At 46.6% G+C, this 60,948-nt stretch overlaps 5 protein-coding genes across 5 annotated transcripts; all 5 read right to left on the bottom strand.

The window, feature by feature from the left end:
* Positions 1-2,837: 2,837 nt before the first annotated feature.
* LOC308511536 (melanoma-associated antigen B4-like) lies at positions 2,838-3,869 on the bottom strand (the record flags this gene model as incomplete). Its single annotated transcript, XM_081081558.1, has 1 exon — positions 2,838-3,869. One exon carries the CDS (start codon positions 3,867-3,869, stop codon positions 2,838-2,840), a length of 1,032 nt encoding a protein of 343 aa, XP_080937684.1.
* An 11,322-nt stretch (positions 3,870-15,191) lies between these two features.
* On the bottom strand, positions 15,192-16,223 carry LOC308511535 (melanoma-associated antigen B4-like; the record flags this gene model as incomplete). The annotated part of the gene is made up of 1 exon (XM_081081557.1): positions 15,192-16,223. One exon carries the CDS (start codon positions 16,221-16,223, stop codon positions 15,192-15,194), a length of 1,032 nt encoding a protein of 343 aa, XP_080937683.1.
* Positions 16,224-27,566: 11,343 nt separating this feature from the next.
* LOC308511534 (melanoma-associated antigen B4-like) lies at positions 27,567-28,598 on the bottom strand (the record flags this gene model as incomplete). Its single annotated transcript, XM_081081556.1, has 1 exon — positions 27,567-28,598. One exon carries the CDS (start codon positions 28,596-28,598, stop codon positions 27,567-27,569), a length of 1,032 nt encoding a protein of 343 aa, XP_080937682.1.
* Positions 28,599-39,836: 11,238 nt separating this feature from the next.
* LOC308511533 (melanoma-associated antigen B4-like) lies at positions 39,837-40,868 on the bottom strand (the record flags this gene model as incomplete). Its single annotated transcript, XM_081081555.1, has 1 exon — positions 39,837-40,868. The coding sequence occupies one exon, from the start codon at positions 40,866-40,868 to the stop codon at positions 39,837-39,839; it is 1,032 nt and encodes a 343-aa protein (XP_080937681.1).
* Positions 40,869-52,180: 11,312 nt separating this feature from the next.
* On the bottom strand, positions 52,181-53,212 carry LOC308511531 (melanoma-associated antigen B4-like; the record flags this gene model as incomplete). Its single annotated transcript, XM_081081554.1, has 1 exon — positions 52,181-53,212. One exon carries the CDS (start codon positions 53,210-53,212, stop codon positions 52,181-52,183), a length of 1,032 nt encoding a protein of 343 aa, XP_080937680.1.
* Positions 53,213-60,948: the final 7,736 nt, after the last annotated feature.

Below are 60,948 nucleotides of genomic sequence, written 5' to 3'. Positions count from 1 at the left end.
TATCCCCCATAGGTCAAGCCTGACCAGGTGAATCCTTAAATGGGATGGGCATTTCCTAGTGAGAGAAATTCAAAGAGTGAGAGGGAGGTTCTCCTTTGCTGGCTCTGAAGATGGAAGGAGCCACATAGCATACCGAGCAGGTAATAGCAACTTGAGAATGACCCCTAGCCAACAGCTAGCAAGAAAATAGGCACCTCAGTCTTTCAGTTTCTGGTAACTGCATTCCGTTAACTGCATTCTGCATGGCATTGGAAGGAGCTCCTGAGCTCCATGTGAGCATACAGCTACCTGATACATTGTTTGCAGCTTTGAGGTTTCTGACCCAGGAGCCCAGCTACTCCCTGCTCAGACTTCTGACCTACAGAACTTTGAGATACTAAGTGTTTGTAGTTTGAAGTTGTTCAATTTGTGGAGATATATATATATATATATATATACATATATATATATATATATATATATATATTAAACGAATATACACACTGAAAAGGTTTTATCTGCAGATTCTGTCTTTTTGTTGTTTTGGTCCTGTAATTAGTCATTTAAGACCTACTCTCTTGGCTACTTTTATTTACCTAATACATTATTATCAACTATTCATGTTCATTCTGTACATTACATTTCCAGGTTTACTTATTTTATAACTGAAAGCTTGTACCTCTTGGCCACCTTCAAAAATTTTGCACACCTTGCCTCTGGTAAACAGCAGTCTATTCTATGTATGCATTCATTTTTGTATGTTTTTTTTCTTTTAAAGCTTCCACATGTGATACCATGCAGCATTTATCTTTCTCCATGTGTTGAAAACTTTCTGTGGCAAGACCAGTGCTTGAAAATGGCCACTTACTTAATTTAGCATAATGCCCTTCTTCAGGTTAGTGGTTTTATTTTCTTTAGATAATTACACAGTAGTGGAATTGCTAATAATACTGTCATTTTATTTTTAATATTTTGAAATTTTATACTGTCCTCCATAGTGGCTGCACTAATTTATATTCTCCAAATCTCACCCACTGTTGAAAAAGTCTAAGGACAATCAGGTATATAACTTTTAAATTTAGGAAAAGAGAGACTGAATGGAATAAGGCAAACCCATAACTTTTTCCTCCTCCCTATGTTCTGATCCCACCTGTTTTAGTATGGGTTTTCTTTTCCCATTACCAAATGTATCCCCATTCTAATGACATGCAGTCTTATTGAGCATCACAAAAGTGACTTAAGAATTTTCAATGTGTATTTCAAGAAACAAAATACTTATTCCTGAACCTGATAAACAACAATTAAGTGTGTGATCCATGCCATTCATACACTTATATTCTGAATCTAAATAAGCTTTATGTTGAAATACCACCACTTGAAAATTACCTCACAAAATAGGTCAAGTTATTTGTATATATCAGGAATACTGGTCAATAGGCATTTCCTACCACAGTGTGAAGCATCCATCTCAGACCTCACTTGGGTTGAGAGAAGAAACCAGATGCGGCCTTGGATCACCCACTAACTGTCCAATGGGACTAAATTCTGCTTAGCAATTAAATTTATCTAATACTCGAGACCTTGTGCACCAATTCATGCATGGGTGGGGTTCGGTCAGCCTGCCCCAATGGGAGCCCATCAGGCCGGTTGGCAGGGGTGAGGGGATGTGGGAGGTTGGCCAGCCCTGCCCCTGATAGGAGTGGAGGGGGGCGATTGGGGGCAGGGCCGGCTGGGGGTGGGGCCGCAGGACTAAATTCTGCTTAGCAATGAAAGTTATGTAATACGCTACCTCCACCTGTTCTTTACCCTCTTATTAAGTTGTTCCTTATGAACTGGCGAGTACCTCACCCTCTTTTATAGTGATAGCTTCTCCTACACTCTATGATTGCATGGGCAGGGGCAGGGTCTTCTTTGCCTAAACATTCCCCCATGTGAGCATGAAGACTTCCAAAGAGCTGACGCTCAATGGTTGTGTAAAATAAAAGCCATGAATGAAGAGGTCTGGTTCACTTCACTAAGATTTATATTCTCAAACCTTCTTGAAAAACACAAGCAAATCCAGGTTATGTATCTTAGACATTTACAAAACACAGCACTAAATGTAGTAAGGAAAATAAGAAGTGACTTGCTTCATAGCTAAACCACATTTTCTTTATTCCTTGGTTGACAGATGGACACTTAGTTTGCTTCCATGTCTTGGCTGAAACAGGTAATGCTGAATACACGATAGGGAACATAGTCAATAACATTGTAATAAGTACTTATGGTTCAGATGGGTGTTCAACTTATGAGAGTGGGCACATGGTAAGTTCTATAAATGTCTAATCACTATGTTGTAACATCTGACACTAATATAATATTGTTGTCAAGTGTAATTGAACAAAAAATTAAAACAGAAGTGCCCAATTTTCATTTTATACTTCTATCTATCATCTATCTATCTATTTATCTATCATCTATCTATCTATCTATCTATCTATCTATCTATCTATCTATCTATCTATTGTTCCCACCTACTTTGGTGTAAAGTTCTTGCATATATCAAAATATATTCCTATCCTAAAGCTATGTTATCCTGTTCTGGATCACAAAAAGGTTTGAAGGATTTTCAATTTCTATTTCAAAAACAAAACTCTTACTACTAACCTGTAAAATGGTAATAAATTTGCAATCTATGTTATTCATAGACTTATATACTAATATTCTGGATCTAAATAAACATTCTGTCTACAAGAACACCACTTGAAAATGCAAAAATAAAAACAACAAACACAAAGGTAAGCCAACCATAGTTTTTGCACATTAGGAAACTGCTTAACAGGCTTTTCCATCCCAAAACTGAAGACCCCACTTAGAGTTCACTCAGGCTGTGGGTAGCGCTTGGACATGTCCCTGGAGCACGTACTGGCTTTGGAAGGAGCGGCAGCCTTGAGTGCAGCACGGGCCCTCTCTTCCTCATCTTTCAAAGCTTCTTCATATTGGGTTATGAAGGCACTGGGCACGGTATCAGTAAACTTGGCCAAAAACTCGAGGACTTTCATCTTGGTGGTTTCAGCATAGGCTCTTGGACCCCATAGAAACTCATAGCGTGGAGGATCACTGTTGGGCAATGGCTGGTACAGTAGGTATTCTTCCTGCACCAAATCTTGGGTGATAAGCTTCCTGGGCTCCCCAAAAATGAAGTGACTCTTTCCATCATAGACGCTCATCATATTCAGGAATTGCCAGATCTCCTCCTCAGAGGTGCGGTTGCCATTCAAGAAGATCACAGCCAGGAGAGGCATCAGGATCCCTTTGTTAGGAAATCTGAAGCCGCTGCCCAGATTCCCGTTGCTGGTGTCATCTTGACTATCCACAAGAGTGTAGTAGTTACCGTTGGGCTTGACTTCTTTCAATTCCAGGCCATGGATCATATCCATGCGCTCAGAGACTTTCTTGAGGATCTCAGGGAAGTCCTTTTTGTACCATTTTCGGATGATCTTCAGCATGTCTCCCTTTTTAATGGGCTCATTCGCTGTATATTGATACAGCAGGTACTTTACCAACAGTTTCACCTTCTTACTTATAAGATCTAGGCCACAGATCTCAGTGGAAGTTGAGATCTGGGAGGAACTTTTACTTTTCCTAACACGGCATTTAGCTTTTACAGCAGATCTTTCACAGGAAGCACCTGCAGCGGCACTGGTGGTGGCTGGGGCACCCTGAGGTGCCTGGAGAGTGCCAGCACCAGTGGAGGTGGAGGGACCTTCCCCCAAAATGGAAGAGGAGGAGCAAGCAGCCTCTCCTTCCTCTCCTGCAGGGGCCTGAGCATTCTTAACATCTTGGTTCTCAGCTTTCTTTTGGCGGCGTTTCTCCTTAGCACGGAGCTTGCTCTTACGACCACGAGGCATGATGGCTGTTGTTCAGGACAGCAGACAGTAGTGAGCCAATGGACAGCTGCTTAGGGTACCTGAGGGATGGAGAAAGAGTTATGTGAGCACCTTCAACAGGGAGCTTCCCCCTTGGCTTTATTGAAGGCTGCCTCTGCAGGCTTCCTTGAAGGCACTACTCTAGGATCCAACGAGGCTCCTGTTCTCCTGTGCCTTAAGAATCCTACAGAACAACCAGAGAGACTTCAGAGTGAGTCGCATGCTACATCATACCAGCCCTACATGGAAATTACTCAGGTGACAGTAGGCAATACCAGTGTGACACCCTTGGATCTGGAATGTGTGGGTCCTGTTGGTTTATTTTCAGTATTATCATGTCCACTCTGGGAAGAGCCTGGGAATCTTCCCTCCTGCAACTCCCTGGTACCCATGAAAAGGAACTGGAGGGGAGTCCTCCTCCCTATCAGGAGCCACCCATTGCTGAGAGCTTAGTGGGGGCCTTTGGATCCCCAGTTGTCACTCAAGCTCCTCACCCTAGCTCCTTGTAAGGCGTGACACTGCTCCCCTTTGGTTGACTCCTGAATGGAACTTCAGACTGAGCATCTCACCTCCCTTAAACTTGATATAAAGAAGTGAGGAGGGATGCTCAAGCTGACAGCCTTTCCCTGAGATTCCCTGGGCTGATAGCAAAGGGTTTAAATGAATACTATGATGGCCCCTTTGTTTATGTTTGGTTGGCTTCTCCATTGCTTGGTTTCACCTCATAGTAAGAGCCAAACTACCTGAGCGGCAATAAAAGGAAATGAAGTGGATCTGATGTGACTGAACATGGTCTCTCAAGTATGGAGGCTGTGGCAAGCAGCTTGAGGTCCTGTGGTAGGTGGTTCCACACAGAACCCAATTCTGAGGTCTCAAAAGGACTCATGCTGAGGTCATTATTTCTCCTTCTGCTGGCCTGGTGCCACTCCCCTCAGACCAAGGCACTAACTTCCCTGGTAACCCTGAGTGAGGGCTGATGGGCACCCCTGCCTGACATCTATCCTTGAGGTGTGATAAGGTATTGCTGAAAATGGACAGGATTCTTGTTTTGTTCATTGGTGTTGTTAATCCTCACAGGAGGACAGTTTTTCTGTTGATTTTTTTAGAGAGGGGAAAGGGGAGGGGGAGGGAGAGGGAGAGGGGGAGGGAGGAAATATTGATGTGGGAGCAACACATCGATTGGTTGCTCCCTCATGAACCAAACCGGGCAAGGGATCCACCCACCTTCCACCTAGGTACCTGCCCACTGACCGATGACCGACTCCAGGAGCCTTTGGTGCAGGCCGACCATCTAACGCGGAGGCACACTGGCTAAGGCAGGGAGGATTCCTTGTGGCCCCACTGGCACAGGGTGGCACATGCCCACAGTCCTCAAAGGTCTGTCCCCGGAACCTGGCACAACACGAATTTAACACGAAATCCTCCCTCCGCTGACCTGCGGTTGCCCCCTTTGACCGGGTCTGTCACCTCCCCGAGATGGCCTGGGAGGAAGCGAGTGCAACTCATCATGGCGATGAGCCCTAGCCTCCCAGGGGTGAACACTGGGCTGGGACTTTATTTGGGCCCCTCCTTTGTGGGAGGAGTCCCACAGCCTGCCGCAGTGTAGCAGCCCTGGACCCTGGTAGAGACGGGGCCCTCCTTGGACCCTCCTCCATTACCCCCAGGCCCGGGCCTCTCCGAGACACCACCTGCGGAGTAAGGGTCACCGCACGCGGCCTGCCCGCTCTGCCCGCGGCAGCCTTTGCTGAGTTTGGCGGGGTGACCGCCAGAGAGGAGGCTGGGTCGCTCTTTATCTATTTCCTTGGCGGGGCGGTCCCTAGAGCTGAGTACAGGGGCTGCTGCCCTGCGCGGCCCTTTCTCCCAGAGAGGGCTGCTCTGAAGCACCCGGCCTCCATCTTGAATCCCTTTGGGGCCCAGGGGTCCTCGGTCAGTAGGGTCGGGCCTACTCCCTCGCAAGGCCTTCCCCCCAAACCTTTCCAGGCCGCAGTCTCAGGGCTGTGCCGGGGCCTGTCGGGGCTCACTGCAGGGCAGGCGTGGGAGGGCTCATTTCCGTTATGGGGGGGTGCGGCTTCCGCGGGTAGCAGGTAGGTCCTCACCTTGACTCAAAGCCACTACTGCGAAGCCACCCTCAGTCAGACAGCCGCCACACATGTACACTGTTGGAAAGGTCCTTGCCTCATAATGGCATATTGGTGGGTCCTTTCCCGCGGGGCTGTCCAGGGCGTGCCTGATGCCGGGAGCCGGAGCGTTTATTGTGTCCTTGGACCCAAGTCCTCACTCAGGGTCCCCACTTTTGTGTCTGCAGAGCTTGGACGCTTCCCTCTAGAGAAGCGTGTAGGCTTGCCCCCACAAAGTCTGCCCTCCCCTGAGACCCAGGGAAGCAGGCAGTGAGGATGCCCTGCCTCTGAAGCGGGCCCTGGGCCTCTCAGGCCGGAAGGGGGCGGTGCTGCGGGAGCCCCCCTTTGTGTGAGACATGCAGAGTGTCCTCCGGTGAGGCGGTTTGTGATGTGCAAGCCACCTGGCCTTGGATCCTTCCCTGAGACCGCACGGGTGCGATGCCTGGGCTCCTCAGTGGTAGCTCTTCTGGGTTTCCCAGGGCTCAATAGAGTACTGGACTCTTCCTGGCCCCCTAGGTTTTCCTCGTGAAACTCAGGATCGTCACGTCTTCACATTGGATTGATTCTTGTTAAAGACCTAGTCCCTCTCTGTGCACAATGGAGATCACCCACATTAGACTGAGGCCCTGACCTCCCTGAGGCTTCCCAGGTCCTAATCAGTCTGACATCTGTGCACGCGGTTTTCCAGGGGTTACAAACTTTCTTTAAAAGAACACCGCCAAATGACCATTTAGTTCATTTAGCATAATGCCATACAGTTCTTCACATGCTGCTACAAATGGCAGGATGTCTTTCTATTTTATGGCTGAATGATATATCCGGGCGCGCGCGCGTGCGCGCGTGTGTGTGTGTGTGTGTGTGTGTGTGTGTGTGTATTTCATTTCTCTTTCAACTCATTCATCAAAGGACACCTAGGGTTTTTTTTTCTCCCATGTCCTCACTACTGTAAATAATGTTACAGTGAACATGGGGACACAGTTATTCCTTCACGTTAGTGGCTTCATTTTCTTTAGATAAATAGCCGGTAGTGGGATTGCTGGATAATATGTTGATGTTATTTTAATTTGATTTTTAGGTATCTCTGTAAGGTCTTCACATTGACCACACAAATTCCCATTCCCCTAAACTCACCCATTCTGGAATAATTTAAGCACATCCAGTTACATAACTTTTAAATTTGGGACAAGAAAGTCAGAATGGAGTAAGGCAAAACCATAATTTAATAACTTTTACTTTTTTCTCCCTATGTTGCGATAACATCTATTTTAGCAGGGCTCTTTCTTTTCCCATTAGCAAGGATATCCTCCTTCTAATGCCATGTGGTCATGTTCAGGATCACAAAAGTGATCTAAAGGTTTTCAACGTGTACATTATTTCTTGAAACAAAGCTCTCATTCCTGAACCTGGCACACAACAATGTGTGATCCATGTCATTCTTACACTTATATTCTGAATCAAAATAAACTTTCTTTTGAAACACCACTAATTAAAAATTACCTCAAAAAATAAGTTAACGGAGAGGATGTGGAGAAAAAGGAACACTCGTGCAGTGCTGGTGGGAATGCAGACTGGTGCAGCCGCTGTGGAAGACAGTATGGAGTTTCCTCAAAATTCTAAAAATGGAACTCCCATTTGACCCCGTGATCCCACTTCTAGGAATATACCCCAAGAAACCAGAAACACCAATGAGAAAGGATATACGCACCCCTATGTTCATAGCAGCACAATTCACCATCGCTAAGATCAAGAAACAGTCTAAGTGCCCATCAGTTGATGAATGGATTAGGAAAGTGTGGTACATCTACACGATGGAATACTATGCTGCTGTAAAAAAGAAGGAACTCTTACCATTTGCAACAGCATGGATGGAACTGGAGAGCATTATGCTAAGTGAAATAAGCCAGTCAATGAAAGAAAAATACCACATGATCTCACTCATTTATGGGTAATAAAGACCATTATAAACTTACTAGATGCCTGGTGCACAAAAACTTGTGCATTTGGGGTGCAGGGGTCATCCCTCAGGCCGGCCTGTGCCCTCTCGCAGTCTAGGACCCCTCGGGAGATAACGCCCTGCTGGCTTAGACCTGCTCCCGGATGGCAGAAGTCAGGCCCAATCCCTAGGTGCAGCCCTTGGTCGGGCTCAGAGCAGGGCTGATTGGGGAGCTGGGGCACCGCCCCCTGTCATGCACAAAGCAGGGCGTATCGGGAGGTTGGGATGCCACCCTCAGTCATGCTCAGGGTAGGGCCGATAGGGGGGTTGGGGCACCGCCCCCTGTCACACTCAATGCAGGGTCGATGGGGAGGTTGCGGCGCCACCCGGGTCACGCACAGAGCAGGGCCAAACAGGGGGTTGGGGCGCTGCCCCCTGTCACGCACAGAGCGGGGCTGATCAGTGGGTTGAGGAGCTCCCCATGGTCACTCACAGAATAGGGCCGATAGGGGAGTTGGGTCACCGCCCCCTGTCACACACAGAGCAGGGAGGATCACGGGGTTGGGGAGCTCCCCCCTATCAGGAAAAGAGCAGGGCCGATCAGGGGGTTGGGGCGCCTTCCCTTGTCAGGAACAGAGCAGGGCAGACAGGGAGGTTGTGGCCCCGCCCACTGTCACACAGAGAGCCACAGGGTGATCAGGGGGTTTGGACGCTGCATCCTGTCATGCTGATCCCGGTGCTGGGAGGCATATTACCCTTTTATTATATAGGATAGAGGCCTGGTGCAAGGGTGGGGGCTAGCTGGTTTTCCCTGAAGGGTGTCCTGGATTAGGGTGGGGGTCTCCACTGGGGTAGCTGGCCAGTCTGGCCGAGGGTATGATGGCTGTTTGCATCTGGTCATACGCCCTTCAGTGTGGGGGTCCCCACTGGTGTGCCTGGCCAGTCTGGGTGAGGGGCTGAGGGCTGTTTTCAGTTTGGCGGGTGACTGAAGCTCCCAAGTGCTCCTTTATTTCTTTTTCCTTTTTTGTTCTGGGCCAGGTTTAGCTCTGAAGCTTGGCTCCAGCTCTTAGGCCTTGGCTGCTGAAAGCAGGTATCTGGTTTTTTTGGGTTCTATAAGCGAAACACTGTATCAACTCCAGCTCTGAGATGCCGGCTGTCTGAAAGCAGGTTTCTGGGGATTTGTTTAGCTTCCATATTTGTAACACTGTTTCAAACTGTAAGCTCAGTGGCCGGCAAGGCAGGAAAGGAACGATGGAGTCCTCTGTCACTGTAGCAAACAAGCCTCATGTTAGTTTCAAGCTGCCTGGCTGCTGGCCGCCATCTTGGCTGGCAGTTAATTTGCATATCGCCCTGATTAGCCAATGGGAAGGGTAGCGGATGTACGGCTAACTACCATGTTTCTCTTTTATTAGATAGGATAATAAAAGGCTAATATGCAAATTGACTGAACGGCAGAGTGACCACTTGCTATGATGTGCACTGGCCACCAGGGGGAAGACACTCAATGCAGGACCTGCCCCCTGGTGGTCAGTGCACTTCCATACGGGGAGTGCCACTCAGGCAGAAGCTGGCTCATGGCTGGTCAGTGCAGAGGAGGTGGCAGGAGCCTTGCCCTCTTCCATGGCAGCACTAAGAATGTCCAACTAACGGTTTACACCGAATCCCTTGGGGGCCTAAGCCTTTAGTTGGACATCCCCTGAGGGATCCTTGGCTGCCAGAAGGATGTCTGACTGCAAGCTTAGGCCTGATCCCGAGGGGAGTGGGCCTAAGTCGACAGGTCAACATCCCCCAAGGCGACCTGGACTCCAAATGGGCTTAGGCCTGGCTGAGTGACACCACCAACCCCACCCCCGAGTGCATAATTTTTGTGCACCAGGCCTGAAAAAAATATTTAATTAATATACATTATATATATATATATATATATATATGCATATATAATTTTTTATATATGTATATATATAAATATTTATATATATATATATATATATATATATATATATATATATATATATATATATTCCTGTACTGGGTGCTTATATGTTTACGGGGTTATATCCTATTGTTAGATTAGCCCTTTTAGTATTATGTAGTAACCTCTATTGTCTCTTGTGATGGCCTTCATTTTGAAGTTTATTTTGTAAAATATGAGTATTGCTACTCTAGCCTTTTTTTCCATTTGCACGGAAAATTTTCTCCCATCCCTTCACTCTCATCCTGTGTATCTCTTTTGTTCTGAGGTGGGTCTCTTGTAGACAGCATATAGTTGGGTCATGTTTTTGTATTCATTCAGCTACCCTATGCCTTTAGATTGGAGCATTTAATCCATTTACATTTAGGGTTATTATTGATAGGTATTAATTTATTGCCATTTTGATTTTGTATGCCTAGTTTTCTCTCTGTGTGTCTTCTTCTCATTATAGGAGTCCTTTTAGGATTTCTTGTAATGCCAGCTTGGTGGTGATGTACTCTTTTAGACATTTTTTCTTTTTTTGTCTGGGAAGCTCTTTATTTGACCATCTATTTTGAATGATAGCCTTGCTGGATATAGTAATCTTGGTCTCAGATCCTTGCTTTCCATTACCTTGAACACTTCTTGCCATTCCCGTCCAGCCTGTAGAGTTTCTGATCAGAAAATCGGGTGTCAGCCTTGGCAGAGCTCCTTTGTAGGTAACAGTTTTCTTTTCTCTTGCTGCCTTTAAGATTCTCTTTTTGTCTTTAGTTTTTTGGCATTTTAATTATGATGTGTCTCGGTGTGGACCTATTTGGGTTCTTCTTGCTTGGGGTTCTCTGTACCTCCTGAACTTGTGTGACTTTTTCCTTTACCAGGTTAGGGAAGTTTTCTGCCATTATTTCTTCAAATACGTTGTCTATTCCCTTCTTCCTTTCTACCTCTTCTGGCATGCCTACTATTCTAATATTATGTGTCATGTTGTCCCACAGCTCCCTTAAGCTGCCCTCCTGTTTTTTAATAATTTTTTTTTCTTTTTGGTTCTCTGATTGAGTGATTTTTTCAACCCTGTCTTCTAATTCACTGATTCAATCCTCAGCTTCCCCTAACCTGCTGTGTATTCCTTCCAATGTGTTCTTTATTTGTGCTATGTCATTTTAAATTTCTGTTTTCATAGGTATATATGTTTTCTCATATCTGAACTCTGTTCCAGATAAATTTCTTATCTTAGCTTCATTTATCTCTTCTCCTGGAGAATTCTCTTATTCTTTCATTTGGAAGTTGTTTCTTTGTCTTCTCATTTTGGCTGCCTGTTTGGGTTTGTGACTATGTATTAGGTAGATCCTCTATGCTCTCAATCTGTAGCGCAGGACCATGTCAAATGCTGTTTCAGAGAAGGACTCAAAGCCTCCAGAGATGGCCTCTGCCTAAAGACTTATAGGATTCCTCTTGAATTGCGCCTAGGTAATAACCCTCAGGTGTGGCTAGAGTTTTTTCAGCGGGGTGGAGCAGTATCTTCTGCCTGGAGGCTGTTATTTTTAGTCCTTTAGGTGGCCTCAGGGTTTTCAATTAGGGTGGGTCAACTGTCTTCCCCCAGGGGAAGGCAAATATCTGTGTGGGAGAGATGTCCTACTCTTCATGAGGGAATGACTCAGCACAGGAAACCGAGGTGTCTACCTTTTGAGCTCTAGCCCCTGAGTCCCCAATCCTGGCTTCTGCTCACACAGCTTCAGTCCACTCTGCCCTCCCTCTGCCAAAGCACAAGGTGGGTGGCTCCACAGGGAATTTTGTGCATTGGCCCTTTAAGAGGGTGCCTGAATTTCCAGCCATCATTTTCTGTCAGGCAGCAACCCCACTGCTTTTGGCAGCCAGATATTATGTGGGTACCCTTCTCAGTTTGGTGGTCACTGCTCGATGGATGTGGGTGGGGGGGAGGGGCAGCTTGGGGATTAGACCAGGGTTCTCTGTGGCAACCCCCCCCCCCCACAGCTGAGATATCTCTCTGGAACTTAAGTTGCTGTCTGTGGGTGCCTAGACAGCCCTTTCCTGCTTCCACCCCTTCTACCAGTTTCTGTGTGGCTTCCACTTTCAGTCCTTGGATATCAAGGTTCTCTCAAATGAGTCTTCCATTGATTATTCAAGAAGATTTCCTGTATTTTAGTTGTAATCCAAGTTTGTTCCTGGGAGCGTGTCCATGCAGGATCCACTTACTCTACCGCCATTTTAAATCTCCCCCCAGAGTGTTTTGAGATAATCATCTATAACAATACTTACCTTATCGTGTAATTTTAAAGGGTGAAGTTCTTAATTACATACATAATCACCATACCCCGGGGACACTGGTTGGCAGAATTCCAAGATGACCTACCAGGTTTCTGACTCCCTGTATACACACATCTTCCACCTGATAATAAATCAAATATTTATTTAGGTGCTGCTATGAGGAATTTTGCAAATGTAATTCAGGCCACAAATCAGTTGTTCTGCAAATAGAGAGATTATCACCCATAGGTCAAGCCTGACCAGGTGAATCCTTAAATGGGATGGGCATTTCCTAGTGAGAGAAATTCAAAGAGTGAGAGGGAAGTTCTCCTTTGCTGGCTCTGAAGATGGAAGGAGCCACATAGCATACCGAGCAGGTAATAGCAACTTGAGAATGACCCCTAGCCAACAGCTAGCAAGAAAATAGGCACCTCAGTCTTTCAGTTTCTGGTAACTGCATTCCGTTAACTGCATTCTGCATGGCATTGGAAGGAGCTCCTGAGCTCCATGTGAGCATACAGCTACCTGATACATTGTTTGCAGCTTTGAGGTTTCTGACCCAGGAGCCCAGCTACTCCCTGCTCAGACTTCTGACCTACAGAAATTTGAGATACTAAGTGTTTGTAGTTTGAAGTTGTTCAATTTGTGGATATATATATATATATATATATATATATATATTAAACGAATATACACACTGAAAAGGTTTTATCTGCAGATTCTGTCTTTTTGTTGTTTTGGTCCTGTAATTAGTCATTTAAGACCTACTCTCTTGGCTACTTTTATTTACCTAATACATTATTATCAACTATTCATGTTCATTCTGTACATTACATTTCCAGGTTTACTTATTTTATAACTGAAAGCTTGTACCTCTTGGCCACCTTCAAAAATTTTGCACACCTTGCCTCTGGTAAACAGCAGTCTATTCTATGTATGCATTCATTTTTGTATGTTTTTTTTCTTTTAAAGCTTCCACATGTGATACCATGCAGCATTTATCTTTCTCCATGTGTTGAAAACTTTCTGTGGCAAGACCAGTGCTTGAAAATGGCCACTTACTTAATTTAGCATAATGCCCTTCTTCAGGTTAGTGGTTTTATTTTCTTTAGGTAATTACCCAGTAGTGGAATTGCTAATAATACTTTCATTTTATTTTTAATATTTTGAAATTTTATACTGTCCTCCATAGTGGCTGCACTAATTTATATTCTCCAAATCTCACCCACTGTTGAAAAAGTCTAAGGACAATCAGGTATATAACTTTTAAATTTAGGAAAAGAGAGACTGAATGGAATAAGGCAAACCCATAACTTTTTCCTCCTCCCTATGTTCTGATCCCACCTGTTTTAGTATGGGTTTTCTTTTCCCATTACCAAATGTATCCCCATTCTAATGACATGCAGTCTTATTGAGCATCACAAAAGTGATTTAAGAATTTTCAATGTGTATTTCAAGAAACAAAATACTTATTCCTGAACCTGATAAACAACAATTAAGTGTGTGATCCATGCCATTCATACACTTATATTCTGAATCTAAATAAGCTTTATGTTGAAATACCACCACTTGAAAATTACCTCACAAAATAGGTCAAGTTATTTGTATACATCAGGAATACTGGTCAATAGGCATTTCCTACCACAGTGTGAAGCATCCATCTCAGACCTCACTTGGGTTGAGAGAAGAAACCAGATGTGGCCTTGGATCACCCACTAACTGTCCAATGGGACTAAATTCTGCTTAGCAATTAAATTTATCTAATACTCGAGACCTTGTGCACCAATTCATGCATGGGTGGGGTTCGGTCAGCCTGCCCCAATGGGAGCCCATCAGGCCGGTTGGCAGGGGTGAGGGGATGTGGGAGGTTGGCCAGCCCTGCCCCTGATAGGAGTGGAGGGGGGCGATTGGGGGCAGGGCCGGCTGGGGGTGGGGCCGCAGGACTAAATTCTGCTTAGCAATGAAAGTTATGTAATACGCTACCTCCACCTGTTCTTTACCCTCTTATTAAGTTGTTCCTTATGAACTGGCGAGTACCTCACCCTCTTTTATAGTGATAGCTTCTCCTACACTCTATGATTGCATGGGCAGGGGCAGGGTCTTCTTTGCCTAAACATTCCCCCATGTGAGCATGAAGACTTCCAAAGAGCTGACGCTCAATGGTTGTGTAAAATAAAAGCCATGAATGAAGAGGTCTGGTTCACTTCACTAAGATTTATATTCTCAAACCTTCTTGAAAAACACAAGCAAATCCAGGTTATGTATCTTAGACATTTACAAAACACAGCACTAAATGTAGTAAGGAAAATAAGAAGTGACTTGCTTCATAGCTAAACCACATTTTCTTTATTCCTTGGTTGACAGATGGACACTTAGTTTGCTTCCATGTCTTGGCTGAAACAGGTAATGCTGAATACACGATAGGGAACATAGTCAATGACATTGTAATAAGTACTTATGGTTCAGATGGGTGTTCAACTTATGGGTGTGGGCACATGGTAAGTTCTATAAATGTCTAATCACTATGTTGTAACATCTGACACTAATATAATATTGTTGTCAAGTGTAATTGAACAAAAAATTAAAACAGAAGTGCCCAATTTTCATTTTATACTTCTATCTATCATCTATCTATCTATTTATCTATCTATCTATCTATCTATCTATCTATCTATCTATCTATCTATTGTTCCCACCTACTTTGGTGTAAAGTTCTTGCATATATCAAAATATATTCCTATCCTAAAGCCATGTTATCCTGTTCTGGATCACAAAAAGGTTTGAAGGATTTTCAATTTCTATTTCAAAAACAAAACTCTTACTACTAACCTGTAAAATGGTAATAAATTTGCAATCTATGTTATTCATAGACTTATATACTAATATTCTGGATCTAAATAAACATTCTGTCTACAAGAACACCACTTGAAAATGCAAAAATAAAAACAACAAACACAAAGGTAAGCCAACCATAGTTTTTGCACATTAGGAAACTGCTTAACAGGCTTTTCCATCCCAAAACTGAAGACCCCACTTAGAGTTCACTCAGGCTGTGGGTAGCGCTTGGACATGTCCCTGGAGCACGTACTGGCTTTGGAAGGAGCGGCAGCCTTGAGTGCAGCACGGGCCCTCTCTTCCTCATCTTTCAAAGCTTCTTCATATTGGGTTATGAAGGCACTGGGCACGGTATCAGTAAACTTGGCCAAAAACTCGAGGACTTTCATCTTGGTGGTTTCAGCATAGGCTCTTGGACCCCATAGAAACTCATAGCGTGGAGGATCACTGTTGGGCAATGGCTGGTACAGCAGGTATTCTTCCTGCACCAAATCTTGGGTGATAAGCTTCCTGGGCTCCCCAAAAATGAAGTGACTCTTTCCATCATAAACGCTCATAATATTCAGGAATTGCCAGATCTCCTCCTCAGAGGTGCGGTTGCCATTAAAGAAGATCACAGCCAGGAGAGGCATCAGGATCCCTTTGTTAGGAAATCTGAAGCCGCTGCCCAGATTCCCGTTGCTGGTGTCATCTTGACTATCCACAAGAGTGTAGTAGTTACCTTTGGGCTTGACTTCTTTCAATTCTAGGCCATGGACCATATCCACGTGCTCAGAGACTTTCTTGAGGATCTCACGGAAGTCCTTTCTGTAGCATTTGTGGATGATCTTCAGCATGTCTCCCTTTTTAATGGGCTCATTCGCTGTATATTGATACAGCAGGTACTTTACCAACAGTTTCACCTTCTTACTTATAAGATCTAGGCCACAGATCTCAGTGGAAGTTGAGATCTGGGAGGAACTTTTCCTTTTCCTACCACGGCATTTAGCTTTTACAGCAGATCCTTCACAGGAAGCACCTGCAGCGGCACTGGTGGTGGCTGGGGCACCCTGAGGTGCCTGGAGAGTGCCAGCACCAGTGGAGGTGGAGGGACCTTCCCCCAAAATGGAAGAGGAGGAGCAAGCAGCCTCTCCTTCCTCTCCTGCAGGGGCCTGAGCATTCTTAACATCTTGGTTCTCAGCTTCGTTTTGGCAGCGTTTCTCCTTAGCACGGAGCTTGCTCTTACGACCACGAGGCATGATGGCTGTTGTTCAGGACAGCAGACAGTAGTGAGCCAATGGACAGCTGCTTAGGGTACCTGAGGGATGGAGAAAGAGTTATGTGAGCACCTTCAACAGGGAGCTTCCCCCTTGGCTTTATTGAAGGCTGCCTCTGCAGGCTTCCTTGAAGGCACTACTCTAGGATCCAACGAGGCTCCTGTTCTCTTGTGCCTTAAGAATCCTACAGAACAACCAGAGAGACTTCAGAGTGAGTCGCATGCTACATCATACCAGCCCTACATGGAAATTACTCAGGTGACAGTAGGCAATACCAGTGTGACACCCTTGGATCTGGAATGTGTGGGTCCTGTTGGTTTATTTTCAGTATTATCATGCCCACTCTGGGAAGAGCCTGGGAATCTTCCCTCCTGCAACTCCCTGGGACCCATGAAAAGGAACTGGAGGGGAGTCCTCCTCCCTAACAGGAGCCACCCAGTGCTGAGAGCTTAGTGGGGGCCTTTGGATCCCCAGTTGTCACTCAAGCTCCTCACCCTAGCTCCTTGTAAGGCGTGACACTGCTCCCCTTTGGTTGACTCCTGAATGGAACTTCAGACTGAGCATCTCACCTCCCTTAAACTTGATATAAAGAAGTGAGGAGGGATGCTCAAGCTGACAGCCTTTCCCTGAGATTCCCTGGGCTGATAGCAAAGGGTTTAAATGAATACTATGATGGCCCCTTTGTTTATGTTTGGTTGGCTTCTCCATTGCTTGGTTTCACCTCATAGTAAGAGCCAAACTACCTGAGCGGCAATAAAAGGAAATGAAGTGGATCTGATGTGACTGAACATGGTCTCTCAAGTATGGAGGCTGTGGCAAGCAGCTTGAGGTCCTGTGGTAGGTGGTTCCACACAGAACCCAATTCTGAGGTCTCAAAAGGACTCATGCTGAGGTCATTATTTCTCCTTCTGCTGGCCTGGTGCCACTCCCCTCAGACCAAGGCACTAACTTCCCTGGTAACCCTGAGTGAGGGCTGATGGGCACCCCTGCCTGACATCTATCCTTGAGGTGTGATAAGGTATTGCTGAAAATGGACAGGATTCTTGTTTTGTTCATTGGTGTTGTTAATCCTCACAGGAGGACAGTTTTTCTGTTGATTTTTTTAGAGAGGGGAAAGGGGAGGGGGAGGGAGAGGGAGAGGGGGAGGGAGGAAATATTGATGTGGGAGCAACACATCGATTGGTTGCTCCCTCATGAACCAAACCGGGCAAGGGATCCACCCACCTTCCACCTAGGTACCTGCCCACTGACCGATGACCGACTCCAGGAGCCTTTGGTGCAGGCCGACCATCTAACGCGGAGGCACACTGGCTAAGGCAGGGAGGATTCCTTGTGGCCCCACTGGCACAGGGTGGCACATGCCCACAGTCCTCAAAGGTCTGTCCCCGGAACCTGGCACAACACGAATTTAACACGAAATCCTCCCTCCGCTGACCTGCGGTTGCCCCCTTTGACCGGGTCTGTCACCTCCCCGAGATGGCCTGGGAGGAAGCGAGTGCAACTCATCATGGCGATGAGCCCTAGCCTCCCAGGGGTGAACACTGGGCTGGGACTTTATTTGGGCCCCTCCTTTGTGGGAGGAGTCCCACAGCCTGCCGCAGTGTAGCAGCCCTGGACCCTGGTAGAGACGGGGCCCTCCTTGGACCCTCCTCCATTACCCCCAGGCCCGGGCCTCTCCGAGACACCACCTGCGGAGTAAGGGTCACCGCACGCGGCCTGCCCGCTCTGCCCGCGGCAGCCTTTGCTGAGTTTGGCGGGGTGACCGCCAGAGAGGAGGCTGGGTCGCTCTTTATCTATTTCCTTGGCGGGGCGGTCCCTAGAGCTGAGTACAGGGGCTGCTGCCCTGCGCGGCCCTTTCTCCCAGAGAGGGCTGCTCTGAAGCACCCGGCCTCCATCTTGAATCCCTTTGGGGCCCAGGGGTCCTCGGTCAGTAGGGTCGGGCCTACTCCCTCGCAAGGCCTTCCCCCCAAACCTTTCCAGGCCGCAGTCTCAGGGCTGTGCCGGGGCCTGTCGGGGCTCACTGCAGGGCAGGCGTGGGAGGGCTCATTTCCGTTATGGGGGGGTGCGGCTTCCGCGGGTAGCAGGTAGGTCCTCACCTTGACTCAAAGCCACTACTGCGAAGCCACCCTCAGTCAGACAGCCGCCACACATGTACACTGTTGGAAAGGTCCTTGCCTCATAATGGCATATTGGTGGGTCCTTTCCCGCGGGGCTGTCCAGGGCGTGCCTGATGCCGGGAGCCGGAGCGTTTATTGTGTCCTTGGACCCAAGTCCTCACTCAGGGTCCCCACTTTTGTGTCTGCAGAGCTTGGACGCTTCCCTCTAGAGAAGCGTGTAGGCTTGCCCCCACAAAGTCTGCCCTCCCCTGAGACCCAGGGAAGCAGGCAGTGAGGATGCCCTGCCTCTGAAGCGGGCCCTGGGCCTCTCAGGCCGGAAGGGGGCGGTGCTGCGGGAGCCCCCCTTTGTGTGAGACATGCAGAGTGTCCTCCGGTGAGGCGGTTTGTGATGTGCAAGCCACCTGGCCTTGGATCCTTCCCTGAGACCGCACGGGTGCGATGCCTGGGCTCCTCAGTGGTAGCTCTTCTGGGTTTCCCAGGGCTCAATAGAGTACTGGACTCTTCCTGGCCCCCTAGGTTTTCCTCGTGAAACTCAGGATCGTCACGTCTTCACATTGGATTGATTCTTGTTAAAGACCTAGTCCCTCTCTGTGCACAATGGAGATCACCCACATTAGACTGAGGCCCTGACCTCCCTGAGGCTTCCCAGGTCCTAATCAGTCTGACATCTGTGCACGCGGTTTTCCAGGGGTTACAAACTTTCTTTAAAAGAACACCGCCAAATGACCATTTAGTTCATTTAGCATAATGCCATACAGTTCTTCACATGCTGCTACAAATGGCAGGATGTCTTTCTATTTTATGGCTGAATGATATATCCGGGCGCGCGCGCGCGCGCTTGTGTGTGTGTGTGTGTGTGTGTGTGTGTGTGTGTGTGTGTGTGTATTTCATTTCTCTTTCAACTCATTCATCAAAGGACACCTAGGGTTTTTTTTTCTCCCATGTCCTCACTACTGTAAATAATGTTACAGTGAACATGGGGACACAGTTATTCCTTCACGTTAGTGGCTTCATTTTCTTTAGATAAATAGCCGGTAGTGGGATTGCTGGATAATATGTTGATGTTATTTTAATTTGATTTTTAGGTATCTCTGTAAGGTCTTCACATTGACCACACAAATTCCCATTCCCCTAAACTCACCCATTCTGGAATAATTTAAGCACATCCAGTTACATAACTTTTAAATTTGGGACAAGAAAGTCAGAATGGAGTAAGGCAAAACCATAATTTAATAACTTTTACTTTTTTCTCCCTATGTTGCGATAACATCTATTTTAGCATGGCTCTTTCTTTTCCCATTAGCAAGGATATCCTCCTTCTAATGCCATGTGGTCATGTTCAGGATCACAAAAGTGATCTAAAGGTTTTCAACGTGTACATTATTTCTTGAAACAAAGCTCTCATTCCTGAACCTGGCACACAACAATGTGTGATCCATGTCATTCTTACACTTATATTCTGAATCAAAATAAACTTTCTTTTGAAACACCACTAATTAAAAATTACCTCAAAAAATAAGTTAACGGAGAGGATGTGGAGAAAAAGGAACACTCGTGCAGTGCTGGTGGGAATGCAGACTGGTGCAGCCGCTGTGGAAGACAGTATGCAGTTTCCTCAAAATTCTAAAAATGGAACTCCCATTTGACCCCGTGATCCCACTTCTAGGAATATACCCCAAGAAACCAGAAACACCAATGAGAAAGGATATACGCACCCCTATGTTCATAGCAGCACAATTCACCATCGCTAAGATCAAGAAACAGTCTAAGTGCCCATCAGTTGATGAATGGATTAGAAAACAGTGGTACATCTACACGATGGAATACTATGCTGCTGTAAAAAAGAAGGAACTCTTACCATTTGCAACAGCATGGATGGAACTGGAGAGCATTATGCTAAGTGAAATAAGCCAGTCAATGAAAGAAAAATACCACATGATCTCACTCATTTATGGGTAATAAAGACCATTATAAACTTACTAGATGCCTGGTGCACAAAAACTTGTGCATTTGGGGTGCAGGGGTCATCCCTCAGGCCGGCCTGTGCCCTCTCGCAGTCTAGGACCCCTCGGGAGATAACGCCCTGCTGGCTTAGACCTGCTCCCGGATGGCAGAAGTCAGGCCCAATCCCTAGGTGCAGCCCCTGGTCGGGCTCAGAGCAGGGCTGATTGGGGAGCTGGGGCACCGCCCCCTGTCATGCACAAAGCAGGGCGTATCGGGAGGTTGGGATGCCACCCTCAGTCATGCTCAGGGTAGGGCCGATAGGGGGGTTGGGGCACCGCCCCCTGTCACACTCAATGCAGGGTCGATGGGGAGGTTGCGGCGCCACCCGGGTCACGCACAGAGCAGGGCCAAACAGGGGGTTGGGGCGCTGCCCCCTGTCACGCACAGAGCGGGGCTGATCAGTGGGTTGAGGAGCTCCCCATGGTCACTCACAGAATAGGGCCGATAGGGGAGTTGGGTCACCGCCCCCTGTCACACACAGAGCAGGGAGGATCACGGGGTTGGGGAGCTCCCCCCTATCAGGAAAAGAGCAGGGCCGATCAGGGGGTTGGGGCGCCTTCCCTTGTCAGGAACAGAGCAGGGCAGACAGGGAGGTTGTGGCCCCGCCCACTGTCACACAGAGAGCCACAGGGTGATCAGGGGGTTTGGATGCTGCATCCTGTCATGCTGATCCCGGTGCTGGGAGGCATATTACCCTTTTATTATATAGGATAGAGGCCTGGTGCAAGGGTGGGGGCTAGCTGGTTTTCCCTGAAGGGTGTCCTGGATTAGGGTGGGGGTCTCCTCTGGGGTAGCTGGCCAGTCTGGGCGAGGGTATGATGGCTGTTTGCATCTGGTCATACGCCCTTCAGTGTGGGGGTCCCCACTGGTGTGCCTGGCCAGTCTGGGTGAGGGGCTGAGGGCTGTTTTCAGTTTGGCGGGTGACTGAAGCTCCCAAGTGCTCCTTTATTTCTTTTTCCTTTTTTGTTCTGGGCCAGGTTTAGCTCTGAAGCTTGGCTCCAGCTCTTAGGCCTTGGCTGCTGAAAGCAGGTATCTGGTTTTTTTGGGTTCTATAAGCGAAACACTGTATCAACTCCAGCTCTGAGATGCCGGCTGTCTGAAAGCAGGTTTCTGGGGATTTGTTTAGCTTCCATATTTGTAACACTGTTTCAAACTGTAAGCTCAGTGGCCGGCAAGGCAGGAAAGGAACGATGGAGTCCTCTGTCACTGTAGCAAGCAAGCCTCATGTTAGTTTCAAGCTGCCTGGCTGCTGGCCGCCATCTTGGCTGGCAGTTAATTTGCATATCGCCCTGATTAGCCAATGGGAAGGGTAGCGGATGTACGGCTAACTACCATGTTTCTCTTTTATTAGATAGGATAATAAAAGGCTAATATGCAAATTGACTGAACGGCAGAGTGACCACTTGCTATGATGTGCACTGGCCACCAGGGGGAAGACACTCAATGCAGGACCTGCCCCCTGGTGGTCAGTGCACTTCCATACGGGGAGTGCCACTCAGGCAGAAGCTGGCTCATGGCTGGTCAGTGCAGAGGAGGTGGCAGGAGCCTTGCCCTCTTCCATGGCAGCACTAAGAATGTCCAACTAACGGTTTACACCGAATCCCTTGGGGGCCTAAGCCTTTAGTTGGACATCCCCTGAGGGATCCTTGGCTGCCAGAAGGATGTCTGACTGCAAGCTTAGGCCTGATCCCGAGGGGAGTGGGCCTAAGTCGACAGGTCAACATCCCCCAAGGCGACCTGGACTCCAAATGGGCTTAGGCCTGGCTGAGTGACACCACCAACCCCACCCCCGAGTGCATAATTTTTGTGCACCAGGCCTGAAAAAAATATTTAATTAATATACATTATATATATATATATATATATATATATATATATTAATATATATGCATATATAACTTTATATATATATATATATATATATATATATATATATATATATATATATATATATTCCTGTACTGGGTGCTTATATGTTTACGGGGTTATATCCTATTGTTAGATTAGTCCTTTTAGTATTATGTAGTAACCTCTATTGTCTCTTGTGATGGCCTTCATTTTGAAGTTTATTTTGTAAAATATGAGTATTGCTACTCTAGCCTTTTTTTCCATTTGCACGGAAAATTTTCTCCCATCCCTTCACTCTCATCCTGTGTATCTCTTTTGTTCTGAGGTGGGTCTCTTGTAGACAGCATATAGTTGGGTCATGTTTTTGTATTCATTCAGCTACCCTATGCCTTTAGATTGGAGCATTTAATCCATTTACATTTAGGGTTATTATTGATAGGTATTAATTTATTGCCATTTTGATTTTGTATGCCTAGTTTTCTCTCTGTGTGTCTTCTTCTCATTATAGGAGTCCTTTTAGGATTTCTTGTAATGCCAGCTTGGTGGTGATGTACTCTTTTAGACATTTTTTCTTTTTTTGTCTGGGAAGCTCTTTATTTGACCATCTATTTTGAATGATAGCCTTGCTGGATATAGTAATCTTGGTCTCAGATCCTTGCTTTCCATTACCTTGAACACTTCTTGCCATTCCTGTCCGGCCTGTAGAGTTTCTGATCAGAAAATCGGGTGTCAGCCTTGGCAGAGCTCCTTTGTAGGTAACAGTTTTCTTTTCTCTTGCTGCCTTTAAGATTCTCTTTTTGTCTTTAGTTTTTTGGCATTTTAATTATGATGTGTCTCGGTGTGGACCTATTTGGGTTCTTCTTGCTTGGGGTTCTCTGTACCTCCTGAACTTGTGTGACTTTTTCCTTTACCAGGTTAGGGAAGTTTTCTGCCATTATTTCTTCAAATACGCTGTCTATTCCCTTCTTCCTTTCTGCCTCTTCTGGCATGCCTTCTATTCTAATATTATGTGTCATGTTGTCCCACAGCTCCCTTAAGCTGCCCTCCTGTTTTTTAATAATTTTTTTTTTCTTTTTGGTTCTCTGATTGAGTGATTTTTTCAACCCTGTCTTCTAATTCACTGATTCAATCCTCAGCTTCCCCTAACCTGCTGTGTATTCCTTCCAATGTGTTCTTTATTTGTGCTATGTCATTTTAAATTTCTGTTTTCATAGGTATATATGTTTTCTCATATCTGAACTCTGTTCCAGATAAATTTCTTATCTTAGCTTCATTTATCTCTTCTCCTGGAGAATTCTCTTATTCTTTCATTTGGAAGTTGTTTCTTTGTCTTCTCATTTTGGCTGCCTGTTTGGGTTTGTGACTATGTATTAGGTAGATCCTCTATGCTCTCAATCTGTAGCGCAGGACCATGTCAAATGCTGTTTCAGAGAAGGACTCAAAGCCTCCAGAGATGGCCTCTGCCTAAAGACTTATAGGATTCCTCTTGAATTGCGCCTAGGTAATAACCCTCAGGTGTGGCTAGAGTTTTTTCAGCGGGGTGGAGCAGTATCTTCTGCCTGGAGGCTGTTATTTTTAGTCCTTTAGGTGGCCTCAGGGTTTTCAATTAGGGTGGGTCAACTGTCTTCCCCCAGGGGAAGGCAAATATCTGTGTGGGAGAGATGTCCTACTCTTCATGAGGGAATGACTCAGCACAGGAAACCGAGGTGTCTACCTTTTGAGCTCTAGCCCCTGAGTCCCCAGTCCTGGCTTCTGCTCACACAGCTTCAGTCCACTCTGCCCTCCCTCTGCCAAAGCACAAGGTGGGTGGCTCCACAGGGAATTTTGTGCATTGGCCCTTTAAGAGGGTGCCTGAATTTCCAGCCATCATTTTCTGTCAGGCAGCAACCCCACTGCTTTTGGCAGCCAGATATTATGTGGGTACCCTTCTCAGTTTGGTGGTCACTGCTCGATGGATGTGGGGGGGGGAGGGGCAGCTTGGGGATTAGACCAGGGTTCTCTGTGGCAACCCCCCCCCCCACAGCTGAGATATCTCTCTGGAGCTTAAGTTGCTGTCTGTGGGTGCCTAGACAGCCCTTTCCTGCTTCCACCCCTTCTACCAGTTTCTGTGTGGCTTCCACTTTCAGTCCTTGGATATCAAGGTTCTCTCAAATGAGTCTTCCATTGATTATTCAAGAAGATTTCCTGTATTTTAGTTGTAATCCATGTTTGTTCCTGGGAGCGTGTCCATGCAGGATCCACTTACTCTACCGCCATTTTAAATCTCCCCCCAGAGTGTTTTGAGATAATCATCTATAACAATACTTACCTTATCGTGTAATTTTAAAGGGTGAAGTTCTTAATTACATACATAATCACCATACCCCAGGGACACTGGTTGGCAGAATTCCAAGATGACCTACCAGGTTTCTGACTCCCTGTATACACACATCTTCCACCTGATAATAAATCAAATATTTATTTAGGTGCTGCTATGAGGAATTTTGCAAATGTAATTCAGGCCACAAATCAGTTGTTCTGCAAATAGAGAGATTATCCCCCATAGGTCAAGCCTGACCAGGTGAATCCTTAAATGGGATGGGCATTTCCTAGTGAGAGAAATTCAAAGAGTGAGAGGGAGGTTCTCCTTTGCTGGCTCTGAAGATGGAAGGAGCCACATAGCATACCGAGCAGGTAATAGCAACTTGAGAATGACCCCTAGCCAACAGCTAGCAAGAAAATAGGCACCTCAGTCTTTCAGTTTCTGGTAACTGCATTCCGTTAACTGCATTCTGCATGGCATTGGAAGGAGCTCCTGAGCTCCATGTGAGCATACAGCTACCTGATACATTGTTTGCAGCTTTGAGGTTTCTGACCCAGGAGCCCAGCTACTCCCTGCTCAGACTTCTGACCTACAGAACTTTGAGATACTAAGTGTTTGTAGTATGAAGTTGTTCAATTTGTGGAGATATATATATATATATATATATATATATATATATATATATATATATTAAACGAATATACACACTGAAAAGGTTTTATCTGCAGATTCTGTCTTTTTGTTGTTTTGGTCCTGTAATTAGTCATTTAAGACCTACTCTCTTGGCTACTTTTATTTACCTAATACATTATTATCAACTATTCATGTTCATTCTGTACATTACATTTCCAGGTTTACTTATTTTATAACTGAAAGCTTGTACCTCTTGGCCACCTTCAAAAATTTTGCACACCTTGCCTCTGGTAAACAGCAGTCTATTCTATGTATGCATTCATTTTTGTATTTTTTTTTCTTTTAAAGCTTCCACATGTGATACCATGCAGCATTTATCTTTCTCCATGTGTTGAAAACTTTCTGTGGCAAGACCAGTGCTTGAAAATGGCCACTTACTTAATTTAGCATAATGCCCTTCTTCAGGTTAGTGGTTTTATTTTCTTTAGGTAATTACCCAGTAGTGGAATTGCTAATAATACTTTCATTTTATTTTTAATATTTTGAAATTTTATACTGTCCTCCATAGTGGCTGCACTAATTTATATTCTCCAAATCTCACCCACTGTTGAAAAAGTCTAAGGACAATCAGGTATATAACTTTTAAATTTAGGAAAAGAGAGACTGAATGGAATAAGGCAAACCCATAACTTTTTCCTCCTCCCTATGTTCTGATCCCACCTGTTTTAGTATGGGTTTTCTTTTCCCATTACCAAATGTATCCCCATTGTAATGACATGCAGTCTTATTGAGCATCACAAAAGTGATTTAAGAATTTTCAATGTGTATTTCAAGAAACAAAATACTTATTCCTGAACCTGATAAACAACAATTAAGTGTGTGATCCATGCCATTCATACACTTATATTCTGAATCTAAATAAGCTTTATGTTGAAATACCACCACTTGAAAATTACCTCACAAAATAGGTCAAGTTATTTGTATATATCAGGAATACTGGTCAATAGGCATTTCCTACCACAGTGTGAAGCATCCATCTCAGACCTCACTTGGGTTGAGAGAAGAAACCAGATGTGGCCTTGGATGACCCACTAACTGTCCAATGGGACTAAATTCTGCTTAGCAATTAAATTTATCTAATACTCGAGACCTTGTGCACCAATTCATGCATGGGTGGGGTTCGGTCAGCCTGCCCCAATGGGAGCCCATCAGGCCGGTTGGCAGGGGTGAGGGGATGTGGGAGTTTGGCCAGCCCTGCCCCTGATAGGAGTGGAGGGGGGCGATTGGGGGCAGGGCCGGCTGGGGGTGGGGCCGCAGGACTAAATTCTGCTTAGCAATGAAAGTTATGTAATACGCTACCTCCACCTGTTCTTTACCCTCTTATTAAGTTGTTCCTTATGAACTGGCGAGTACCTCACCCTCTTTTATAGTGATAGCTTCTCCTACACTCTATGATTGCATGGGCAGGGGCAGGGTCTTCTTTGCCTAAACATTCCCCCATGTGAGCATGAAGACTTCCAAAGAGCTGACGCTCAATGGTTGTGTAAAATAAAAGCCATGAATGAAGAGGTCTGGTTCACTTCACTAAGATTTATATTCTCAAACCTTCTTGAAAAACACAAGCAAATCCAGGTTATGTATCTTAGACATTTACAAAACACAGCACTAAATGTAGTAAGGAAAATAAGAAGTGACTTGCTTCATAGCTAAACCACATTTTCTTTATTCCTTGGTTGACAGATGGACACTTAGTTTGCTTCCATGTCTTGGCTGAAACAGGTAATGCTGAATACACGATAGGGAACATAGTCAATAACATTGTAATAAGTACTTATGGTTCAGATGGGTGTTCAACTTATGAGAGTGGGCACATGGTAAGTTCTATAAATGTCTAATCACTATGTTGTAACATCTGACACTAATATAATATTGTTGTCAAGTGTAATTGAACAAAAAATTAAAACAGAAGTGCCCAATTTTCATTTTATACTTCTATCTATCATCTATCTATTTATGTATGTATGTATGTATGTATGTATGTATCTATCTATCTATCTATCTATCTATTGTTCCCACCTACTTTGGTGTAAAGTTCATGCATATATCAAAATATATTCCTATCCTAAAGCTATGTTATCCTGTTCTGGATCACAAAAAGGTTTGAAGGATTTTCAATTTCTATTTCAAAAACAAAACTCTTACTACTAACCTGTAAAATGGTAATAAATTTGCAATCTATGTTATTCATAGACTTATATACTAATATTCTGGATCTAAATAAACATTCTGTCTACAAGAACACCACTTGAAAATGCAAAAATAAAAACAACAAACACAAAGGTAAGCCAACCATAGTTTTTGCACATTAGGAAACTGCTTAACAGGCTTTTCCATCCCAAAACTGAAGACCCCACTTAGAGTTCACTCAGGCTGTGGGTAGCGCTTGGACATGTCCCTGGAGCACGTACTGGCTTTGGAAGGAGCGGCAGCCTTGAGTGCAGCACGGGCCCTCTCTTCCTCATCTTTCAAAGCTTCTTCATATTGGGTTATGAAGGCACTGGGCACGGTATCAGTAAACTTGGCCAAAAACTCGAGGACTTTCATCTTGGTGGTTTCAGCATAGGCTCTTGGACCCCATAGAAACTCATAGCGTGGAGGATCACTGTTGGGCAATGGCTGGTACAGTAGGTATTCTTCCTGCACCAAATCTTGGGTGATAAGCTTCCTGGGCTCCCCAAAAATGAAGTGACTCTTTCCATCATAGACGCTCATCATATTCAGGAATTCCCAGATCTCCTCCTCAGAGGTGCGGTTGCCATTCAAGAAGATCACAGCCAGGAGAGGCATCAGGATCCCTTTGTTAGGAAATCTGAAGCCGCTGCCCAGATTCCCGTTGCTGGTGTCATCTTGACTATCCACAAGAGTGTAGTAGTTACCGTTGGGCTTGACTTCTTTCAATTCCAGGCCATGGATCATATCCATGCGCTCAGAGACTTTCTTGAGGATCTCAGGGAAGTCCTTTTTGTACCATTTTCGGATGATCTTCAGCATGTCTCCCTTTTTAATGGGCTCATTCGCTGTATATTGATACAGCAGGTACTCTACCAACAGTTTCACCTTCTTACTTATAAGATCTAGGCCACAGATCTCAGTGGAAGTTGAGATCTGGGAGGAACTTTTACTTTTCCTAACACGGCATTTAGCTTTTACAGCAGATCTTTCACAGGAAGCACCTGCAGCGGCACTGGTGGTGGCTGGGGCACCCTGAGGTGCCTGGAGAGTGCCAGCACCAGTGGAGGTGGAGGGACCTTCCCCCAAAATGGAAGAGGAGGAGCAAGCAGCCTCTCCTTCCTCTCCTGCAGGGGCCTGAGCATTCTTAACATCTTGGTTCTCAGCTTTCTTTTGGCGGCGTTTCTCCTTAGCACGGAGCTTGCTCTTACGACCACGAGGCATGATGGCTGTTGTTCAGGACAGCAGACAGTAGTGAGCCAATGGACAGCTGCTTAGGGTACCTGAGGGATGGAGAAAGAGTTATGTGAGCACCTTCAACAGGGAGCTTCCCCCTTGGCTTTATTGAAGGCTGCCTCTGCAGGCTTCCTTGAAGGCACTACTCTAGGATCCAACGAGGCTCCTGTTCTCCTGTGCCTTAAGAATCCTACAGAACAACCAGAGAGACTTCAGAGTGAGTCGCATGCTACATCATACCAGCCCTACATGGAAATTACTCAGGTGACAGTAGGCAATACCAGTGTGACACCCTTGGATCTGGAATGTGTGGGTCCTGTTGGTTTATTTTCAGTATTATCATGCCCACTCTGGGAAGAGCCTGGGAATCTTCCCTCCTGCAACTCCCTGGTACCCATGAAAAGGAACTGGAGGGGAGTCCTCCTCCCTATCAGGAGCCACCCATTGCTGAGAGCTTAGTGGGGGCCTTTGGATCCCCAGTTGTCACTCAAGCTCCTCACCCTAGCTCCTTGTAAGGCGTGACACTGCTCCCCTTTGGTTGACTCCTGAATGGAACTTCAGACTGAGCATCTCACCTCCCTTAAACTTGATATAAAGAAGTGAGGAGGGATGCTCAAGCTGACAGCCTTTCCCTGAGATTCCCTGGGCTGATAGCAAAGGGTTTAAATGAATACTATGATGGCCCCTTTGTTTATGTTTGGTTGGCTTCTCCATTGCTTGGTTTCACCTCATAGTAAGAGCCAAACTACCTGAGCGGCAATAAAAGGAAATGAAGTGGATCTGATGTGACTGAACATGGTCTCTCAAGTATGGAGGCTGTGGCAAGCAGCTTGAGGTCCTGTGGTAGGTGGTTCCACACAGAACCCAATTCTGAGGTCTCAAAAGGACTCATGCTGAGGTCATTATTTCTCCTTCTGCTGGCCTGGTGCCACTCCCCTCAGACCAAGGCACTAACTTCCCTGGTAACCCTGAGTGAGGGCTGATGGGCACCCCTGCCTGACATCTATCCTTGAGGTGTGATAAGGTATTGCTGAAAATGGACAGGATTCTTGTTTTGTTCATTGGTGTTGTTAATCCTCACAGGAGGACAGTTTTTCTGTTGATTTTTTTTAGAGAGGGGAAAGGGGAGGGGGAGGGAGAGGGAGAGGGGGAGGGAGGAAATATTGATGTGGGAGCAACACATCGATTGGTTGCTCCCTCATGAACCAAACCGGGCAAGGGATCCACCCACCTTCCACCTAGGTACCTGCCCATGACTGAAGACCGACTCCAGGAGCCTTTGGTGCAGGCCGACCATCTAACGCGGAGGCACACTGGCTAAGGCAGGGAGGATTCCTTGTGGCCCCACTGGCACAGGGTGGCACATGCCCACAGTCCTCAAAGGTCTGTCCCTGGAACCTGGCACAACACGAATTTAACACGAAATCCTCCCTCCGCTGACCTGCGGTTGCCCCCTTTGACCGGATCTGTCACCTCCCCGAGATGGCCTGGGAGGAAGCGAGTGCAACTCATCATGGCGATGAGCCCTAGCCTCCCAGGGGTGAACACTGGGCTGGGACTTTATTTGGGCCCCTCCTTTGTGGGAGGAGTCCCACAGCCTGCCGCAGTGTAGCAGCCCTGGACCCTGGTAGAGACGGGGCCCTCCTTGGACCCTCCTCCATTACCCCCAGGCCCGGGCCTCTCCGAGACACCACCTGCGGAGTAAGGGTCACCGCACGCGGCCTGCCCGCTCTGCCCGCGGCAGCCTTTGCTGAGTTTGGCGGGGTGACCGCCAGAGAGGAGGCTGGGTCGCTCTTTATCTATTTCCTTGGCGGGGCGGTCCCTAGAGCTGAGTACAGGGGCTGCTGCCCTGCGCGGCCCTTTCTCCCAGAGAGGGCTGCTCTGAAGCACCCGGCCTCCATCTTGAATCCCTTTGGGGCCCAGGGGTCCTCGGTCAGTAGGGTCGGGCCTACTCCCTCGCAAGGCCTTCCCCCCAAACCTTTCCAGGCCGCAGTCTCAGGGCTGTGCCGGGGCCTGTCGGGGCTCACTGCAGGGCAGGCGTGGGAGGGCTCATTTCCGTTATGGGGGGGTGCGGCTTCCGCGGGTAGCAGGTAGGTCCTCACCTTGACTCAAAGCCACTACTGCGAAGCCACCCTCAGTCAGACAGCCGCCACACATGTACACTGTTGGAAAGGTCCTTGCCTCATAATGGCATATTGGTGGGTCCTTTCCCGCGGGGCTGTCCAGGGCGTGCCTGATGCCGGGAGCCGGAGCGTTTATTGTGTCCTTGGACCCAAGTCCTCACTCAGGGTCCCCACTTTTGTGTCTGCAGAGCTTGGACGCTTCCCTCTAGAGAAGCGTGTAGGCTTGCCCCCACAAAGTCTGCCCTCCCCTGAGACCCAGGGAAGCAGGCAGTGAGGATGCCCTGCCTCTGAAGCGGGCCCTGGGCCTCTCAGGCCGGAAGGGGGCGGTGCTGCGGGAGCCCCCCTTTGTGTGAGACATGCAGAGTGTCCTCCGGTGAGGCGGTTTGTGATGTGCAAGCCACCTGGCCTTGGATCCTTCCCTGAGACCGCACGGGTGCGATGCCTGGGCTCCTCAGTGGTAGCTCTTCTGGGTTTCCCAGGGCTCAATAGAGTACTGGACTCTTCCTGGCCCCCTAGGTTTTCCTCGTGAAACTCAGGATCGTCACGTCTTCACATTGGATTGATTCTTGTTAAAGACCTAGTCCCTCTCTGTGCACAATGGAGATCACCCACATTAGACTGAGGCCCTGACCTCCCTGAGGCTTCCCAGGTCCTAATCAGTCTGACATCTGTGCACGCGGTTTTCCAGGGGTTACAAACTTTCTTTAAAAGAACACCGCCAAATGACCATTTAGTTCATTTAGCATAATGCCATACAGTTCTTCACATGCTGCTACAAATGGCAGGATGTCTTTCTATTTTATGGCTGAATGATATATCCGGGCGCGCGCGCGTGTGTGTGTGTGTGTGTGTGTGTGTGTGTGTGTGTGTGTATTTCATTTCTCTTTCAACTCATTCATCAAAGGACACCTAGGGTTTTTTTTTCTCCCATGTCCTCACTACTGTAAATAATGTTACAGTGAACATGGGGACACAGTTATTCCTTCACGTTAGTGGCTTCATTTTCTTTAGATAAATAGCCGGTAGTGGGATTGCTGGATAATATGTTGATGTTATTTTAATTTGATTTTTAGGTATCTCTGTAAGGTCTTCACATTGACCACACAAATTCCCATTCCCCTAAACTCACCCATTCTGGAATAATTTAAGCACATCCAGTTACATAACTTTTAAATTTGGGACAAGAAAGTCAGAATGGAGTAAGGCAAAACCATAATTTAATAACTTTTACTTTTTTCTCCCTATGTTGCGATAACATCTATTTTAGCATGGCTCTTTCTTTTCCCATTAGCAAGGATATCCTCCTTCTAATGCCATGTGGTCATGTTCAGGATCACAAAAGTGATCTAAAGGTTTTCAACGTGTACATTATTTCTTGAAACAAAGCTCTCATTCCTGAACCTGGCACACAACAATGTGTGATCCATGTCATTCTTACACTTATATTCTGAATCAAAATAAACTTTCTTTTGAAACACCACTAATTAAAAATTACCTCAAAAAATAAGTTAACGGAGAGGATGTGGAGAAAAAGGAACACTCGTGCAGTGCTGGTGGGAATGCAGACTGGTGCAGCCGCTGTGGAAGACAGTATGCAGTTTCCTCAAAATTCTAAAAATGGAACTCCCATTTGACCCCGTGATCCCACTTCTAGGAATATACCCCAAGAAACCAGAAACACCAATGAGAAAGGATATACGCACCCCTATGTTCATAGCAGCACAATTCACCATCGCTAAGATCAAGAAACAGTCTAAGTGCCCATCAGTTGATGAATGGATTAGAAAACAGTGGTACATCTACACGATGGAATACTATGCTGCTGTAAAAAAGAAGGAACTCTTACCATTTGCAACAGCATGGATGGAACTGGAGAGCATTATGCTAAGTGAAATAAGCCAGTCAATGAAAGAAAAATACCACATGATCTCACTCATTTATGGGTAATAAAGACCATTATAAACTTACTAGATGCCTGGTGCACAAAAACTTGTGCATTTGGGGTGCAGGGGTCATCCCTCAGGCCGGCCTGTGCCCTCTCGCAGTCTAGGACCCCTCGGGAGATAACGCCCTGCTGGCTTAGACCTGCTCCCGGATGGCAGAAGTCAGGCCCAATCCCTAGGTGCAGCCCTTGGTCGGGCTCAGAGCAGGGCTGATTGGGGAGCTGGGGCACCGCCCCCTGTCATGCACAAAGCAGGGCGTATCGGGAGGTTGGGATGCCACCCTCAGTCATGCTCAGGGTAGGGCCGATAGGGGGGTTGGGGCACCGCCCCCTGTCACACTCAATGCAGGGTCGATGGGGAGGTTGCGGCGCCACCCGGGTCACGCACAGAGCAGGGCCAAACAGGGGGTTGGGGCGCTGCCCCCTGTCACGCACAGAGCGGGGCTGATCAGTGGGTTGAGGAGCTCCCCATGGTCACTCACAGAATAGGGCCGATAGGGGAGTTGGGTCACCGCCCCCTGTCACACACAGAGCAGGGAGGATCACGGGGTTGGGGAGCTCCCCCCTATCAGGAAAAGAGCAGGGCCGATCAGGGGGTTGGGGCGCCTTCCCTTGTCAGGAACAGAGCAGGGCAGACAGGGAGGTTGTGGCCCCGCCCACTGTCACACAGAGAGCCACAGGGTGATCAGGGGGTTTGGATGCTGCATCCTGTCATGCTGATCCCGGTGCTGGGAGGCATATTACCCTTTTATTATATAGGATAGAGGCCTGGTGCAAGGGTGGGGGCTAGCTGGTTTTCCCTGAAGGGTGTCCTGGATTAGGGTGGGGGTCTCCTCTGGGGTAGCTGGCCAGTCTGGGCGAGGGTATGATGGCTGTTTGCATCTGGTCATACGCCCTTCAGTGTGGGGGTCCCCACTGGTGTGCCTGGCCAGTCTGGGTGAGGGGCTGAGGGCTGTTTTCAGTTTGGCGGGTGACTGAAGCTCCCAAGTGCTCCTTTATTTCTTTTTCCTTTTTTGTTCTGGGCCAGGTTTAGCTCTGAAGCTTGGCTCCAGCTCTTAGGCCTTGGCTGCTGAAAGCAGGTATCTGGTTTTTTTGGGTTCTATAAGCGAAACACTGTATCAACTCCAGCTCTGAGATGCCGGCTGTCTGAAAGCAGGTTTCTGGGGATTTGTTTAGCTTCCATATTTGTAACACTGTTTCAAACTGTAAGCTCAGTGGCCGGCAAGGCAGGAAAGGAACGATGGAGTCCTCTGTCACTGTAGCAAGCAAGCCTCATGTTAGTTTCAAGCTGCCTGGCTGCTGGCCGCCATCTTGGCTGGCAGTTAATTTGCATATCGCCCTGATTAGCCAATGGGAAGGGTAGCGGATGTACGGCTAACTACCATGTTTCTCTTTTATTAGATAGGATAATAAAAGGCTAATATGCAAATTGACTGAACGGCAGAGTGACCACTTGCTATGATGTGCACTGGCCACCAGGGGGAAGACACTCAATGCAGGACCTGCCCCCTGGTGGTCAGTGCACTTCCATACGGGGAGTGCCACTCAGGCAGAAGCTGGCTCATGGCTGGTCAGTGCAGAGGAGGTGGCAGGAGCCTTGCCCTCTTCCATGGCAGCACTAAGAATGTCCAACTAACGGTTTACACCGAATCCCTTGGGGGCCTAAGCCTTTAGTTGGACATCCCCTGAGGGATCCTTGGCTGCCAGAAGGATGTCTGACTGCAAGCTTAGGCCTGATCCCGAGGGGAGTGGGCCTAAGTCGACAGGTCAACATCCCCCAAGGCGACCTGGACTCCAAATGGGCTTAGGCCTGGCTGAGTGACACCACCAACCCCACCCCCGAGTGCATAATTTTTGTGCACCAGGCCTGAAAAAAATATTTAATTAATATACATTATATATATATATATATTCCTGTACTGGGTGCTTATATGTTTACGGGGTTATATCCTATTGTTAGATTAGTCCTTTTAGTATTATGTAGTAACCTCTATTGTCTCTTGTGATGGCCTTCATTTTGAAGTTTATTTTGTAAAATATGAGTATTGCTACTCTAGCCTTTTTTTCCATTTGCACGGAAAATTTTCTCCCATCCCTTCACTCTCATCCTGTGTATCTCTTTTGTTCTGAGGTGGGTCTCTTGTAGACAGCATATAGTTGGGTCATGTTTTTGTATTCATTCAGCTACCCTATGCCTTTAGATTGGAGCATTTAATCCATTTACATTTAGGGTTATTATTGATAGGTATTAATTTATTGCCATTTTGATTTTGTATGCCTAGTTTTCTCTCTGTGTGTCTTCTTCTCATTATAGGAGTCCTTTTAGGATTTCTTGTAATGCCAGCTTGGTGGTGATGTACTCTTTTAGACATTTTTTCTTTTTTTGTCTGGGAAGCTCTTTATTTGACCATCTATTTTGAATGATAGCCTTGCTGGATATAGTAATCTTGGTCTCAGATCCTTGCTTTCCATTACCTTGAACACTTCTTGCCATTCCTGTCCGGCCTGTAGAGTTTCTGATCAGAAAATCGGGTGTCAGCCTTGGCAGAGCTCCTTTGTAGGTAACAGTTTTCTTTTCTCTTGCTGCCTTTAAGATTCTCTTTTTGTCTTTAGTTTTTTGGCATTTTAATTATGATGTGTCTCGGTGTGGACCTATTTGGGTTCTTCTTGCTTGGGGTTCTCTGTACCTCCTGAACTTGTGTGACTTTTTCCTTTACCAGGTTAGGGAAGTTTTCTGCCATTATTTCTTCAAATACGCTGTCTATTCCCTTCTTCCTTTCTGCCTCTTCTGGCATGCCTTCTATTCTAATATTATGTGTCATGTTGTCCCACAGCTCCCTTAAGCTGCCCTCCTGTTTTTTAATAATTTTTTTTTTCTTTTTGGTTCTCTGATTGAGTGATTTTTTCAACCCTGTCTTCTAATTCACTGATTCAATCCTCAGCTTCCCCTAACCTGCTGTGTATTCCTTCCAATGTGTTCTTTATTTGTGCTATGTCATTTTAAATTTCTGTTTTCATAGGTATATATGTTTTCTCATATCTGAACTCTGTTCCAGATAAATTTCTTATCTTAGCTTCATTTATCTCTTCTCCTGGAGAATTCTCTTATTCTTTCATTTGGAAGTTGTTTCTTTGTCTTCTCATTTTGGCTGCCTGTTTGGGTTTGTGACTATGTATTAGGTAGATCCTCTATGCTCTCAATCTGTAGCGCAGGACCATGTCAAATGCTGTTTCAGAGAAGGACTCAAAGCCTCCAGAGATGGCCTCTGCCTAAAGACTTATAGGATTCCTCTTGAATTGCGCCTAGGTAATAACCCTCAGGTGTGGCTAGAGTTTTTTCAGCGGGGTGGAGCAGTATCTTCTGCCTGGAGGCTGTTATTTTTAGTCCTTTAGGTGGCCTCAGGGTTTTCAATTAGGGTGGGTCAACTGTCTTCCCCCAGGGGAAGGCAAATATCTGTGTGGGAGAGATGTCCTACTCTTCATGAGGGAATGACTCAGCACAGGAAACCGAGGTGTCTACCTTTTGAGCTCTAGCCCCTGAGTCCCCAGTCCTGGCTTCTGCTCACACAGCTTCAGTCCACTCTGCCCTCCCTCTGCCAAAGCACAAGGTGGGTGGCTCCACAGGGAATTTTGTGCATTGGCCCTTTAAGAGGGTGCCTGAATTTCCAGCCATCATTTTCTGTCAGGCAGCAACCCCACTGCTTTTGGCAGCCAGATATTATGTGGGTACCCTTCTCAGTTTGGTGGTCACTGCTCGATGGATGTGGGGGGGGGAGGGGCAGCTTGGGGATTAGACCAGGGTTCTCTGTGGCAACCCCCCCCCCACAGCTGAGATATCTCTCTGGAGCTTAAGTTGCTGTCTGTGGGTGCCTAGACAGCCCTTTCCTGCTTCCACCCCTTCTACCAGTTTCTGTGTGGCTTCCACTTTCAGTCCTTGGATATCAAGGTTCTCTCAAATGAGTCTTCCATTGATTATTCAAGAAGATTTCCTGTATTTTAGTTGTAATCCATGTTTGTTCCTGGGAGCGTGTCCATGCAGGATCCACTTACTCTACCGCCATTTTAAATCTCCCCCCAGAGTGTTTTGAGATAATCATCTATAACAATACTTACCTTATCGTGTAATTTTAAAGGGTGAAGTTCTTAATTACATACATAATCACCATACCCCAGGGACACTGGTTGGCAGAATTCCAAGATGACCTACCAGGTTTCTGACTCCCTGTATACACACATCTTCCACCTGATAATAAATCAAATATTTATTTAGGTGCTGCTATGAGGAATTTTGCAAATGTAATTCAGGCCACAAATCAGTTGTTCTGCAAATAGAGAGATTATCCCCCATAGGTCAAGCCTGACCAGGTGAATCCTTAAATGGGATGGGCATTTCCTAGTGAGAGAAATTCAAAGAGTGAGAGGGAGGTTCTCCTTTGCTGGCTCTGAAGATGGAAGGAGCCACATAGCATACCGAGCAGGTAATAGCAACTTGAGAATGACCCCTAGCCAACAGCTAGCAAGAAAATAGGCACCTCAGTCTTTCAGTTTCTGGTAACTGCATTCCGTTAACTGCATTCTGCATGGCATTGGAAGGAGCTCCTGAGCTCCATGTGAGCATACAGCTACCTGATACATTGTTTGCAGCTTTGAGGTTTCTGACCCAGGAGCCCAGCTACTCCCTGCTCAGACTTCTGACCTACAGAACTTTGAGATACTAAGTGTTTGTAGTATGAAGTTGTTCAATTTGTGGAGATATATATATATATATATATATATATATATATATATATATATATATATATTAAACGAATATACACACTGAAAAGGTTTTATCTGCAGATTCTGTCTTTTTGTTGTTTTGGTCCTGTAATTAGTCATTTAAGACCTACTCTCTTGGCTACTTTTATTTACCTAATACATTATTATCAACTATTCATGTTCATTCTGTACATTACATTTCCAGGTTTACTTATTTTATAACTGAAAGCTTGTACCTCTTGGCCACCTTCAAAAATTTTGCACACCTTGCCTCTGGTAAACAGCAGTCTATTCTATGTATGCATTCATTTTTGTATTTTTTTTTCTTTTAAAGCTTCCACATGTGATACCATGCAGCATTTATCTTTCTCCATGTGTTGAAAACTTTCTGTGGCAAGACCAGTGCTTGAAAATGGCCACTTACTTAATTTAGCATAATGCCCTTCTTCAGGTTAGTGGTTTTATTTTCTTTAGGTAATTACCCAGTAGTGGAATTGCTAATAATACTTTCATTTTATTTTTAATATTTTGAAATTTTATACTGTCCTCCATAGTGGCTGCACTAATTTATATTCTCCAAATCTCACCCACTGTTGAAAAAGTCTAAGGACAATCAGGTATATAACTTTTAAATTTAGGAAAAGAGAGACTGAATGGAATAAGGCAAACCCATAACTTTTTCCTCCTCCCTATGTTCTGATCCCACCTGTTTTAGTATGGGTTTTCTTTTCCCATTACCAAATGTATCCCCATTGTAATGACATGCAGTCTTATTGAGCATCACAAAAGTGATTTAAGAATTTTCAATGTGTATTTCAAGAAACAAAATACTTATTCCTGAACCTGATAAACAACAATTAAGTGTGTGATCCATGCCATTCATACACTTATATTCTGAATCTAAATAAGCTTTATGTTGAAATACCACCACTTGAAAATTACCTCACAAAATAGGTCAAGTTATTTGTATATATCAGGAATACTGGTCAATAGGCATTTCCTACCACAGTGTGAAGCATCCATCTCAGACCTCACTTGGGTTGAGAGAAGAAACCAGATGTGGCCTTGGATGACCCACTAACTGTCCAATGGGACTAAATTCTGCTTAGCAATTAAATTTATCTAATACTCGAGACCTTGTGCACCAATTCATGCATGGGTGGGGTTCGGTCAGCCTGCCCCAATGGGAGCCCATCAGGCCGGTTGGCAGGGGTGAGGGGATGTGGGAGTTTGGCCAGCCCTGCCCCTGATAGGAGTGGAGGGGGGCGATTGGGGGCAGGGCCGGCTGGGGGTGGGGCCGCAGGACTAAATTCTGCTTAGCAATGAAAGTTATGTAATACGCTACCTCCACCTGTTCTTTACCCTCTTATTAAGTTGTTCCTTATGAACTGGCGAGTACCTCACCCTCTTTTATAGTGATAGCTTCTCCTACACTCTATGATTGCATGGGCAGGGGCAGGGTCTTCTTTGCCTAAACATTCCCCCATGTGAGCATGAAGACTTCCAAAGAGCTGACGCTCAATGGTTGTGTAAAATAAAAGCCATGAATGAAGAGGTCTGGTTCACTTCACTAAGATTTATATTCTCAAACCTTCTTGAAAAACACAAGCAAATCCAGGTTATGTATCTTAGACATTTACAAAACACAGCACTAAATGTAGTAAGGAAAATAAGAAGTGACTTGCTTCATAGCTAAACCACATTTTCTTTATTCCTTGGTTGACAGATGGACACTTAGTTTGCTTCCATGTCTTGGCTGAAACAGGTAATGCTGAATACACGATAGGGAACATAGTCAATAACATTGTAATAAGTACTTATGGTTCAGATGGGTGTTCAACTTATGAGAGTGGGCACATGGTAAGTTCTATAAATGTCTAATCACTATGTTGTAACATCTGACACTAATATAATATTGTTGTCAAGTGTAATTGAACAAAAAATTAAAACAGAAGTGCCCAATTTTCATTTTATACTTCTATCTATCATCTATCTATTTATGTATGTATGTATGTATGTATGTATGTATCTATCTATCTATCTATCTATTGTTCCCACCTACTTTGGTGTAAAGTTCATGCATATATCAAAATATATTCCTATCCTAAAGCTATGTTATCCTGTTCTGGATCACAAAAAGGTTTGAAGGATTTTCAATTTCTATTTCAAAAACAAAACTCTTACTACTAACCTGTAAAATGGTAATAAATTTGCAATCTATGTTATTCATAGACTTATATACTAATATTCTGGATCTAAATAAACATTCTGTCTACAAGAACACCACTTGAAAATGCAAAAATAAAAACAACAAACACAAAGGTAAGCCAACCATAGTTTTTGCACATTAGGAAACTGCTTAACAGGCTTTTCCATCCCAAAACTGAAGACCCCACTTAGAGTTCACTCAGGCTGTGGGTAGCGCTTGGACATGTCCCTGGAGCACGTACTGGCTTTGGAAGGAGCGGCAGCCTTGAGTGCAGCACGGGCCCTCTCTTCCTCATCTTTCAAAGCTTCTTCATATTGGGTTATGAAGGCACTGGGCACGGTATCAGTAAACTTGGCCAAAAACTCGAGGACTTTCATCTTGGTGGTTTCAGCATAGGCTCTTGGACCCCATAGAAACTCATAGCGTGGAGGATCACTGTTGGGCAATGGCTGGTACAGTAGGTATTCTTCCTGCACCAAATCTTGGGTGATAAGCTTCCTGGGCTCCCCAAAAATGAAGTGACTCTTTCCATCATAGACGCTCATCATATTCAGGAATTCCCAGATCTCCTCCTCAGAGGTGCGGTTGCCATTCAAGAAGATCACAGCCAGGAGAGGCATCAGGATCCCTTTGTTAGGAAATCTGAAGCCGCTGCCCAGATTCCCGTTGCTGGTGTCATCTTGACTATCCACAAGAGTGTAGTAGTTACCGTTGGGCTTGACTTCTTTCAATTCCAGGCCATGGATCATATCCATGCGCTCAGAGACTTTCTTGAGGATCTCAGGGAAGTCCTTTTTGTACCATTTTCGGATGATCTTCAGCATGTCTCCCTTTTTAATGGGCTCATTCGCTGTATATTGATACAGCAGGTACTCTACCAACAGTTTCACCTTCTTACTTATAAGATCTAGGCCACAGATCTCAGTGGAAGTTGAGATCTGGGAGGAACTTTTACTTTTCCTAACACGGCATTTAGCTTTTACAGCAGATCTTTCACAGGAAGCACCTGCAGCGGCACTGGTGGTGGCTGGGGCACCCTGAGGTGCCTGGAGAGTGCCAGCACCAGTGGAGGTGGAGGGACCTTCCCCCAAAATGGAAGAGGAGGAGCAAGCAGCCTCTCCTTCCTCTCCTGCAGGGGCCTGAGCATTCTTAACATCTTGGTTCTCAGCTTTCTTTTGGCGGCGTTTCTCCTTAGCACGGAGCTTGCTCTTACGACCACGAGGCATGATGGCTGTTGTTCAGGACAGCAGACAGTAGTGAGCCAATGGACAGCTGCTTAGGGTACCTGAGGGATGGAGAAAGAGTTATGTGAGCACCTTCAACAGGGAGCTTCCCCCTTGGCTTTATTGAAGGCTGCCTCTGCAGGCTTCCTTGAAGGCACTACTCTAGGATCCAACGAGGCTCCTGTTCTCCTGTGCCTTAAGAATCCTACAGAACAACCAGAGAGACTTCAGAGTGAGTCGCATGCTACATCATACCAGCCCTACATGGAAATTACTCAGGTGACAGTAGGCAATACCAGTGTGACACCCTTGGATCTGGAATGTGTGGGTCCTGTTGGTTTATTTTCAGTATTATCATGCCCACTCTGGGAAGAGCCTGGGAATCTTCCCTCCTGCAACTCCCTGGTACCCATGAAAAGGAACTGGAGGGGAGTCCTCCTCCCTATCAGGAGCCACCCATTGCTGAGAGCTTAGTGGGGGCCTTTGGATCCCCAGTTGTCACTCAAGCTCCTCACCCTAGCTCCTTGTAAGGCGTGACACTGCTCCCCTTTGGTTGACTCCTGAATGGAACTTCAGACTGAGCATCTCACCTCCCTTAAACTTGATATAAAGAAGTGAGGAGGGATGCTCAAGCTGACAGCCTTTCCCTGAGATTCCCTGGGCTGATAGCAAAGGGTTTAAATGAATACTATGATGGCCCCTTTGTTTATGTTTGGTTGGCTTCTCCATTGCTTGGTTTCACCTCATAGTAAGAGCCAAACTACCTGAGCGGCAATAAAAGGAAATGAAGTGGATCTGATGTGACTGAACATGGTCTCTCAAGTATGGAGGCTGTGGCAAGCAGCTTGAGGTCCTGTGGTAGGTGGTTCCACACAGAACCCAATTCTGAGGTCTCAAAAGGACTCATGCTGAGGTCATTATTTCTCCTTCTGCTGGCCTGGTGCCACTCCCCTCAGACCAAGGCACTAACTTCCCTGGTAACCCTGAGTGAGGGCTGATGGGCACCCCTGCCTGACATCTATCCTTGAGGTGTGATAAGGTATTGCTGAAAATGGACAGGATTCTTGTTTTGTTCATTGGTGTTGTTAATCCTCACAGGAGGACAGTTTTTCTGTTGATTTTTTTTAGAGAGGGGAAAGGGGAGGGGGAGGGAGAGGGAGAGGGGGAGGGAGGAAATATTGATGTGGGAGCAACACATCGATTGGTTGCTCCCTCATGAACCAAACCGGGCAAGGGATCCACCCACCTTCCACCTAGGTACCTGCCCACTGACCGATGACCGACTCCAGGAGCCTTTGGTGCAGGCCGACCATCTAACGCGGAGGCACACTGGCTAAGGCAGGGAGGATTCCTTGTGGCCCCACTGGCACAGGGTGGCACATGCCCACAGTCCTCAAAGGTCTGTCCCTGGAACCTGGCACAACACGAATTTAACACGAAATCCTCCCTCCGCTGACCTGCGGTTGCCCCCTTTGACCGGATCTGTCACCTCCCCGAGATGGCCTGGGAGGAAGCGAGTGCAACTCATCATGGCGATGAGCCCTAGCCTCCCAGGGGTGAACACTGGGCTGGGACTTTATTTGGGCCCCTCCTTTGTGGGAGGAGTCCCACAGCCTGCCGCAGTGTAGCAGCCCTGGACCCTGGTAGAGACGGGGCCCTCCTTGGACCCTCCTCCATTACCCCCAGGCCCGGGCCTCTCCGAGACACCACCTGCGGAGTAAGGGTCACCGCACGCGGCCTGCCCGCTCTGCCCGCGGCAGCCTTTGCTGAGTTTGGCGGGGTGACCGCCAGAGAGGAGGCTGGGTCGCTCTTTATCTATTTCCTTGGCGGGGCGGTCCCTAGAGCTGAGTACAGGGGCTGCTGCCCTGCGCGGCCCTTTCTCCCAGAGAGGGCTGCTCTGAAGCACCCGGCCTCCATCTTGAATCCCTTTGGGGCCCAGGGGTCCTCGGTCAGTAGGGTCGGGCCTACTCCCTCGCAAGGCCTTCCCCCCAAACCTTTCCAGGCCGCAGTCTCAGGGCTGTGCTGGGGCCTGTCGGGGCTCACTGCAGGGCAGGCGTGGGAGGGCTCATTTCCGTTATGGGGGGGTGCGGCTTCCGCGGGTAGCAGGTAGGTCCTCACCTTGACTCAAAGCCACTACTGCGAAGCCACCCTCAGTCAGACAGCCGCCACACATGTACACTGTTGGAAAGGTCCTTGCCTCATAATGGCATATTGGTGGGTCCTTTCCCGCGGGGCTGTCCAGGGCGTGCCTGATGCCGGGAGCCGGAGCGTTTATTGTGTCCTTGGACCCAAGTCCTCACTCAGGGTCCCCACTTTTGTGTCTGCAGAGCTTGGACGCTTCCCTCTAGAGAAGCGTGTAGGCTTGCCCCCACAAAGTCTGCCCTCCCCTGAGACCCAGGGAAGCAGGCAGTGAGGATGCCCTGCCTCTGAAGCGGGCCCTGGGCCTCTCAGGCCGGAAGGGGGCGGTGCTGCGGGAGCCCCCCTTTGTGTGAGACATGCAGAGTGTCCTCCGGTGAGGCGGTTTGTGATGTGCAAGCCACCTGGCCTTGGATCCTTCCCTGAGACCGCACGGGTGCGATGCCTGGGCTCCTCAGTGGTAGCTCTTCTGGGTTTCCCAGGGCTCAATAGAGTACTGGACTCTTCCTGGCCCCCTAGGTTTTCCTCGTGAAACTCAGGATCGTCACGTCTTCACATTGGATTGATTCTTGTTAAAGACCTAGTCCCTCTCTGTGCACAATGGAGATCACCCACATTAGACTGAGGCCCTGACCTCCCTGAGGCTTCCCAGGTCCTAATCAGTCTGACATCTGTGCACGCGGTTTTCCAGGGGTTACAAACTTTCTTTAAAAGAACACCGCCAAATGACCATTTAGTTCATTTAGCATAATGCCATACAGTTCTTCACATGCTGCTACAAATGGCAGGATGTCTTTCTATTTTATGGCTGAATGATATATCCGGGCGCGCGCGCGCGCGCGTGTGTGTGTGTGTGTGTGTGTGTGTGTGTGTGTGTGTATTTCATTTCTCTTTCAACTCATTCATCAAAGGACACCTAGGGTTTTTTTTTTCTCCCATGTCCTCACTACTGTAAATAATGTTACAGTGAACATGGGGACACAGTTATTCCTTCACGTTAGTGGCTTCATTTTCTTTAGATAAATAGCCGGTAGTGGGATTGCTGGATAATATGTTGATGTTATTTTAATTTGATTTTTAGGTATCTCTGTAAGGTCTTCACATTGACCACACAAATTCCCATTCCCCTAAACTCACCCATTCTGGAATAATTTAAGCACATCCAGTTACATAACTTTTAAATTTGGGACAAGAAAGTCAGAATGGAGTAAGGCAAAACCATAATTTAATAACTTTTACTTTTTTCTCCCTATGTTGCGATAACATCTATTTTAGCATGGCTCTTTCTTTTCCCATTAGCAAGGATATCCTCCTTCTAATGCCATGTGGTCATGTTCAGGATCACAAAAGTGATCTAAAGGTTTTCAACGTGTACATTATTTCTTGAAACAAAGCTCTCATTCCTGAACCTGGCACACAACAATGTGTGATCCATGTCATTCTTACACTTATATTCTGAATCAAAATAAACTTTCTTTTGAAACACCACTAATTAAAAATTACCTCAAAAAATAAGTTAACGGAGAGGATGTGGAGAAAAAGGAACACTCGTGCAGTGCTGGTGGGAATGCAGACTGGTGCAGCCGCTGTGGAAGACAGTATGCAGTTTCCTCAAAATTCTAAAAATGGAACTCCCATTTGACCCCGTGATCCCACTTCTAGGAATATACCCCAAGAAACCAGAAACACCAATGAGAAAGGATATACGCACCCCTATGTTCATAGCAGCACAATTCACCATCGCTAAGATCAAGAAACAGTCTAAGTGCCCATCAGTTGATGAATGGATTAGAAAACAGTGGTACATCTACACGATGGAATACTATGCTGCTGTAAAAAAGAAGGAACTCTTACCATTTGCAACAGCATGGATGGAACTGGAGAGCATTATGCTAAGTGAAATAAGCCAGTCAATGAAAGAAAAATACCACATGATCTCACTCATTTATGGGTAATAAAGACCATTATAAACTTACTAGATGCCTGGTGCACAAAAACTTGTGCATTTGGGGTGCAGGGGTCATCCCTCAGGCCGGCCTGTGCCCTCTCGCAGTCTAGGACCCCTCGGGAGATAACGCCCTGCTGGCTTAGACCTGCTCCCGGATGGCAGAAGTCAGGCCCAATCCCTAGGTGCAGCCCTTGGTCGGGCTCAGAGCAGGGCTGATTGGGGAGCTGGGGCACCGCCCCCTGTCATGCACAAAGCAGGGCGTATCGGGAGGTTGGGATGCCACCCTCAGTCATGCTCAGGGTAGGGCCGATAGGGGGGTTGGGGCACCGCCCCCTGTCACACTCAATGCAGGGTCGATGGGGAGGTTGCGGCGCCACCCGGGTCACGCACAGAGCAGGGCCAAACAGGGGGTTGGGGCGCTGCCCCCTGTCACGCACAGAGCGGGGCTGATCAGTGGGTTGAGGAGCTCCCCATGGTCACTCACAGAATAGGGCCGATAGGGGAGTTGGGTCACCGCCCCCTGTCACACACAGAGCAGGGAGGATCACGGGGTTGGGGAGCTCCCCCCTATCAGGAAAAGAGCAGGGCCGATCAGGGGGTTGGGGCGCCTTCCCTTGTCAGGAACAGAGCAGGGCAGACAGGGAGGTTGTGGCCCCGCCCACTGTCACACAGAGAGCCACAGGGTGATCAGGGGGTTTGGACGCTGCATCCTGTCATGCTGATCCCGGTGCTGGGAGGCATATTACCCTTTTATTATATAGGATAGAGGCCTGGTGCAAGGGTGGGGGCTAGCTGGTTTTCCCTGAAGGGTGTCCTGGATTAGGGTGGGGGTCTCCTCTGGGGTAGCTGGCCAGTCTGGGCGAGGGTATGATGGCTGTTTGCATCTGGTCATACGCCCTTCAGTGTGGGGGTCCCCACTGGTGTGCCTGGCCAGTCTGGGTGAGGGGCTGAGGGCTGTTTTCAGTTTGGCGGGTGACTGAAGCTCCCAAGTGCTCCTTTATTTCTTTTTCCTTTTTTGTTCTGGGCCAGGTTTAGCTCTGAAGCTTGGCTCCAGCTCTTAGGCCTTGGCTGCTGAAAGCAGGTATCTGGTTTTTTTGGGTTCTATAAGCGAAACACTGTATCAACTCCAGCTCTGAGATGCCGGCTGTCTGAAAGCAGGTTTCTGGGGATTTGTTTAGCTTCCATATTTGTAACACTGTTTCAAACTGTAAGCTCAGTGGCCGGCAAGGCAGGAAAGGAACGATGGAGTCCTCTGTCACTGTAGCAAGCAAGCCTCATGTTAGTTTCAAGCTGCCTGGCTGCTGGCCGCCATCTTGGCTGGCAGTTAATTTGCATATCGCCCTGATTAGCCAATGGGAAGGGTAGCGGATGTACGGCTAACTACCATGTTTCTCTTTTATTAGATAGGATAATAAAAGGCTAATATGCAAATTGACTGAACGGCAGAGTGACCACTTGCTATGATGTGCACTGGCCACCAGGGGGAAGACACTCAATGCAGGACCTGCCCCCTGGTGGTCAGTGTACTTCCATACGGGGAGTGCCACTCAGGCAGAAGCTGGCTCATGGCTGGTCAGTGCAGAGGAGGTGGCAGGAGCCTTGCCCTCTTCCATGGCAGCACTAAGAATGTCCAACTAACGGTTTACACCGAATCCCTTGGGGGCCTAAGCCTTTAGTTGGACATCCCCTGAGGGATCCTTGGCTGCCAGAAGGATGTCTGACTGCAAGCTTAGGCCTGATCCCGAGGGGAGTGGGCCTAAGTCGACAGGTCAACATCCCCCAAGGCGACCTGGACTCCAAATGGGCTTAGGCCTGGCTGAGTGACACCACCAACCCCACCCCCGAGTGCATAATTTTTGTGCACCAGGCCTGAAAAAAATATTTAATTAATATACATTATATATATATATATATATATATATATATTAATATATATGCATATATAACTTTATATATATATATATATATATATATATATATATATATATATATATATATATTCCTGTACTGGGTGCTTATATGTTTACGGGGTTATATCCTATTGTTAGATTAGTCCTTTTAGTATTATGTAGTAACCTCTATTGTCTCTTGTGATGGCCTTCATTTTGAAGTTTATTTTGTAAAATATGAGTATTGCTACTCTAGCCTTTTTTTCCATTTGCACGGAAAATTTTCTCCCATCCCTTCACTCTCATCCTGTGTATCTCTTTTGTTCTGAGGTGGGTCTCTTGTAGACAGCATATAGTTGGGTCATGTTTTTGTATTCATTCAGCTACCCTATGCCTTTAGATTGGAGCATTTAATCCATTTACATTTAGGGTTATTATTGATAGGTATTAATTTATTGCCATTTTGATTTTGTATGCCTAGTTTTCTCTCTGTGTGTCTTCTTCTCATTATAGGAGTCCTTTTAGGATTTCTTGTAATGCCAGCTTGGTGGTGATGTACTCTTTTAGACATTTTTTCTTTTTTGGTCTGGGAAGCTCTTTATTTGACCATCTATTTTGAATGATAGCCTTGCTGGATATAGTAATCTTGGTCTCAGATCCTTGCTTTCCATTACCTTGAACACTTCTTGCCATTCCCGTCCAGCCTGTAGAGTTTCTGATCAGAAAATCGGGTGTCAGCCTTGGCAGAGCTCCTTTGTAGGTAACAGTTTTCTTTTCTCTTGCTGCCTTTAAGATTCTCTTTTTGTCTTTAGTTTTTTGGCATTTTAATTATGATGTGTCTCGGTGTGGACCTATTTGGGTTCTTCTTGCTTGGGGTTCTCTGTACCTCCTGAACTTGTGTGACTTTTTCCTTTACCAGGTTAGGGAAGTTTTCTGCCATTATTTCTTCAAATACGTTGTCTATTCCCTTCTTCCTTTCTGCCTCTTCTGGCATGCCTACTATTCTAATATTATGTGTCATGTTGTCCCACAGCTCCCTTAAGCTGCCCTCCTGTTTTTTAATAATTTTTTTTTCTTTTTGGTTCTCTGATTGAGTGATTTTTTCAACCCTGTCTTCTAATTCACTGATTCAATCCTCAGCTTCCCCTAACCTGCTGTGTATTCCTTCCAATGTGTTCTTTATTTGTGCTATGTCATTTTAAATTTCTGTTTTCATAGGTATATATGTTTTCTCATATCTGAACTCTGTTCCAGATAAATTTCTTATCTTAGCTTCATTTATCTCTTCTCCTGGAGAATTCTCTTATTCTTTCATTTGGAAGTTGTTTCTTTGTCTTCTCATTTTGGCTGCCTGTTTGGGTTTGTGACTATGTATTAGGTAGATCCTCTATGCTCTCAATCTGTAGCGCAGGACCATGTCAAATGCTGTTTCAGAGAAGGACTCAAAGCCTCCAGAGATGGCCTCTGCCTAAAGACTTATAGGATTCCTCTTGAATTGCGCCTAGGTAATAACCCTCAGGTGTGGCTAGAGTTTTTTCAGCGGGGTGGAGCAGTATCTTCTGCCTGGAGGCTGTTATTTTTAGTCCTTTAGGTGGCCTCAGGGTTTTCAATTAGGGTGGGTCAACTGTCTTCCCCCAGGGGAAGGCAAATATCTGTGTGGGAGAGATGTCCTACTCTTCATGAGGGAATGACTCAGCACAGGAAACCGAGGTGTCTACCTTTTGAGCTCTAGCCCCTGAGTCCCCAATCCTGGTTTCTGCTCACACAGCTTCAGTCCACTCTGCCCTCCCTCTGCCAAAGCACAAGGTGGGTGGCTCCACAGGGAATTTTGTGCATTGGCCCTTTAAGAGGGTGCCTGAATTTCCAGCCATCATTTTCTGTCAGGCAGCAACCCCACTGCTTTTGGCAGCCAGATATTATGTGGGTACCCTTCTCAGTTTGGTGGTCACTGCTCGACGGGGGTGGGTGGGGGGGAGGGGCAGCTTGGGGATTAGACCAGGGTTCTCTGTGGCAACCCCCCCCCCATAGCTGAGATATCTCTCTGGAACTTAAGTTGCTGTCTGTGGGTGCCTAGACAGCCCTTTCCTGCTTCCACCCCTTCTACCAGTTTCTGTGTGGCTTCCACTTTCAGTCCTTGGATATCAAGGTTCTCTCAAATGAGTCTTCCATTGATTATTCAAGAAGATTTCCTGTATTTTAGTTGTAATCCAAGTTTGTTCCTGGGAGCGTGTCCATGCAGGATCCACTTACTCTACCGCCATTTTAAATCTCCCCCCAGAGTGTTTTGAGATAATCATCTATAACAATACTTACCTTATCGTGTAATTTTAAAGGGTGAAGTTCTTAATTACATACATAATCACCATACCCCAGGGACACTGGTTGGCAGAATTCCAAGATGACCTACCAGGTTTCTGACTCCCTGTATACACACATCTTCCACCTGATAATAAATCAAATATTTATTTAGGTGCTGCTATGAGGAATTTTGCAAATGTAATTCAGGCCACAAATCAGTTGTTCTGCAAATAGAGAGATTATCCCCCATAGGTCAAGCCTGACCAGGTGAATCCTTAAATGGGATGGGCATTTCCTAGTGAGAGAAATTCAAAGAGTGAGAGGGAAGTTCTCCTTTGCTGGCTCTGAAGATGGAAGGAGCCACATAGCATACCGAGCAGGTAATAGCAACTTGAGAATGACCCCTAGCCAACAGCTAGCAAGAAAATAGGCACCTCAGTCTTTCAGTTTCTGGTAACTGCATTCCGTTAACTGCATTCTGCATGGCATTGGAAGGAGCTCCTGAGCTCCATGTGAGCATACAGCTACCTGATACATTGTTTGCAGCTTTGAGGTTTCTGACCCAGGAGCCCAGCTACTCCCTGCTCAGACTTCTGACCTACAGAAATTTGAGATACTAAGTGTTTGTAGTTTGAAGTTGTTCAATTTGTGGATATATATATATATATATATATATATATATTAAACGAATATACACACTGAAAAGGTTTTATCTGCAGATTCTGTCTTTTTGTTGTTTTGGTCCTGTAATTAGTCATTTAAGACCTACTCTCTTGGCTACTTTTATTTACCTAATACATTATTATCAACTATTCATGTTCATTCTGTACATTACATTTCCAGGTTTACTTATTTTATAACTGAAAGCTTGTACCTCTTGGCCACCTTCAAAAATTTTGCACACCTTGCCTCTGGTAAACAGCAGTCTATTCTATGTATGCATTCATTTTTGTATTTTTTTTTCTTTTAAAGCTTCCACATGTGATACCATGCAGCATTTATCTTTCTCCATGTGTTGAAAACTTTCTGTGGCAAGACCAGTGCTTGAAAATGGCCACTTACTTAATTTAGCATAATGCCCTTCTTCAGGTTAGTGGTTTTATTTTCTTTAGGTAATTACCCAGTAGTGGAATTGCTAATAATACTTTCATTTTATTTTTAATATTTTGAAATTTTATACTGTCCTCCATAGTGGCTGCACTAATTTATATTCTCCAAATCTCACCCACTGTTGAAAAAGTCTAAGGACAATCAGGTATATAACTTTTAAATTTAGGAAAAGAGAGACTGAATGGAATAAGGCAAACCCATAACTTTTTCCTCCTCCCTATGTTCTGATCCCACCTGTTTTAGTATGGGTTTTCTTTTCCCATTACCAAATGTATCCCCATTCTAATGACATGCAGTCTTATTGAGCATCACAAAAGTGATTTAAGAATTTTCAATGTGTATTTCAAGAAACAAAATACTTATTCCTGAACCTGATAAACAACAATTAAGTGTGTGATCCATGCCTTTCATACACTTATATTCTGAATCTAAATAAGCTTTATGTTGAAATACCACCACTTGAAAATTACCTCACAAAATAGGTCAAGTTATTTGTATATATCAGGAATACTGGTCAATAGGCATTTCCTACCACAGTGTGAAGCATCCATCTCAGACCTCACTTGGGTTGAGAGAAGAAACCAGATGTGGCCTTGAATCACCCACTAACTGTCCAATGGGACTAAATTCTGCTTAGCAATTAAATTTATCTAATACTCGAGACCTTGTGCACCAATTCATGCATGGGTGGGGTTCGGTCAGCCTGCCCCAATGGGAGCCCATCAGGCCGGTTGGCAGGGGTGAGGGGATGTGGGAGGTTGGCCAGCCCTGCCCCTGATAGGAGTGGAGGGGGGCGATTGGGGGCAGGGCCGGCTGGGGGTGGGGCCGCAGGACTAAATTCTGCTTAGCAATGAAAGTTATGTAATACGCTACCTCCACCTGTTCTTTACCCTCTTATTAAGTTGTTCCTTATGAACTGGCGAGTACCTCACCCTCTTTTATAGTGATAGCTTCTCCTACACTCTATGATTGCATGGGCAGGGGCAGGGTCTTCTTTGCCTAAACATTCCCCCATGTGAGCATGAAGACTTCCAAAGAGCTGACGCTCAATGGTTGTGTAAAATAAAAGCCATGAATGAAGAGGTCTCGTTCACTTCACTAAGATTTATATTCTCAAACCTTCTTGAAAAACACAAGCAAATCCAGGTTATGTATCTTAGACATTTACAAAACACAGCACTAAATGTAGTAAGGAAAATAAGAAGTGACTTGCTTCATAGCTAAACCACATTTTCTTTATTCCTTGGTTGACAGATGGACACTTAGTTTGCTTCCATGTCTTGGCTGAAACAGGTAATGCTGAATACACGATAGGGAACATAGTCAATGACATTGTAATAAGTACTTATGGTTCAGATGGGTGTTCAACTTATGGGTGTGGGCACATGGTAAGTTCTATAAATGTCTAATCACTATGTTGTAACATCTGACACTAATATAATATTGTTGTCAAGTGTAATTGAACAAAAAATTAAAACAGAAGTGCCCAATTTTCATTTTATACTTCTATCTATCATCTATCTATCTATTTATCTATCTATCTATCTATCTATCTATCTATCTATCATCTATCTATCTATTGTTCCCACCTACTTTGGTGTAAAGTTCTTGCATATATCAAAATATATTCCTATCCTAAAGCCATGTTATCCTGTTCTGGATCACAAAAAGGTTTGAAGGATTTTCAATTTCTATTTCAAAAACAAAACTCTTACTACTAACCTGTAAAATGGTAATAAATTTGCAATCTATGTTATTCATAGACTTATATACTAATATTCTGGATCTAAATAAACATTCTGTCTACAAGAACACCACTTGAAAATGCAAAAATAAAAACAACAAACACAAAGGTAAGCCAACCATAGTTTTTGCACATTAGGAAACTGCTTAACAGGCTTTTCCATCCCAAAACTGAAGACCCCACTTAGAGTTCACTCAGGCTGTGGGTAGCGCTTGGACATGTCCCTGGAGCACGTACTGGCTTTGGAAGGAGCGGCAGCCTTGAGTGCAGCACGGGCCCTCTCTTCCTCATCTTTCAAAGCTTCTTCATATTGGGTTATGAAGGCACTGGGCACGGTATCAGTAAACTTGGCCAAAAACTCGAGGACTTTCATCTTGGTGGTTTCAGCATAGGCTCTTGGACCCCATAGAAACTCATAGCGTGGAGGATCACTGTTGGGCAATGGCTGGTACAGCAGGTATTCTTCCTGCACCAAATCTTGGGTGATAAGCTTCCTGGGCTCCCCAAAAATGAAGTGACTCTTTCCATCATAAACGCTCATAATATTCAGGAATTGCCAGATCTCCTCCTCAGAGGTGCGGTTGCCATTAAAGAAGATCACAGCCAGGAGAGGCATCAGGATCCCTTTGTTAGGAAATCTGAAGCCGCTGCCCAGATTCCCGTTGCTGGTGTCATCTTGACTATCCACAAGAGTGTAGTAGTTACCTTTGGGCTTGACTTCTTTCAATTCCAGGCCATGGACCATATCCACGTGCTCAGAGACTTTCTTGAGGATCTCAGGGAAGTCCTTTCTGTAGCATTTGTGGATGATCTTCAGCATGTCTCCCTTTTTAATGGGCTCATTCGCTGTATATTGATACAGCAGGTACTTTACCAACAGTTTCACCTTCTTACTTATAAGATCTAGGCCACAGATCTCAGTGGAAGTTGAGATCTGGGAGGAACTTTTCCTTTTCCTACCACGGCATTTAGCTTTTACAGCAGATCCTTCACAGGAAGCACCTGCAGCGGCACTGGTGGTGGCTGGGGCACCCTGAGGTGCCTGGAGAGTGCCAGCACCAGTGGAGGTGGAGGGACCTTCCCCCAAAATGGAAGAGGAGGAGCAAGCAGCCTCTCCTTCCTCTCCTGCAGGGGCCTGAGCATTCTTAACATCTTGGTTCTCAGCTTCGTTTTGGCAGCGTTTCTCCTTAGCACGGAGCTTGCTCTTACGACCACGAGGCATGATGGCTGTTGTTCAGGACAGCAGACAGTAGTGAGCCAATGGACAGCTGCTTAGGGTACCTGAGGGATGGAGAAAGAGTTATGTGAGCACCTTCAACAGGGAGCTTCCCCCTTGGCTTTATTGAAGGCTGCCTCTGCAGGCTTCCTTGAAGGCACTACTCTAGGATCCAACGAGGCTCCTGTTCTCCTGTGCCTTAAGAATCCTACAGAACAACCAGAGAGACTTCAGAGTGAGTCGCATGCTACATCATACCAGCCCTACATGGAAATTACTCAGGTGACAGTAGGCAATACCAGTGTGACACCCTTGGATCTGGAATGTGTGGGTCCTGTTGGTTTATTTTCAGTATTATCATGCCCACTCTGGGAAGAGCCTGGGAATCTTCCCTCCTGCAACTCCCTGGTACCCATGAAAAGGAACTGGAGGGGAGTCCTCCTCCCTATCAGGAGCCACCCATTGCTGAGAGCTTAGTGGGGGCCTTTGGATCCCCAGTTGTCACTCAAGCTCCTCACCCTAGCTCCTTGTAAGGCGTGACACTGCTCCCCTTTGGTTGACTCCTGAATGGAACTTCAGACTGAGCATCTCACCTCCCTTAAACTTGATATAAAGAAGTGAGGAGGGATGCTCAAGCTGACAGCCTTTCCCTGAGATTCCCTGGGCTGATAGCAAAGGGTTTAAATGAATACTATGATGGCCCCTTTGTTTATGTTTGGTTGGCTTCTCCATTGCTTGGTTTCACCTCATAGTAAGAGCCAAACTACCTGAGCGGCAATAAAAGGAAATGAAGTGGATCTGATGTGACTGAACATGGTCTCTCAAGTATGGAGGCTGTGGCAAGCAGCTTGAGGTCCTGTGGTAGGTGGTTCCACACAGAACCCAATTCTGAGGTCTCAAAAGGACTCATGCTGAGGTCATTATTTCTCCTTCTGCTGGCCTGGTGCCACTCCCCTCAGACCAAGGCACTAACTTCCCTGGTAACCCTGAGTGAGGGCTGATGGGCACCCCTGCCTGACATCTATCCTTGAGGTGTGATAAGGTATTGCTGAAAATGGACAGGATTCTTGTTTTGTTCATTGGTGTTGTTAATCCTCACAGGAGGACAGTTTTTCTGTTGATTTTTTTAGAGAGGGGAAAGGGGAGGGGGAGGGAGAGGGAGAGGGGGAGGGAGGAAATATTGATGTGGGAGCAACACATCGATTGGTTGCTCCCTCATGAACCAAACCGGGCAAGGGATCCACCCACCTTCCACCTAGGTACCTGCCCACTGACCGATGACCGACTCCAGGAGCCTTTGGTGCAGGCCGACCATCTAACGCGGAGGCACACTGGCTAAGGCAGGGAGGATTCCTTGTGGCCCCACTGGCACAGGGTGGCACATGCCCACAGTCCTCAAAGGTCTGTCCCCGGAACCTGGCACAACACGAATTTAACACGAAATCCTCCCTCCGCTGACCTGCGGTTGCCCCCTTTGACCGGGTCTGTCACCTCCCCGAGATGGCCTGGGAGGAAGCGAGTGCAACTCATCATGGCGATGAGCCCTAGCCTCCCAGGGGTGAACACTGGGCTGGGACTTTATTTGGGCCCCTCCTTTGTGGGAGGAGTCCCACAGCCTGCCGCAGTGTAGCAGCCCTGGACCCTGGTAGAGACGGGGCCCTCCTTGGACCCTCCTCCATTACCCCCAGGCCCGGGCCTCTCCGAGACACCACCTGCGGAGTAAGGGTCACCGCACGCGGCCTGCCCGCTCTGCCCGCGGCAGCCTTTGCTGAGTTTGGCGGGGTGACCGCCAGAGAGGAGGCTGGGTCGCTCTTTATCTATTTCCTTGGCGGGGCGGTCCCTAGAGCTGAGTACAGGGGCTGCTGCCCTGCGCGGCCCTTTCTCCCAGAGAGGGCTGCTCTGAAGCACCCGGCCTCCATCTTGAATCCCTTTGGGGCCCAGGGGTCCTCGGTCAGTAGGGTCGGGCCTACTCCCTCGCAAGGCCTTCCCCCCAAACCTTTCCAGGCCGCAGTCTCAGGGCTGTGCCGGGGCCTGTCGGGGCTCACTGCAGGGCAGGCGTGGGAGGGCTCATTTCCGTTATGGGGGGGTGCGGCTTCCGCGGGTAGCAGGTAGGTCCTCACCTTGACTCAAAGCCACTACTGCGAAGCCACCCTCAGTCAGACAGCCGCCACACATGTACACTGTTGGAAAGGTCCTTGCCTCATAATGGCATATTGGTGGGTCCTTTCCCGCGGGGCTGTCCAGGGCGTGCCTGATGCCGGGAGCCGGAGCGTTTATTGTGTCCTTGGACCCAAGTCCTCACTCAGGGTCCCCACTTTTGTGTCTGCAGAGCTTGGACGCTTCCCTCTAGAGAAGCGTGTAGGCTTGCCCCCACAAAGTCTGCCCTCCCCTGAGACCCAGGGAAGCAGGCAGTGAGGATGCCCTGCCTCTGAAGCGGGCCCTGGGCCTCTCAGGCCGGAAGGGGGCGGTGCTGCGGGAGCCCCCCTTTGTGTGAGACATGCAGAGTGTCCTCCGGTGAGGCGGTTTGTGATGTGCAAGCCACCTGGCCTTGGATCCTTCCCTGAGACCGCACGGGTGCGATGCCTGGGCTCCTCAGTGGTAGCTCTTCTGGGTTTCCCAGGGCTCAATAGAGTACTGGACTCTTCCTGGCCCCCTAGGTTTTCCTCGTGAAACTCAGGATCGTCACGTCTTCACATTGGATTGATTCTTGTTAAAGACCTAGTCCCTCTCTGTGCACAATGGAGATCACCCACATTAGACTGAGGCCCTGACCTCCCTGAGGCTTCCCAGGTCCTAATCAGTCTGACATCTGTGCACGCGGTTTTCCAGGGGTTACAAACTTTCTTTAAAAGAACACCGCCAAATGACCATTTAGTTCATTTAGCATAATGCCATACAGTTCTTCACATGCTGCTACAAATGGCAGGATGTCTTTCTATTTTATGGCTGAATGATATATCCGGGCGCGCGCGCGTGCGCGCGTGTGTGTGTGTGTGTGTGTGTGTGTGTGTGTGTATTTCATTTCTCTTTCAACTCATTCATCAAAGGACACCTAGGGTTTTTTTTTCTCCCATGTCCTCACTACTGTAAATAATGTTACAGTGAACATGGGGACACAGTTATTCCTTCACGTTAGTGGCTTCATTTTCTTTAGATAAATAGCCGGTAGTGGGATTGCTGGATAATATGTTGATGTTATTTTAATTTGATTTTTAGGTATCTCTGTAAGGTCTTCACATTGACCACACAAATTCCCATTCCCCTAAACTCACCCATTCTGGAATAATTTAAGCACATCCAGTTACATAACTTTTAAATTTGGGACAAGAAAGTCAGAATGGAGTAAGGCAAAACCATAATTTAATAACTTTTACTTTTTTCTCCCTATGTTGCGATAACATCTATTTTAGCAGGGCTCTTTCTTTTCCCATTAGCAAGGATATCCTCCTTCTAATGCCATGTGGTCATGTTCAGGATCACAAAAGTGATCTAAAGGTTTTCAACGTGTACATTATTTCTTGAAACAAAGCTCTCATTCCTGAACCTGGCACACAACAATGTGTGATCCATGTCATTCTTACACTTATATTCTGAATCAAAATAAACTTTCTTTTGAAACACCACTAATTAAAAATTACCTCAAAAAATAAGTTAACGGAGAGGATGTGGAGAAAAAGGAACACTCGTGCAGTGCTGGTGGGAATGCAGACTGGTGCAGCCGCTGTGGAAGACAGTATGCAGTTTCCTCAAAATTCTAAAAATGGAACTCCCATTTGACCCCGTGATCCCACTTCTAGGAATATACCCCAAGAAACCAGAAACACCAATGAGAAAGGATATATGCACCCCTATGTTCATAGCAGCACAATTCATCATCGCTAAGATCTGGAAACAGTCTAAGTGCCCATCAGTTGATGAATGGATTAGGAAAGTGTGGTACATCTATACGATGGAATACTATGCTGCTGTAAAAAAGAAGGAACTCTTACCATTTGCAAAAGCATGGATGGAACTGGAGAGCATTATGCTAAGTGAAATAAGCCAGCCAATGAAAGAAAAATACCACATGATCTCACTCATTTATGGGTAATAAAGACCATTATAAACTTACTAAAGTCCTGGTATACAAAATTTGTGCATTCATGGGGCAGGGGGCGTCCCACAGCCTGGCCTGTGCCCTCTCATAGTCTGGGACCCTTCGGGAGATAACAACCTGCTGGCTTAGGCCTGCTCCCTGATGGCAGAGGTCAGACCCAATCCCTATGTGCCACACTTGGTTGGTCTCAGAGCATTTCTGATTGGGGAGTTGGGGAGCTGCCCCCTGTCAGGCACACAGCAGGGCGATCGGGAGTTTGCGATGCCACCCTCAGTCACGCTCAGGGTATGGCCGATTGGGGGGTTGGGGCACTGCCCTCTGTCACACTCCATGAGGGTCGATGGGGACCTTGCGGATCCACCCCCTATCACTCACAGAGTAGGGCCCATCAGGTGGGTTGGGGCTCCGTACCATGTCATGCACACAGCAGGGCCCATCACGAGGTTGGGGATCTCCCCCCGCCACTCACAGAGTAAGGCAGATAGGAGAGTTGGGACACTGCCCCCTGTCACAAACAGAGCAGGGCGGATCAGGGGGTTGTTGTGCCACCCTCTATCACCCACAGAGCAGGTCCGATCTGGGGGTTGGGGCGTCACCACTCTCACCCTCTGGGCAGGATCGATGGGGAGATCATGGCTCTACCCCGTCACACACAGAGCAGGGCCAATCAAGGGGTTGGGGCACTGCACCCTGTCACACACAGAGACGTAGGGCGATCAAGGGGTTGGGGAGCTCCCCCCTATCAGGCACAGAGCAGGGCGGATCAGGGGGTTGGGGCGCCTTCCCCTATCACGAAAAGAGCAGGGCGGATAGGGAGGTTGTGGCCCTGCCCCCTGTCACACACAGAGTCGCAGGGCGATCAGGGGGTTTTGGCACTGCCCCCTGTCACGCTGATCCTGGTGCTGGGAGGCCTCTCGGCTCTGCTGATCCCGGTGCTGGGAGGCATATTACCCTTTTAATATATAGGATAGGGGCCTGGTGCATTGGTGGGGACTGGCTGATTTGCCCTGAAGGGTGTCCTGGTTCAGGGTTGGGGTCCCCACTGGGGTGCCTGGCCAACCTGGGTTAGGGGATGATGCCTGTTCGCATCTGGTCACACACACTTCAGGGTGGGGTCCCCACTGCGGTGCCTGGCCAGTCTGGGTAAGGGGCTGAGGGCTGTTTTCAGGCTGGCGGGCGACTGAAGCTACCAACCTCTCCTTTTTGTCTTTTTTCTTTTTTTTATTCTGGGCCAGCTTTAGCTCTGGCTACAGCTCTGAGGCCTCTGCTGCTGAAAGCAGGAATCTGGTTAGTTTGGGTTCTATCATCAAAACTCTGTATCAACTCCAGCTCTGAGATCCCGGCGGGCTGAAAGCAGGTTTCTGGGGTTTTGTTTAGCTTCTATATTTGTCACAATGTTTCAAACTGCAAGCTCAGAGGCCGGCAGCGGCAGGTGGGGAATGTTGGAGTCCTCTGTCACTGAAGTAAGCAAGCCTCATGTTAGTTTCAAGCTGCCTGGCTGCCTGCCGCCATCTTGGCTGACAGTTAATTTGCATATCGCCCAGGTTAGCCAATGGGAAGGGTAGAGGTCGTACGCTAATTACCATGTTTCTCTTTTATTAGGTAGGATGAACAAAAATAGATACAGAGGCAGAGCAGCCTCGAACAGACTGTCAAAGTACAGCAGGAAGGCCTGGGTGGGTTGGGGGGCAAGAGGGAGGGGGGTAAGAGATCAACCGAAGGACTTATATGTATGCATATAAGCATAACCAATGGACATAAGACACTAGGGGTTAGGGGAGGCCAGGGGATTTCCAAGGGCTGGAAAAAAAGGAGACATATGTAATACTCTTTGTAATACTTTAAGCAATAAAACAATTAAAAAATAAGTTAACATGGTATTTGTGTTCATCAGGAATACTGGTCAACAGGCATTTCCAACCACAGTGTGAAGAACCCACTTCAGACCTCACTGGGGTTGAGAGAAGTGACTCGATGTATCCCTGGATGGCCCACTGACTTCCCAATGGGACTAGATTTTGTTTATCAATGAAAACTACCTACTATGCTATGTCCGCCCCCTCTTTACTCTCCTTTTCATTTATTCCTTATGAAGTGGAGAGTACCTTACCCTCTTTGGTAATGATAGCTTCTCCTACAATCTATAATTGCATGGGCATGGGCAGGGGCAGGGGCAGGGCCTTCTTTGCCTAAACATTCCCAATGCAACTATGAAGACTTCCAAGGAGCTGATGCTCAATTAATGATCGTATCGGGTCAAATAAAAGCCATGAAACAAGAGGTCTGATGCACTAGGATTTATATTCTCAAACCTTATTAGAAAACATAAGCAAATCCATATATGTTTTTAAAATTTACAAAAGACTAAATGTGGTAAGGCAAGCAGGAAGTGACCAGTTTATATATCTCCCACATCTTTTTCATCCATTCACCTATACTTCCATGTCTTGGCTGTGACAGGAAATGCTGGGTACAGCATAAGTAACGTAGTCAAGAACAATGTAGTAATTACATATGGCTCAGATGAGTACTAGACTTCTGGGGATGAGTATATAGTATGTTATATAAATGTCTAATCACTATGTTGTACACCTGAAACTAATATAATATTGTATGCTAACTGTAACTGAAAATATTTTAAAACAGAAGCAGACACGTTTTACTCTATCTGTCATCTATCTATCTTCTATCTATCTACTGTTCCCCACTATTTTGGTGCAAAGTTCTTTCATATCTCAAAAGAAATTCCTATTCTAAAGCCATGTTACCCTGTTCTGGATCACAAAACAGATCAAAGAATTCCCAATTTGTAATTCGAAAACAAAATTCTTACTCCTAACCTAATGACCAGCAATAAATGTGTGATGCATATCATACATAAACTTATAGGCTTATATTCTTGTTCTAAATAAACATTCTGCCTAAAAGAATACCATTTGAAAACACAAACATAGGAAAGCCACACAAAGATAAGTCAACAAGATATTTCGCACATTAAGAAACTGCTTCACAGTCCTTTCCAACCAAAATGTTGGAAAGACTCCACCCCGAGTTCACTCAGGTGAGGTTAGAGGCTGGATTTGGCCCTGGAGTGTCCACTGGCCTTGGAAGGAGGGGCAGCCCTAGGTGCAGCTTGGGCTCTGGCTTGGGCTCTCTCATCCTCTTCTTTCAAAGCCTCTTCAAAATGGGGTTCCAAGACTGTGCGGATGTTACCATTGAGCAGGGAGAAAAACTCCAGGACTTTCATCTTGCTGGTCTCAGCGTGGGCTCTTGGACCCCACAGAAACTCATAGCGTGGAGGATCACTGTTGGGCACAGGCTGGTACACCAGGTATTTTTCCTGCACCAAATCTTGGGTGATAAGCTTCCTGGGCTCCCCAAAAATGAAGTGAATCTTTCCATCATAGACACTCATCTTATTCAGGAATTCCCAGATCATCTCCTCAGTGGCGCTGTTGCCATTCAAAGAGATGAAACCCAGGACAGGCGTCAGAATCCCTTTGTTAGGAAATCTGAAGCCGCTGCTCACACTCTCATCTTCACTGTCGATAAGGGTGTAGGAATTACCGTTGGGCTTCACTTCTTTCACTTGCAGGCCAAAGAACCGATCCATGCACTCAGAGGCTCTCCCGAGGATCTCAGGGAA

Source organism: Myotis nattereri, assembly GCF_964212035.1.
Source record: "Myotis nattereri genome assembly, chromosome: X".
In the NCBI taxonomy this organism is placed as follows: domain Eukaryota; kingdom Metazoa; phylum Chordata; class Mammalia; order Chiroptera; family Vespertilionidae; genus Myotis; species Myotis nattereri.
Note: the sequence above shows the minus strand (reverse complement) of the source record. Positions and strands in the feature narration are given on the sequence as shown.